Here is a 72,089-nt window from a genome sequence, read left to right as displayed (position 1 = left end):
TGGTTCGTCTATGTTTTCCTTGAATGGCTTTTTCCGTTGACCGAGTTTGGGGCCGCTGAATCCGGCGTTGACCGATGTGTCGCGCTTTCTTTCATTATGATTGCGACATTTGTGTTTGCTGCGTCGAGGTTTGCCATTGCCGTTTCGGACTTCAGAAGTGCCCGTATCGTTGGCGATGTTGCTTGAGCCAGCCAGCTGTCTTCTCCCATGCAAAAGCGGGTCATCAGAGCGGTAAGGGATGACATGGATTTTGGTTTTTCTTGACCGATGTGGCGGGCGAGCCACTCATCCCGTACGCTGTGCTTGAAGGCCGCTAGGGCTTCCGCGTCCGGACAGTCGACGATTTGGTTCTTTTTAACTAAGAACCTAGTCCAGAGCTACCTCCCTGATTCTCCGGGCTGTTGAAATATATGGCTTAAGTCATCGGCGTCTGGTGGCCGGACATATGTACCTTGGAAGTTGTCGCGGAAGGCGTCCTCCAAGTCCTCCCAGCTGCCAATAGAGTTTTCGGGCAGACTATTTAACTAGTACCGAGATGGACCTTTGAGTTTTAACGGGAGGTATTTGATGGCATGAAGGTCATCTCCACGGGCCATGTGGATATGGAGAAGGAAACCCTCGATCCATACCACGGGATTAGTTGTTCCATCATATGATTCGATATTTATAGGTTTAAACCCTTCTGGGAATTCGTGCTTCATTACTTCATCTATGAAGCAAAGAGGGTGTGCGGCGCCTCTATGTTGGGCCACATTGCGACGTAGCTCTGATGGAGTCAGTCTACGGTTTTCGGTCCAGGTGTGACTAGTCTTGTCACGTCCGAATAGATAGTCGTCGTCACGTGTCGGGGCACGTCCTTGCGATCCGTAGATCGATCTGGTATGTCCTGCTCTATTGTTCAGGTCCTGCCGAAGGTCATATGTATGACCGCGAGCTATTTTACCTCTGTATTTGTGATGAGGTGGGGCGGGCTGGTGCTCGGCTTGAGTTGCCGTTTTATCCCAACCACGTGGTGATCGGTCAGCCGCATTGCGCGATGGTGGTATGTGCTCCGGCGCCTCGTCGTCGAACTGAGGTAGCAATTTGCGCTTTGGGTAGCTTTTGGCTGGGCGCTTGAGGCCGTATTCTTCGGCTGCCAGGACATCGGTCCATTTATCGTTGAGCAGATTTTGGTCATCTTGAAGCTGATGCTGCTTCTTTTTCAAGCTCCTTGTAGTGGCTATTAACTGGCGCTTGAAGCACTCCTGCTCAAGAGGTTCCTCAGGCACGATGAAATCTTTCGTGCCGAGGCTCGCCTCATCCTCGGAGAGCAGAAGATAATTACTGTCCTCCGAGTCTTCGTGCGTGGCCTGTTTACCAGGGCTAACTTGCCCATCTTCCCATTCATCCTGTTCGGCAGTTGCATCAACGAGGTCTTCGTTGTCTTCGGCACCTTCCGGAGTGTTATCTTCTCCTGTGCCAGTGTTGCTGTCTTTGCTGCGGCATGACTTAGAGCGGCACCGCTGACGTCAGTGCTTTGGCTGTATCTCGAGAGGTTTATCCTCAAGTGGATCTTCTTGTCATCGCTGCTATTCTCTTTTGCTGCATCCACCTTGTATACATCATACGAGGAAGTGGCCATCCAATGTCCAGTAAACGGCAGGTTTTGGGCCTCTTCTTGTCCGGCATCATCGTCCATACCGTCGATGTCGTCAGAGCCGTAACCGAGCATGTCAGTTAAGTCTTCGATAGTGGCTATGAAGTGGGCGGTGGGTGGGAAGCGAAATTCTCTGTTATCAGCCTCCGGTTTGAACCGGATACAATTCGGCTATGAGCCCCCCGCTAAGGATAGTGCTCTTAACGAGTTCAACACGTCGCCCAAGGGCGAGTGTCGGAAGATGTCCATGGAGCTGAATTCGACAATCGATGACCAATCAAGCTCAACGTACGCAGACGCACAAGGTTCAGAACCTGTAGCCGGAGATGAGTCTATGGTTCCGGTGACATAGATGTCACTTGAAGTTAAGTCTGTGTGCGGCTCCAACACCACTGAGTCTTTGGCTTCCGCGATGGGGTTGAGCTTCCCATCTTTGGATGGCGCAATCTGCTCTGGATCTAGGGCCAGAGCAGCTACATGTACTATCTCCTTCGTATGGACTGATGACATTTTACGTCATGTTCATCATGGTGGCAGGCAGCGGCTGCCGTGGTCTCGAATCCGTCAAAGATCAAGTCTCCTCGGATATCCGTGGCATAGTTCAAGCTTCCAAATCTGACCTGGTGGCTAGGGGCGTAGCTTTCGATCTGCTCTAGATGGCCAAGCGAGTTGGCCCGCAGTGCGAAGCTGCCGAACACGAAGATCTGTCCGGGGAGGAAGACTTCCCCTTGGACAGCGTCGTTGTAGATGATTGAAGGAGCCATCAAACCTTTTGATGATGGCACAGTGGAACTCTCAATGAAAGCACCAATGTCGGTGTTAAAACCGGCGGATCTCGAGTAGGGGGTCCCGAACTGTGCGTCTAAGGTCGATGGTAACAGGAGACGGGGGACACAATATTTACCCAGGTTCAGGCCCTCTCTGTGGAGGTAATACCCTACTTCCTGCATGATTGATCTTGATGAATATGAGTATTACAAGAGTTGATTGTTGGAGTAAATGACCACGGGTAGCCTAGCCGGCTTCCCCTGGCACTTCAGAAAAATTATAGGCCGATTGAGCCTCCAAGCGTCCAAGGCGTGGGGCCGCCTTCCCCCAGCCGGCTACCTCTCAAGCCGGCTGCGCAAAGGCGGCCCAGCCCTGAAATCCTTGAGAAACAAGACCATGAGAAGGCCGACTTCAAGAAGCCGGCCATGAGAAGGCCGACTCCCAGGAGCCGGCCCCTTAGCAGGCGGCTAAGATCTTGCCCTCAGAGTCTGCACCCACATAACGGCGACAAGACGGGGGGTGGATACAGTGAAGGCTGCCACCCCCGAATCCCAGGGCACGCATGGCCACATTGCGCCGCACGGGGCGGCCATCACCCGTCCGATGCGGCATTGTTGCCACGTTGATTGTGACATCACCCACGGCGTCAGTACAACCCATGGGTGGCGGGCCCCCTCAGTCACGGAGACCCCAAAGGCGGCCAGGCTTCCCGCAGTCAGCCAGGGGTATGGCCGGCTCCCAATAGCCGGCCAGCTCTCTCCCTCGAAGGAGGTGCCTCATTAAGGAGATAAGACAAGGTAAGGCTACAGTGATGAGCCGCCTCGCGGCGGCACTGTAGCCATGCTCACCACGACAAAGCCCTCGTCACCAGAGGCAAGGCAACAGTAACCAACCTTCGACAAGACTCCCGAGCGGTGGGGCCGGCCTGTCGACTAGAGGGCCGATAGCCGGCGGGGCCTACCAGGCGGCGGGCCCATCGGTCGGCGGAGAAGCCGGCCAGCATAGACACAGACGGCTGGGGCCCGTGCCCCGCTAGATTACCATTGTACCCCTGGGGGTAGGCCTATATAAACCCCCCAAGGCACCCATGCAAGGGGAGATCTCTCTCTGGATAGTTTTTAGACACCGCAGTGAGAGGAGGAACAGGCAAGCCTTGCCCCTCTTCATCCTTTCACCAAACAGCTCAAGGAGCCTCTTGTAGCTACTTGCCAATCTAGTGACCATGTGGAGACCCCGCAGAGCAGTAGTAGGGGTGTTATCTCCATGGAGAGCCCTGAAGCTGGGTAAGATTCGCCGGCGTGCATGTCTTCGCCTTATCCCGTTTCCAGGCACCGGCGATGTTTTATTGGCTCCCACAATGATAAGCCACCTGTTGGCATATGTCACACCAACCACCCGACATTTGGCGCCCACCATGGGGCCAGGTGCACCGTCGTCCGGAGACCTGCTCTGGACGGGAACCCTCTTCCTCCCTAGCGTGCGTAGCCAGCCCGGCTCGCCCGATGGCGCTTGCCCCGACGCGCTGCAAGGCGTCGCTGATGCATGCGCGGCGAGCTGCCTCGCCGATCTTCTTGGCGAGGCTCGCATCTCTGACGAGCCCACTTCTGACGCGGGCACAGGCTGCCCCGAAAGCCACCTCGTCAGCCTCCTCGACCAACTCCACGTCTCCGGCGAGCTGGTTGCGGACTGGGAGTCGGTTGGCTCCACCGACCCGATGCTTGTCGATTCCGACACGGCATCACTTGATGCCTTCCCCTCCAACGTGGTAATCATCAACAACCCTCTTCCTCGAGCCGACAGCAGCGGCAGCGCCATCACCGAGGTACTGGTCATCAGCCACGGCGCCGCCTTTGGTGAAAACGCCCACGACGCCCTGCAAACGGCACTGCACGACTTGTCTGCCCCCATCCCGGCCGACACGGATGCCAAGACATTGGAGGCGCGCCGCCTCGCCCTCATTGTGGAGGGCCAGAAGCTAGCCACCATGAGACGCCTCACCGAGGCTCACCAGCACGAAGTCGACCGTGCCGCCCAGTCCATGCCACGCCTCTCGAGAACTTGTGCGCCGCCCAAGCGGCCGCAAACGAGTTGAAGGGCCTGGGGCCTGACGAGCTCCCCTACATGACCAGACGCATCCAGTAGCTTATCGACGCGGCCACAGAGCGGCATGAAGCCGGTGTCCACACTGAAATTCCTCCCCCGCGCCGAGAGCACGGCGCGACGTCCTAAACACCGACTGCGGGTAACACCCGCGCAAGGAAAGAAAAGGAGCCGGCTGCCAGCCGCAGCCGGACTCGAGTCTCCATCGAGCGTGACGCAGAAGGCCGTCCTCGGGCTGTGGAATGGCGGGGCAATCCGGCCCCTCCTCCGCCTCGTGGGGAGAGATACCCTACTCCACCGCCCGTCATGCATCCGACTCTCAGCGGCCGACTGGGTCACCGTGAAGGAGTCGGCGAGAATGACGCCCGCCACCGGATCGACCGCCTAGCACGATCCTTGGTTCTGGAAGAAGAAGATGATGTCGGCCCGCCCTGCTTTGGCCCCCGCATCCGTGACGAGCCCTTCCCTAAAGGGTTCTCACTCCCAAGAGACACGCCCAAGTACAACGGCTCCGTGAAGCCGGAAGATTGGTTGATTGACTACTCCACTGCGGTTAGCATCGCGAACGGCAACAGGCGCGTTGCCGTGAAGTATGTTCCCCTCATGCTCCAAGGCACGGCACGTACCTGGTTCAACAGCATCAAGCCTAACAGTGTCAATAGCTGGCTAGACTTCACTGAAGCCTTCATCCATAACTTCACCAGCACCTACAAGCGGGCTCCCAAGCCCCGATAGCTCTCCTTGTGTGTCCAAGGGCCCAACGAATCGACTCGCGACTACCTCACGCGTTGGGCCGAGCTCCGCAATTCCTGCGAGGGGGTGCATGAGGTTCAAGCTATAGATTACTTCACCGCCGGGTGCCGAGAGGGCACCCTCCTCAAGCATCGGCTCCTCTACGACGAGCCGACTACCCTTGACGAGCTGCTGATCATAGCTGATAAATACGCCATGGATGATTCCTCAATGAAGACTGAGCTCCGAGTAGACGCCTCCGGGAAGGTGCTCGCTCCGAGTCCCAAGACGCTGGCTGGAGAATCCAGCCGACGCCCGTATCAGAACGACCACAAGCGCAAGGCTCCCCCGCCGCCTTCCACCAGTCGGCAGGTGGCCACGGTCGAAGGCGAACAACCCGAAGGGCGGCCCACGCCCAAGAAGCAGAAGGGCAGCAGGCCGGCTTGGCAGCCGGTTTTCTCCTATGAGCAAGCACTTGATGCCCCCTGCAAGTTTCACAGCGGCGTGAAGCCTTCAAACCACACAACCCCAAAGTGCCACTGGCTCACGCGGATCTCCAAGGGCGAGGGGATAGCGTCGCCTCCGCCTGCTGGTCAGCCGCCTGGGGTGTTCAAGACGAATTCCCCGACGAGCATGCCGCCTATGTCATCTTTACGAGCCTACCAGAAGATCGGCGTAGTCGGTGCTGACAACATCAAGAAGTCAACGCAGTTGCTTCCAACAACCCCGAGTTCATGCACTGGTCAGAAAGGCCTATCAGCTGGAGCCGAACTGATCACCCAGAGGTGATGCCGTCTCCCGTCTCTTACGCATTGGTTTTGGATGCCACCCTCGCAACAGAAAGGCGAGCCGCCCGTTTCTCCCGCGTGTTGATAGATGGTGGGAGCAGCATCAACATCCTATACCGTGGCACCATGGAGAAGCTGAGCATCAAGACAAAGCGGCTCATGCCCAGTCGGACTGGGTTCCATGGCATCGTACCCGGCCTGTCCTGCTCCCCAATCAGCAAGATCAAGATAGATGTCCTCTTCGGGGACAAGGATCATTTCCACCGAGAGGCGGTGTGGTTTGAGGTAGTGGATCTGGAGAGCCCTTACCACACGTTGCTTGGACGACCCGCCCTGGCCAAGTTCATGGCTGTACCCCACTATGCCTACCTCAAGATGAAGATACCGAGTTCCAAGGGCATCATCACCATAGCCGGAGACTACAATGTCAGGACCCCGACTCGATGTCACATTGATCTAGCTGGTAACACCTCATATCACTTTGCGGCCTCACGCACGGTATCCCCACGGGTGTCGTCTTACCTTTTCCCGGGACCGTTTGCGCCTTTTGGCTCACGTATATGATAGTGTCGCTAGCATCCATATGATAAAGAGCCCGGGCTGACATGACTAGTCGTAAACCCAAAGTGGCACAGACTTACAGGGACAGGCATCCATGACCCAGCTTCGAACGTGTCGGTCATCAGCAAGTGGGTCCGGGCTGTAGCACTGGGCTAGCAGGACTCCGGTAAACCGGGCTGTAGCGGGCTAACAGGACTCCGGTACTCAAAGCGTGACATTTCCCCGAAGGGACAGACACAGGAACGAAGAAGGACACATGCCGGCCAGCCTAAGTGTTCCAGAGCAGTAGCAAGCTACCATGGCTCAGCGGTAACACTAGGAGACATTTCCCGGTAAGAGAGGCTACTAAAGATAAACAACTAGATAGTCAGATCCCACACATACCAAGCATTTCAATCATACACACAATATGCTCGATATGTGCAAATACAACGAAGCATCACAACATGACTCTATGACACAAGTACTTTATTTAAGGCTCAGGGAGCCATACATAACATTCACAAAGGTACGGGTCTCACGACCCAACATACAAGTCATACAGTCATACAAGCCAGCAGCGGAAGTACATTGTCTGGGTACAGACAACTAGTAAAATAAAAGAGGCTTGGAAGCCTAACTATACTACGTGGTCCATCACAAGCTCAGGGTCACCACCTGGGTCTTTAGCCTACTCGTTGATGTCAACGTCTACATAGAACCCATCAGAAGGGGTTGCAGCGTCTTCTGTAAAGAAATGTAAATTATAGCAACATGAGTACAAAGGTACTCAGCAAGACTTACATCAGATCCTACATACATGCATAGTATCAAGAATGGTTGGTGGAGTTATTGCAGCAGGCCAGCTTTGACTCTTGGCTAGACTATCCTACGATACACCAACTTGAAATGTTTTGCGCACACGAGTCCACTACTCACCACTTCAATACACTACCGAGGATCCACCTCCGTCTTCCTACGGAAGAGCCATCCTCGGCACTCACACTTATCTTGAGGCTTTTAGTAGTTTCCATTTACTTGTCTATGAACTGTATAGGCAACCAAGTAGTCCTTTACCGCGGACGCGGCTATTCGAATAGATCATGTTAACCCTGCAGGGGTGTACTCCTTCATACACGCTCTCACCACTTATCGTCGTTTACACGACATGTACTCGGCAACCTTCAAGCGGAAGCCCAACGTGGGTGTCGGCCACGACCTACCTAATCACCTAAGCCTCCAGTCCAGGTTTATCGCCTATTCAGGTTCCATCCGCAGGGAGTCCGGCCGAGGTTTCCCATACGGCCCCGAACGATGTGAACAGGGTTCCCGAGATACCTAACGGGTATTCGGTACACCCGGCCACGTACCTACCGCATCACAGCCCACCCCTACGGTCAGCGCTGTCCACGGCCTCCAGTAGGCTACAAACACCAGAAACTACTTGCAACTCCTGGACGGAGAACTAGGGTGAATAAGAAGTCGAGAGGGTCCATTGGTTTCGGGCCCAATGCATGGTAGTAGCTGATTCTTAAATCACACATACAGATCTCAGTGCTTAAGGTCGGCTTCAATGAAACAACCCACCATGTACTCCTACATGGCCTCTCATCGATACCTTTACCAAATCGTGTTCACCACACCACTCTCATTACCGACATAATCATTTCACTCTAGCCCATCACCCAGATGAACCAGACCTGACACGACTCTAAGCATAGCAGGCATAGCAAGGTAGGAACAACACATACACATGGCTCAATCAACTCCTACACATGCTAGTGGGTTTCATCTAGTTACTGTGGCAATGACAGGTCATGCAGAGGAAATGGGTTCAACTACCGTAGCACACAGCAGTTTGAATCGCGTTGTCTTAATGCAGTAAAAGAGAGCAGGAGCGAGAACATGGGATTGTATCGATATGATCAAATGGTTGGTTGCTTGCCTGATGGTTCGATGCTCGGATATGATTCTTCGTTAGGGTAATCACGGTACTCCTCGGAGACAGAACCTGTCGCAAAGGACATCGATACACAAGCATCACCAAACAATGTGCAACAATATGATGCATGCATGAAACATGGCAATATGAGTGTGTTGGGCTAATGCAACTAAAACCAGAGGGGTTTGAACAAATTTGAATCAAGGATTCAAATTTCAAACTCAAACATGGCCTCTTTAAGTGCTTTTCCTTATTCTGCTTAAAACATCAATTTAACTTGTTTGATCATGCATGAAAATAGTACAGATGGATAGATTGGATTTTTCTGATCATTTTTCATATATAATTTGTCCAATTTGGAGTTACAGAATAAAAGTTATGAATTTTTGAAGTTTAATTAATATTCTGGAATTTCCTGATTTAATTTAAATCCAGAAAATCAATTACTGCGTCAGCCTGACGTCAGTGTGACGTCAGCAGGTCAACGGAACAGGTCTGGGTCAAACCTGACAGTGGGTCCCGCATGTCAGGGTGATTAATTTAATTAAAAGTTAATTAAAACTAATCCTGTTTAATTAACAGGGCTGGGCCCCACCTGTCATTGACTCAGGGGAGTCAACCAGGGCCCACCCGTGGTCAAAGTCAAAGTCGGCTGCCGGCGTTTAGTCGCCGGCGAGCCCGACGCGGCGGCGGAAGTGGTTTTGGTCATTTCGGCCACCAAAGGGACCGCGGAGACCACCGGAGTGGAGCTGAGGACAACCCGCAGCTCTTGGCGGAGTCCGTTGGGGTCGGGGTGGCCGGAGTCGACGGCGGCGAGCTCGGCTGCGGCCGCCGGGGTTCGGTCGTGCACGGGAACGGTGCTGGAGCTCGAAGTCGAGCAAAGCGAGGCGCTAGGGATGCTCTACGGGGTCTTGCGAACTCGTTGGACTCGCCGGGGTGACCAAATGGTCACCGGAGCTGCGTCGACGGCGAGCTCGGCGACGGCGGAGGTTCGGCCGTGGTGGGGAGGAGGCTATGGTGAGGGAACGAGGGGGAGAAGAGGGGGAAACGGTGGCGTAGCTCACCGCGGTTGCAGTGGGCGTCGAAGCGGGCTCGGGGACGTGCCGGAGACGACGAATTCGACGGCGACGATGATCGGAGCCGAAGAGGGGAACGGCGACGTGGCGGCGATGCAGGGCTTCCGGGGACCCGTGGAGCGGTGGGGAGGAAGAGGGAGTTGTGGCGGAGCTTCTGAGCTAGTCGGGGGAGCGAGGGGTGGCCGGAGATGGCTGCTGTGGCGAACGGCGGCGACGGTGGTGTTCGGCCGTGAGAGAGAGAGAGCGAGGGAGAGGAAGGAAAGAGCCGGGGAGAGTGAGAGAGAGCAGGGGGGATCGGGACGGGCTGCGGGCGTCGTCCACGCGGCCAGGAGGTCGTCGGCAAGCAGGAGGTGGCCGCGCGGCCGTGCGCGCGCGAGCACGCAGCAGCTTCGGGGCGAGGGGAGGAAGACGACGGAGGGCTACAGTGCTGGGCTGGGTCGGTTGCTGGCTGGGCCGGCCAGCTGGCTGGGCCGCACAGGGAGGAGCCCAGGTAAGTTTTTCCCTTTTTCTTCTGTTTTCTGTTTTATTTAATATATCTGCAACTTTGTTGAATTAAATAAAATACCTAGGCAACTTCAAAAATCACCAAACTATTCCTGGCCCATAGTTGGATTATTTCCAACATGAAACATTTTAGTTTGGAGATATTTGAGCATTTAAATATTTTATATTATTTTAAATGCCCAAATTCAAATATTTATGATTTAATTCAAAAACCCTAGGATGGCCTAGGAAAATGTGCACCATTTTTGGCAGAGGTTCTGAACCAAGACAAAAATGATGGGCATTTTAGAAGGGCATTTCAGGTTCATTGAAAAATTATTTTAGTAACCCTAGTTGGTTTCAGAGGGGACTGGGGGTTCTGTCATCCCCATTTCAAGTTTCTGATGAATGAGTAAACATGATGCAACACTCTAATGCATGACTAGCTAGGGTGTGACAACTCACCCCCACTCAAAAGAATCTCGTCCCGAGATTTGGGTTCCTCCGGGAAGAAGGCGGGATACTCGAGTCGAAGACGATCCTCCCTTTCCCAAGTTGCTTCATCCTCAGAATGATGCGACCATTGAACCTTGAGAAACTTGATATTATGACGTCGCGTGGTACGTTCGGCTTGATCGAGGATACGAATGGGGTACTCTCGATATGTAAGATCATCTTGGAGATCAAGCGTTTCGTGGTCCACTTCACGGATAGGATCCGAGAAGCAACGCCTGAGTTGAGAAACGTGGAAGACATCGTGAACTCTGGAGAGATGCGGAGGTAGTTCCAACTGGTAGGCAACTTCTCCTCGTTTGGCAAGAATGCGAAAAGGTCCAATGTAACGAGGAGCCAATTTGCCTTTGATACCGAAACGATGGGTTCCCTTCAGAGGGGTGACCCGAAGATAAGCCTTCTCGTCAACCTCGAAAGTCATAGCCCTATGTTTTCGGTCATATTGACTCTTTTGGCGAGATTGGGCTGTTTTCAACTTTTCACGAACGATACGAACTTGATCTTCTGCTTCCTGAATCATGTCCGGGCCAAAGAATTGTCTTTCCCCGGTCTCTGACCAGTTAAGGGGTGTTCGACATCGTCGTCCATAGAGAACTTCAAAAGGGGCTTTACCCAAGCTAGATTGATAGCTGTTGTTGTAAGCGAATTCGGCAAATGGAAGACACTTCTCCCAGTCCATTCCGAAGGAGATAACAGAGGCTCGAAGCATGTCTTCTAGAATTTGATTGACGCGTTCCACTTGACCACTCGACTGAGGGTGGAAAGCGGTGCTAAAGGAGAGACGGATTCCCATAGCATTTTGGAAACTTTCCCAAAATCGAGAGGTGAAAAGACTTCCTCGATCCGAGTTAATTTCCAAAGGAACACCATGGAGAGACACTATTCGGGAGATGTACAAGTCTGCCAGCTGACTAGCGGTTATACTCTCACGAACAGGTAAGAAATGAGCTACTTTGGTAAGACGATCGACCACGACGAAAATAGCATTATTCCCTCTCTTGGTCCTGGGAAAACCGGTAATGAAATCCATACTAATTTTATCCCATTTCCATTCAGGAATAGCTAAGGGTTGAAGGGTGCCAGCAGGCCGTTGATGCTCTGCTTTTACACGACGACAGACGTCGCAATTAGCAATATACTGAGCAATTTCTCTTTTCATCCTAGTCCACCAGAACCTCTGGCGTAGGTCCTGATACATCTTAGTACTACCGGGATGAATGGTGAGAGGAGATTCATGAGCCTCCTTAAGGATCAGCTGCCGTAGATGCTGGTTCTTGGGAACCACTAGACGGTTCTCGAAGTACACAACACCATGATCATTTGTGGAGAAACAACTAGCACCTCCGCTAGCAATGTTCTCTTTGATTTTAGATATTCCCTTATCTCGCTTTTGGGCAGCGATGATTTGATCCGTAAGAGTAGGTTTTGCTACCAAGGTGGAAAGAAAACCTTGAGGAACAATGTGAAGGTTAAGCTTCCGAAATTCCTCATGGAGAAGCGGTTGACTTTGTTGTAACATCAGGTTGTTACAATAAGATTTACGACTTAGCGCATCAGCCATGACGTTGGCTTTCCCTGGGGTGTAGGTTATTCCTAAGTCGAAGTCTGTGATCAATTCAACCCAACGTCTCTGCCTGAGATTCAAATCCGGTTGGGTGAAAATGTACTTCAGGCTTTGGTGATCAGTGAATATTTCGCAACGATTACCGAGGAGGTAATGTCGCCAGGTCTTAAGTGCATAGACTACGGCTGCAAGCTCTAGATCATGAGTAGGATAATTCTCCTCATGTGGGTGCAATTGCCGTGAAGCGTAAGCAATTACGTGTCGATCTTGCATGAGAATGCAACCTAGTCCTTGTCGCGAGGCGTCGCAGTAGATAACAAAGTCCTTGGAGAAGTCTGGCGGTACCAGCACGGGAGCAGAGGTCAGGCGTCTTTTCAGTTCCTGAAAGCTGTGCTCACATTGTGGAGTCCATTCGAACTTCTTATCTTTCTTGAGGAGTTCGGTTAGAGGTTTAGCAACTTTGGAGAAGTTCTCGACAAAGCGACGGCAATAGCTCGCTAAGCCTAGAAAACTCCGAACTTGCTTGACCGATTCGGGTGGAGTCCAATTAAGGACGGCTTGAACTCGCTCAGGGTTAACAGCAATACCTTTACCAGATATTACATGACCCAGATAGGTCACTTCTGGCAACCAGAATTCACATTTAGAAAATTTGGCATAAAGGCGATGCTCTCGAAGTTTCTGCAACACTAGCCTTAGATGTTCGGCATGTTCTTCCTCGTTCTTGGAGTAGATGAGTATATCATCGAGATAAACTACGACGAACTTATCCAAATACTCCATGAAGATTGAGTTCATTAACCGAGAAAAGGTGGCTGGAGCGTTGGTTAAACCGAAGGACATGACGGTGTACTCGTATTGGCCATAACGAGTAACAAAGGCCGTTTTAGGAATGTCCCCGTTTCTGATTTTGATTTGATGGTAGCCCAACCTCAAATCCATCTTGGAGAAGACTGAGGATCCAGCGAGCTGATCATACAGATCGTTGATCCTGGGAAGTGGATATTTGTTCTTGATTGTGACCAAATTGACAGGTCGGTAATCTACAACCATCCGGTCCGTACCATCCTTCTTCTTGACGAATAGGACGGGGCAAGCCCACGGAGATGAACTAGGTCGGATGAAACCCTTTTTCAAGGACTCATCGAGTTGTTTCTTAAGCTCGGCTAGTTCTAGGGGTGCCATCTTATAGGGTCTTCTAGCAATCGGAACGGTTCCTGGAATGAGGTCTATTACGAACTCAACATCCCTGTCAGGTGGAACACCTGGCAATTCCTCTGGAAAGACATCCGGAAAGTCACGGACTACCGGAACGTCCTCAAGGTCTGGCAAAGGGCTGGCGTTAAGAGAATATAATTGTCGCTTGGCTATTCGGGTCAAGACATTAACTATCTTCCCCGAAGGATGGGTGAGTTGAACAGTCCTAGAGAAGCAATCAATTTTGGCTTGATGAGCTGACATCCAGTCCATACCCAAAATGATATTAATATCCGAAGATTTAAGGGCTATCAAAGATGCAAGGAAAACAAGTCTGTCGACTTGGATCTCATTTCCATAACTTACCCTAGAGGTCTGCCATCTAGACCCAGGGGTAGAGATTTCCATAGTGGATGGCAAGTCACAGAATGCAACGTTATGCAAACGAGCATAATTTTCAGATATAAAAGAATGAGAGGCTCCTGTATCGAAAAGAACAGATGCCGGGTGGCAGTTAACAAGAAGCGTACCGAGAACGACGTTGGGGTCCTCTTGAGCTTCTTCGGCAGAGATACAGTTGACATGGCCACGTGAAGCGGTGACCGGTTTAGCATGAAACACCTTCCCTGTCGGCTTGCCACGGCCAACAGCTTTAGCAGATTGATTGGGGTTGGTCTGGGGACACTCACGCATATAGTGACCAGATTCCCCACACTTGAAACAAGTCACGGAACTGGTACGTGGAGGAGCATTATTGGTTGGACCCCCATAGGGCTTGGCCGGTGCAGACTGTTGAACAGGGCGAGGCGCCTGGAAGGATGGCCTCGGTGTGAACCTGGGTGGCAGAGCGGTGTTGGGCACCCACACGCGGCGCTTCTGAGGACCAGCACCGGATGAGGAACCCATGTCACGTCCATGCTTGCGTGTTGCGTCATAGTCAGTCTGACCAGTTTCAGCACTGATGGCTTTGTTGACAAGTTTCGAAAAAGATGTGCACTCATGCAGACGGAGGTCGCGGCGAAGCTCAGGACTAAGGCCCTTACGGAACCTTGCTTGCTTCTTGGCGTCAGTAGACACTTCCTCAGTTGCATATCGTGCGAGATTACCAAACTCCCTGCTATAGACATCCACAGAAAGTCGGCCTTGGGTGAAATTGCAGAATTCCTCACGTTTACGGTCCATGAGACCCTCCGGAATGTGATGTTCACGGAAAGCCTCGCTGAACTCAGCCCAAGTAGTGACATGGCCCGCTGGGCGCATAGCTCCATAATTCTCCCACCATAGACTGGCGGGGCCTTCAAGATGATATGCAGCAAAGGTGACCTTGTCAGCCTCCGCTACCAGCGCGGAACGCAGCTTGTGAGAGATACTGCGAAGCCAGTCATCAGCGTCGAGAGGCTCGACAGAGTGGTGGAACGTGGGTGGATGCAATTTGATAAAATCACTGAGTGACACCACGTTAGTCCTCTGATGGTGTGCTGTGTTCTGTTCAATACGCTCCAACAAACGGTTTGTCTCCCGCTTGTTTCTCTCAGCTTCCATCATAACCTCGGCTAGTGAAGGAGGATGAGGCAGATTTGCATCCCTGGCTTCACTGCCTTCGGCCTGCTCTTGGGAAGCAGGGTTAGCGCGCGTGTTGACCATCCTAGGTAAACAAGACAATGATTTAGTCAGAATGATAAAATTCCGACATAGGATACATAATGTAAGGAATAACTCGGAATGCAAGATGATCATCCGTATGACATGGTAGATACAGAAACTGCTTCTTTTATTCCATCGTCATACACACCATACAAGGTTTAGTACAAGACCAAACAAAGTACTATTACGGTGAAAAGAGGATTACATCTCATCGGAGGCATTCCAAGCTCCTATACATTATTTTTCTACACCTCCGGAAAGAGTACAACTAGGTCATATCCCACGAGTCACGCAGGACGATAGACGACACGGCTAGTGCGAACTAGTGATACTACCACTACTCAGACCGATCCGTAGTAGTCCTCGTAGAAGTCACCTCCATAGCCTGGAAGCTCAACATGATCATCCGGAAACAGACGGTCTCGCGGAGCTTGTGGACCATAGGGGCTAGGATGAGGCCTTGGACCAACAAACGGTGGCCTGCGGGGACCGCGAGGTGGGGTGATGCCTCCTACATCACGCCAAACCATCACGTCTGGCAGAGCAGATCTCACAGGATAGAGATCGCGCATATCTGAGAATCCAGCTTGTACCGCCGGTGCGAACCGAGTCAAAGTAGCCCAGTGGTCAGCACGGGTATTGAAGAGCTCCAACCTTAAGGCCCGATTTTCACGGTCCTTATCCTCGAGCATCTCAGCAGTGGTGCGGGTCCGTGAATCCTCCTGAGTGGAGTCAGCATAAATAGCCTGGAGATATCCTTGTGCTCCCGGAAGTGATCCTGGCATATACCGGAAATCAGAGTCCCGAAATAAACCAGATCTGACTCGCATAATGGTCATCATAGAGTAGGCGGCGTCCTGCACAGCCATCTCAATAGTAACCCCGAGTCCATAGGAACAGTGAAGAGGCTCGGTGGATCCAGGATAAGATGGAAATATCCTGACAGTGCAGAGATACTGGCTTTGATTGAAGTCCCGGAATTGCTCTTCGACCGTGTACTCAGGATACCAGCGGTATCCAGCCTCAGTCATTACCCTGACCAACTTGGCAGTATGGCCGGGTACATCTAGGCATCGAGTCAGGCGAACCACTTGATTAAGGTCGCGAGTGGCCATCTGAAAGCATAATCATAATGCAAAGGCATTAGAATTTCTAGCAAAATTTCGGCAGCATAACAGCTGTAAATGCTCAAAAAGGATTTTGAGACATTTGACAAAGGATTTCGTACACACTCAACATCATCATATCAAAGTTCTGAAACCATTCTGGCAACATAATGTGGTAGTAGAACTGAACTAGGCTTGTATCCATCAAACTTATAAGGTACTACTGATTAGTAACACGTGATCCTGATAGAGAGAATAGATCCTAATTCCTTAACCCCGGTGGAAGAATGGACTGACTCAGATCAGAATGTCATAAGGTATAAGGAGTAAAAAGAGCCTTACGTTCCAACCCACAAACAATTCCCCTACATATAACTAAAGAATTTCTAGACTCAACATCGACCAGTTTGGCTTGGAGAACCTACAGGCAGTCCGGCTCTGATGCCAACGCTGTCAGGACCCCGACTCGATGTCACATCGATCTAGCTGGTAACACCTCATATCACTTTGCGGCCTCACGCACGGTATCCCCACGGGTGTCGTCTTACCTTTTCCCGGGACCGTTTGCGCCTTTTGGCTCACGTATATGATAGTGTCGCTAGCATCCATATGATAAAGAGCCCGGGCTGACATGACTAGTCGTAAACCCAAAGTGGCACAGACTTACAGGGACAGGCATCCATGACCCAGCTTCGAACGTGTCGGTCATCAGCAAGTGGGTCCGGGCTGTAGCACTGGGCTAGCAGGACTCCGGTAAACCGGGCTGTAGCGGGCTAACAGGACTCCGGTACTCAAAGCGTGACATTTCCCCGAAGGGACAGACACAGGAACGAAGAAGGACACATGCCGGCCAGCCTAAGTGTTCCAGAGCAGTAGCAAGCTACCATGGCTCAGCGGTAACACTAGGAGACATTTCCCGGTAAGAGAGGCTACTAAAGATAAACAACTAGATAGTCAGATCCCACACATACCAAGCATTTCAATCATACACACAATATGCTCGATATGTGCAAATACAACGAAGCATCACAACATGACTCTATGACACAAGTACTTTATTTAAGGCTCAGGGAGCCATACATAACGTTCACAAAGGTACGGGTCCCACGACCCAACATACAAGTCATACAGTCATACAAGCCAGCAGCGGAATGTACATTGTCTGGGTACAGACAACTAGTAAAATAAAAGAGGCTTGGAAGCCTAACTATACTACGTGGTCCATCACAAGCTCAGGGTCACCACCTGGGTCTTTAGCCTACTCGTTGATGTCAACGTCTACATAGAACCCATCAGAAGGGGTTGCAGCGTCTTCTGTAAAAATGTAGATTATAGCAACATGAGTACAAAGGTACTCAGCAAGACTTACATCAGATCCTACATACATGCATAGTATCAAGAATGGTTGGTGGAGTTATTGCAGCAAGCCAGCTTTGACTCTTGGCTAGACTATCCTACGATACTCCAACTTGAAATGTTTTGCGCACACGAGTCCACTACTCACCACTTCAATACACTACCGAGGATCCACCTCCGTCTTCCTACGGAAGAGCCATCCTCGGCACTCACACTTATCTTGAGGCTTTTAGTAGTTTCCATTTACTTGTCTATGAACTGTATAGGCAACCAAGTAGTCCTTTACCGCGGACGCGGCTATTCGAATAGATCATGTTAACCCTGCAGGGGTGTACTTCTTCATACACGCTCTCACCACTTAGCGTCGTTTACACGACATGTACTCGGCAACCTTCAAGCGGAAGCCCAACGTGGGTGTCGGCCACGACCTACCTAACACCTAAGCCTCCAGTCCAGGTTTATCGCCTATTCAGGTTCCATCCGCAGGGAGTCCGGCCGAGGTTTCCCATACGGCCCCGAACGATGTGAACAGGGTTCCCGAGATACCTAACGGGTATTCGGTACACCCGGCCACGTACCTACCGCATCACAGCCCACCCCTACGGTCAGCGCTGTCCACGGCCTCCAGTAGGCTACAAACACCAGAAACTACTTGCAACTCCTGGACAGAGAGCTAGGGTGAATAAGAAGTCGAGCGGGGTCATATTTCAGGGCCCAATGCATGGTAGTAGCTGTATCTTAAATCACACATACAGATCTCAGTGCTTAAGGTCGGCTTCAATGAAACAACCCACCATGTACTCCTACATGGCCTCTCATCGATACCTTTACCAAATCGTGTTCACCACACCACTCTCATTACCGACATAATCATTTCACTCTAGCCCATCACCCAGATGAACCAGACCTGACACGACTCTAAGCATAGCAGGCATAGCAAGGTAGGAACAACACATACACATGGCTCAATCAACTCCTACACATGCTAGTGGGTTTCATCTAGTTACTGTGGCAATGACAGGTCATGCAGAGGAAATGGGTTCAACTACCGTAGCACACAGCAGTTTGAATCGCGTTGTCTTAATGCAGTAAAAGAGAGCAGGAGCGAGAACATGGGATTGTATCGATATGATCAAATGGTTGGTTGCTTGCCTGATGGTTCGATGCTCGGATATGATTCTTCGTTAGGGTAATCACGGTACTCCTCGGAGACAGAACCTGTCGCAAAGGACATCGATACACAAGCATCACCAAACAATGTGCAACAATATGATGCATGCATGAAACATGGCAATATGAGTGTGTTGGGCTAATGCAACTAAAACCAGAGGGGTTTGAACAAATTTGAATCAAGGATTCAAATTTCAAACTCAAACATGGCCTCTTTAAGTGCTTTTCCTTATTCTGCTTAAAACATCAATTTAACTTGTTTGATCATGCATGAAAATAGTACAGATGGATAGATTGGATTTTTCTGATCATTTTTCATATATAATTTGTCCAATTTGGAGTTACAGAATAAAAGTTATGAATTTTTGAAGTTTAATTAATATTCTGGAATTTCCTGATTTAATTTAAATCCAGAAAATCAATTACTGCGTCAGCCTGACGTCAGTGTGACGTCAGCAGGTCAACGGAACAGGTCTGGGTCAAACCTGACAGTGGGTCCCGCATGTCAGGGTGATTAATTTAATTAAAAGTTAATTAAAACTAATCCTGTTTAATTAACAGGGCTGGGCCCCACCTGTCATTGACTCAGGGGAGTCAACCAGGGCCCACCCGTGGTCAAAGTCAAAGTCGGCTGCCGGCGTTTAGTCGCCGGCGAGCCCGACGCGGCGGCGGAAGTGGTTTTGGTCATTTCGGCCACCAGAGGGGCCGCGGAGACCACCGGAGTGGAGCTGAGGACGACCCGCAGCTCTTGGCGGAGTCCGTTGGGGTCGGGGTGGCCGGAGTCGACGGCGGCGAGCTCGGCTGCGGCCGCCGGGGTTCGGTCGTGCACGGGAACGGGGTTGGAGCTCGAAGTCGAGCAAAGCGAGGCGCTAGGGATGCTCTACGGGGTCTTGCGAACTTGTTGGACTCGCCGGGGTGACCAAATGGTCACCGGAGCTGCGTCGACGGCGAGCTCGGCGACGGCGGAGGTTCGGCCGTGGTGGGGAGGAGGCTATGGTGAGGGAACGAGGGGGAGAAGAGGGGGAAACGGTGGCGTAGCTCACCGCGGTTGCAGTGGGCGTCGAAGCGGGCTCGGGGACGTGCCGGAGACGACGAATTCGACGGCGACGATGATCGGAGCCGAAGAGGGGAACGGCGACGTGGCGGCGATGCAGGGCTTCCGGGGACCCGTGGAGCGGTGGGGAGGAAGAGGGAGTTGTGGCGGAGCTTCTGAGCTAGTCGGGGGAGCGAGGGGTGGCCGGAGATGGCTGCTGTGGCGAACGGCGGCGACGGTGGTGTTCGGCCGTGAGAGAGAGAGAGCGAGGGAGAGGAAGGAAAGAGCCGGGGAGAGTGAGAGAGAGCAGGGGGGATCGGGACGGGCTGCGGGCGTCGTCCACGCGGCCAGGAGGTCGTCGGCAAGCAGGAGGTGGCCGCGCGGCCGTGCGCGCGCGAGCACGCAGCAGCTTCGGGGCGAGGGGAGGAAGACGACGGAGGGCTACAGTGCTGGGCTGGGTCGGTTGCTGGCTGGGCCGGCCAGCTGGCTGGGCCGCACAGGGAGGAGCCCAGGTAAGTTTTTCCCTTTTTCTTCTGTTTTCTGTTTTATTTAATATATCTGCAACTTTGTTGAATTAAATAAAATACCTAGGCAACTTCAAAAATCACCAAACTATTCCTGGCCCATAGTTGGATTATTTCCAACATGAAACATTTTAGTTTGGAGATATTTGAGCATTTAAATATTTTATATTATTTTAAATGCCCAAATTCAAATATTTATGATTTAATTCAAAAACCCTAGGATGGCCTAGGAAAATGTGCACCATTTTTGGCAGAGGTCCTGAACCAAGACAAAAATGATGGGCATTTTAGAAGGGCATTTCAGGTTCATTGAAAAATTATTTTAGTAACCCTAGTTGGTTTCAGAGGGGACTGGGGGTTCTGTCATCCCCATTTCAAGTTTCTGATGAATGAGTAAACATGATGCAACACTCTAATGCATGACTAGCTAGGGTGTGACATACAAGAAGTCCTCCGAGTGCGCGGCAGCCAGCAGCCGGCTGGCCGAGTCCCTCATGATTGCTGAAGAGAAAAAGATACTGGACCGAGTTGTGGCTATGGCCGGCAAACAGCTGACCCCGTCCCCCAACCCCAAGGAGTGTGATGCCCAAGGTTCTTTCCAGTCGGCTAAAGAAACAAAGAAGGTACCTCTGGATTCGGAGCACACAGAAAGGTTTGCCACCATCAGGGCAAACCTGGACAGCAAATAGGAAGGCGAGCTTGCTGATTTCCTCCGTGAGAATCGGGACATCTTCGCATGGTCCCCCAAGGACATGCCGGGTGTTCCGAAGGAATTCGCCGAGCACAAGCTACATGTCCGAGAAGGTGCAAAACCAGTCAAACAGCCTCTCCACCGATTGTCAGAAGAAAAAAGAAGGATTGTAGGAGAAGAGATAGCCCGGCTTCTGGTAGCCGGCTTCATTATGGAAGTATTCTTTCCAGAATGGCTTGCCAAACCGGTCCTCGTGCTGAAGAAAAATAACAAATGGCGCATGTGTATAGACTACACCAGCCTCAACAAAGCCTGCCCCAAAGATTCCTTCGCCTTGCCAAGGATTGATCAAGTAATAGACTCCACAGCCGGATGCGAGCTGTTGAGCTTCTTGGATGCTTACTCAGGCTACCACCAGATAAAGTTGGACCCAGCTGACCGCCTGAAAACCGCCTTCATCACACCATTCGGAGCCTTCTGCTAAATGACTATGACATTCGGCTTGAGAAATGCCGGTGCCACTTTTCAGTGTTGCATGCAGAAATGCCTCCTCAAGCAGCTCGGCAGAAATGCCCACGTCTATGTAGACGATATTGTGGTGAAGACGGAGAAGTGCGGCACCTTGCTGGAAGACCTCAGGGAGACATTTGAAAACTTGCGCCCATTTCAAATCAAGCTCAACCCCGAGAAATGCGTGTTCGGAGTACCAGCCGGCCAGCTCCTAGGCTTCCTGGTCTCCGAACGCGGCATTGAGTGCAACCCGATGAAGATCAAGGCCATAGAGAGAATGGAGATTCCCACCAAGCTGCGGGATGTCCAAAAGTTCACCGGATGCTTGGCTTCCCTGAACCGCTTCATCAGCCGGCTCGGGGAGAAAGCTCTCCCCCTCTACCGACTCATGAAGAAGTCCGCTCATTTCGAGTGGAACGACCAGGCGGACCAAGCCTTCCATGAGCTAAAGAAGATGCAGACCACGCCGCTTGTCTTGCTGGCACCGACTGAAAAAGAGCCCATGCTCCTTTACATTGCCGCTACTAGCCGGGTGGTCAGCACAGTCATCGTGGTCCAGCGCCCAGAAGAAGGCCGAGCTCAGCTGGTCCAGAGGCCGGTGTATTATTTAAGCGAAGTGTTATCCACCTCGAAGCAGAACTACCCACACTACCAGAAGATGTGCTACGGTGTGTACTTCGCGGCCAAGAAGCTCAAGCCCTACTTCCAAGAGCACCCCATCATGGTCGTATGTACTGCCCCGCTCGCCAAGATCATAGGCAGTTGGGATGCATCCGGCCAAGTGGCAAAATGGGCCATTGAGTTAGCTCCCTACACGATCTTCTACCAGCCCCGCACCGCCATTAAATCCCAAGCACTGGCTGACTTCCTCGTCGACTGGGCTGAAACCCAGTACCTACCACCGGCCCCCGACTCCACTCATTGGCGAATGCACTTCGATGGGTCCAAGATGCACACCGGCTTGGGAGCCGGCATCATCCTCACCTCCCCCAAAGGCGACAAGCTCAAGTACACATCGCAAATTCATTTTGCCGCCTCCAACAATGTGGCCGAGTACGAGGCGCTCATACACGGGCTCCGGCTAGCCAAGGAGCTCGGCATTCGCCGGATCCTGTGTTATGGCGACTCAGATCTGGTGGTCCAGCAGTCATTTGCGACTAGGACGCCAGGGACGCGAACATGGCGAGCTACCGCTTCCTCGTTCAGCAAATCAGTGGATATTTGAAGGATGCGAGTTCCTTCATGTACCACGCGCCGACAACATGCAAGCAGATGCCCTGGCACGAGTAGGCTCCACCCGGCAAGCTATTCCGGCCGGTGTTTCTCTTCACCGCCTCCTCAAGCCGTCTATCAAGCCGTCTCCAGAATCTGATTCTATCTTCGTGTCGCCTGACCCCGACGCAGTCGGATCTGACTTGGGGAACCAAGCAGGCGGCTCGGGGACTTCGACAGGTGGCCCGGGGACTGCCGTAGTCGCACCCGGCTCGGGGACTTCGGAACTCGGCCCGGGGGCTACTGCAGCCGGCCCGGGGACTGCATCGACGCAACAGGCGGTGGCCGACTCCAACCCTTCCCCAACTAACCCACCCGCCCTGGTCACAGTAGCAGTTCTGACAATAGAAGAAGTCACAGCTCCATCATGGGCCCAGCCCATCCTCAACCTCTTAGTAAACAAAGAGTTGCCAACCGACGAAATCTCGGCAAGACAAGTTCAACGCCGAGCCGGAGCATACACAATAGTAAACCAAGAGCTTGTTAGGCGCAGTGTCACTGGAGTCTTCCAGTGTTGCGTCGAGCCAGAGAAGGGCACAGCAATCCTCAAAGACATCCACCAAGGCGAATGCGGCCACCATGTGGCCTCACGATCACTCGTCGCCAAAGCTTTCCGCCATGGATTCTTCTGGCCGACTGCTTTGGATGACGCCAAGGAGCTAGTCAAACACTACAAAGGGTGCCAAGTTTTCAGTTCCAAGCAACATCTGCCGGCTTCCGCACTCAAGACCATCCCCCTCACCTGGCCTTTTGCCGTCTGGGGGCTAGACATGGTAGGCCCATTCAAGACGGCACGCGGCGGCATGACACATCTGCTCGTCGTTGTGGACAAATTTACCAAGTGGATCGAAGCAAAGCCGATCAAGAAGCTGAATGGGCCGACTGCCGTGACGTTCATCGCAGATATCACAACCCGGTACGGCATACCGCACAGCATCATCCCCGATAATGGTACAAATTTTGCAAAGGGAGCACTGGCACGTTTCTGCGCAACACGCAGCATCCGGCTGGACCTAGCGTCCGTCGCCCACCTGCAGTCAAACAGCCAGGTCGAGCGCGCAAACGGCCTCATCCTCTCTGGCATCAAGCCCCGACTGGTCGTACCACTGGATAGTTCGGCCGACTGTTGGCTCGATGAGCTACCGGCCATCCTCTGGAGTTTGCACACTACCCCAAACAAGTCAACCGGCTTCACCCCTTTCTTCCTTGTATATGGCGCCGAGGTGGTCATCCCAACCGACATCGAGTTCGACTCACCTCGGGTCACCATGTACACGGAGGCGGAGGCCAAGGAAGCACGTGAAGACGGCATCGACCTGCTGGAAGATGGCCGGCTGTTAGCCCTCAGCCGGTCTACCATCTATCAGCAGGGTCTACGCCGCTACCACAGCCGGAAAGTCAAGCCAAGGTCCTTCCAAGAGGGCGATCTTGTGCTCCGGATGATCCAGCGAACAGCCGTCCAGCACAAGCTCTCGGCCCCTTGGGAGGGCCCCTTCGTCATCAACAGAGCTCTAGGCAATGACTCCTACTACCTAATCGACGCGCAGAAGCCGAAGGCACGCAAGAGAGATGATTCTGGCAAGGAGTTAGAACGACCATGGAACGCCAATCTCCTCCGAAGATTTTACAGTTAAAAAGCAGTATGTATCATGCTAACTTTTGTACTAAGTACGAGACGAAGGGTCCCCCGAGGAGCACTCGGGGACTCCCCTTTTTATCTATGGTTAATGGGTATCATGCCTATGAATATGTTACTATATTTGTCTTTTTGTCCGGCACCAGGCCTGACCAGTCGGCCCGGGGACTCGCCGCCTTAAGTTATATATAAAGTTCTTCCTGCAGTCAGACAAGTAGTGTGCCGGCACCCAAGCCCCCTCTTGCCAAAAGTCACAGCTCGAAGAATCGACTGTCCGACTGGCAAGAGCCAAGGGCAAGAAAGGATGCACACACAAAAAATGGCTAAGGACCAATGAACTTATATAACGCGAGCCGGCCTCCCGCCCCGCCAGCCGGCTACTAGAGCAGTCGGCTGGCCGGCTTCCCGTTCACCTTGCTGCAATCTAAGAAAGCTCGAGTACTTGCCTTCCCAAAACAACCAAGTCCTTCTCCAGCCACAGACTGCAGAGTAGCTGTCTGGCTGGGAAGGCGGCGGCCAAGGAAAGGCGACAAAGGAAAAAGCCGAAAGAATGAAAAGCAAACGTGAACGGAAGCCAAACACATGCATAATATTTACACAAAAGACCTTCGAAAGTCCAGCATTCAACATAGTCTGAATACACCCCCAGTGGGTGGAACTGCGCAAATTTAAAGATTGTTCAAAAGAGTAACAAGCAGGAAAGCAAGGACGGCGGATCAAGCTAGGGGAACGACGGGCGAGTTGGGCAGGTTGGTGGAGTCGGCGGTGCTGGCTGGAGGAGTGACCGGCTGGCGAGTCTCGGCATTCTTGCTAGAGGCATGACCGGGTTGAGGCGGGCTGGTCGCTTCACCATCCGGCACGGTGTCTTCATCATCCTCTCCCTCTTCCCCTTCGCCCTCATCAGTGGAGGCAATCTCCTTCGCCAAGTCCTCACCTTCGGCCGGGTTCAGCCCAAACCACTCCTCCGGCTGAGCGACGCCGGCATCATCCACCTCAGGAGCAAAGGCGCTGGTGTCGGTATACTCGGTGATCGCCGAGGCGTGCTAGATGATAGCCAGCCGCACCGCCTCCAGCTCCTGGTCAGCCTCCTGCTGCCAGGTGCTCAGCTGGTCCAAGTTCAGCCCAGGATACCAAGCTCGAACGAACTCCAGTGCCTGCCCAGCGCCGGACCGGGCCGCTGACGCCTTCCAAGCCTCGAAGTGGCCGACTGCAACCTCCAGCAAGTCGGCGGTCCGACTTGGGGTGCGTGGGATCACCTCACCGGGCCAGAGGGCGGCCAGCACTTGCGCCCCGGCGCGCTGAAGACGGCGGAGCATGCGGTGGGCCGGCTACAGGCGGGCTTGAAGCGCTAGAAGCTGCTCCTCAAGCGACCTGCTGGCACCCGGTGCAACCTCGGCCCCCGCCTGCCGTCGCGCATCGCGATAGGCCTCGATGGCTTGAGTGGCGGCAGCAGAGTAACCGGGAAAGTAATCTGCACAAAGAAGAAAGCAATGGCACAAAGTCAAAGGACTAACCAGATAGTAGGAGGCAGGCAAAGAAACGATGAAGAAGGCGGCGGCTCACCGTCGATCAAATCTTCTACCCGGCTGTAGCCTTGACTCAGCGCCTGCCTGGCCTCGGCCCAGTTCGCCACCTCGGTCTCGTATTCGGCTTTGAGGGCGGCCTCGCTGTCCTGCGCCGCCTTCAGGTCCGCCTTGTGGCCCTCCTCCTGGTCGGCCAACTTCTTGGCCAGGCGGTCACGCTCTTGAGCCAGCGCGGCGCACTCGGCCTCCTTGGCGCGAAGGGCGATCTGGGATCCGCTCAACTGGCTCCTCAAGTCAGCATTGGCCCCTGCAGATATGAAGAAAGAAGTTGTCAGGAAAAGATCCGACCCGACTACTCAGCAGTCGGCCCGAATCTCAGGGACTACACCCAGTGGGTGCGCTGACGCACCCCCACTTGAGACAAAAGATGAAGCACTTACTCCGGCTCTCGGTCAGATCGGTGGTTTTCTGATTCAACTCCTGGGCCTGGGAGTTGAAGGCAGCCGCGCGGAGGTTATGATACTCCTGCAGATGAGATAAGTGATACAAGTAAGAACAAGACGACAATTAGAGTCTACCAAGAAGTTCCAAGCCGCCTGCTCAGCAGCTGACTCGGAACTCGGGGACTACACCCAGTGGGTGCGCTGACGCGCCCCCACGGAAGAAATCAGGAGCAATCAACGAAAAACAGAAGGACTCACCCGGATCACCGTTCGCGTCGTGAGAAATTCTTGGGTGTACTGCTTCAGCGCGGTAGCTTGAGCCTGAAGCTGGTTCCGGACGTCCTACGCCGCCATGTTCAACACGGCCGTCCCACCACCCGGCGTCCACCCGGATGAGCTATCGCTAGCCGCTTCCAGGTCCTGGGCCGACTGGCCGGCGCCAGCGGCGTTGTGAGGATCTGGCGCTGAAGTCGCCTTCTCCGCGCGCCGACGGGACGGCGACAGGACCACAAGGTCTGCCCCAACAGTCAGCTCACCTCCGGCCGGCTGCGCGAGCGGCGCGTCGGGCCGGCCACCTTTGTCCTTTATAGTCGGCAGCGTCGGTTCCGCCTCCTTCCCCTTCACCGGCTGGCCGCGGCTGGTCTCCTTCGTCGGGGGCACTGGAGTGTCGGGTGCCACGGCACGAAGGGGGGTGACGAGCAGCGGAGGTTGGTTCCGCTGGGCCTCCGCCTCCTCCTCTGTGGCCGCGGCCTCCGCCTGGGCCTTGGCAGCCGCGTCGGCATGTGCCTCCGCCGACTTCTCCCTCGCCTCCCGAGCCGCCCTCCGCTCTTCCGCCTCCCGCTCCTCCCGTGCTTCTCGCGCGTTTCGCTCCGTCGCTTCTAGGAGATCGGCGCGGGGATCCACACGGTGGGAGCTTGAGGACCCTCCTGCGGGTCCGACTACGGAGGTGGCAGGGGCCCGTTCAAGAGAAAGTGGGGCCCTGTTTTTTAAAAGTCAAGAAGAAGGCTCAGAAAGATATCAACCGAAGAAGAAAAAGAAAGGCGTAAGAGTGATAACACCTACGCTGAAACTGACTGCGGCTGCTTCACCACATTGCGGAAGCGGGCCGCCTTCGTGGCCGCCTCATCCCGCTTGGTCGCCGCCGCGGTACTCTTTGGCTTCTTGGGCCGACTGCCGAAGTGGGTCGACGCGGCCCGGCGTTTCTGCGTGCCGCCATGGGGAGCCGGCGCGGCGGATGGGCCGGCGCGGAACAACTTCGGCCTCAGCATCATCCGGCCAATCCTCGAAGGAGGCCCCGAGCCCAGAGCCGCCTGCCTCGCCGCCCTCCCCTGCGACGTCTTCTTCCATGGCGGCCGCCCCCAGGTCCGGGTCGTCAACGTCGTCCATCATGCGGTCAGGGAGGAACTGGAGTTCCACCCCCGCAGCCCCGGTTGCCGGCAGAAGCATGGGATTCTGCCAAAACAGGCCGACCGGTTAGGAGTCGGCCATCATGAACCCGGCGACAAGGAAAGAAGAAAAGAAGAGAAACTTACTACCGGTGGAGGATTGGCGCGAGAGTACGGCACCTTGCCGTGTTGCCACTCCTCGGTGAGCTTGCAGTTGGAAATGTAGTTCACCATGTAACACACCTCGGCGTGAGGCATCTCCTTGGTTCTTAGCCGGCACGGCTCGAAGCGGACGCTCATCTGACAGATCATGTGAGGTCGGTCCTGAAGCGGGAGCACCCGGTGCTCCATGAAGACGGCCACCAGGTCAGACCCAATCAGGCCCTCTGACTGGATCATCACCCGGAGCCGTGCAACGGAGGCGGCCCCACCCTGAGACAGCGACCTGGCCCGGAAGGACCATGAGGGCTGCCTCCCAGCCGGCGGTCCGGCTACGTAAGGCGGCAGATTGACGAAGTCGCCCTGGGGAGCGATGTTCTTCACGTAGAAGTAGGATTTCTGCCAGAGCTTCACCGACTGGATCAGCAGGATTGGCGGAAACGGGTTGTTGTCGCTCGTCCTCCGCATGGCGATGAAGGCGTCGCATGGGGCGGGCACGCCCGCGACGATAGTGCCAAGCTTGCACTGAAAGAATTCTCCCCACAGTTCAAGGGTGGGGAGGACACCGGGAAAACCCTCGCACAAGGCGACGAAGGCCGACACCAGCATCACCGTGTTCGGAGTAAGGTGATGCGGCTGGAGATGATAAAATTCGAGGAAGGAGCGGAGGAACCCGCTCGCCGGCAGGCCAAAGCCGCGCAGGCAGTGCGAGCGGAAGATTACCCGCTCGTCCTCCTCCGACGCCGGCGAGATCTCCCTCTCCGGAGCAAGGCGGACACGCACGAGGTCCGCGCCCGGCAGCCGCCGCGTCCGACGGAGGAAGTCGGCGTGGTCGACATGGATGTTGGAGCCGACCTAGGAGCTCGACAACGCCATGGGGACGACGCGGCGATGAGAAAGGTGCAGCGAAAGAAAGGCGCATGACCCAGCTACGACGAAGCGACGGCAAGCCAAGAAGATTGGCGGGAAGGCCGAGCGGCGGCGGGTGGCTATCGCGGCAGAGAGGAGGAAGAAGAAGGAGGGGGCAGAGCGAGGGAGAGCGCGCGAGCGTCTGGCACTCCCCTCCTCTCCTCCTACTTATAGCCTCATGCGGCGAAGCCGAGGAGGCAGGGCGTGGGGGACATGGGATTAACTGCACCCACTCCCCCATGCACTGCGATTATTGTGCCTTCACGGCGTGAGGAAACCGCCGCTGGGGGGCGCGCGGTCCATCCAGGCCGCAGAAGATCCACGCGTGGGCCGAGGCCCTATAGTGGCGGGCCTCGGACTGCGGCGGCATCCCGTCGTGCGCGTGGGCTGGCAGGCCCCTCCAGCCACGGGGTGCCACATGGTGCGCAGGCGATGAACGATCAGCTTGCAGCCCGACTTGCGCGCCAACTGGAACCCGCCTCCAAGCTTCGAATCTCTAGGAGACGGCACGCCTAGTCAAAGCTGGCTCCCAGTTCCCGGCCCCTCAAGATAGGAAGCTGACTGAGCTCCTCGTCTTTTTTCTGCCTCGGAGCCCAACCAGCTTCGGGGACTACTGTCAGAGTAAATGACCACGGGTAGCCTAGCCGGCTTCCCTAGCACTTTACAAAAAGTATAGGCCGATTGAGCCTCCAAGCGTCCAAGACGTGGGGTCGCCTTCCCCCAGTCGGCTACCTCTCAAGCCGGTTGCGCAAAGGCGGCCTAGCCCTGAAATCCTTGAGAAACAAGACCACGAGAAGGCTGACTTCAAGAAGCCGGCCATGAGAAGGCCGACTCCCAGGAGCCGGCCCCTCAGCAGGCGGCTAAGATCTTGCCCTTAGAGTCTGCACCCACATAACAGCGACAAGACGGGGCGTGGCTATAGTGAAGGCTGCCACCCCCGAATCCCGGGGCACGCATGGCCACAGTGCGCCGTACGGGGCGGCCATCACCCATCCGGCGCGGCACTGTTGCCATGTTGATTGTGACGTCACCCACGGCGAGCGGTCAGTACGACCCATGGGTGGCGGGCCCCCTCAGTTAGGGAGACCCCAAAGGCGGCCAGGCTTCCCGCAGTCGGCCAGGGGTATGGCCGGCTCCCAATAGCCGGCCAGCTCTCTCCCTTGAAGGAGGTGCCTCATTAAGGAGATAAGACAAGGTAAGGCTACAGTGATGAGCCGCCTCGCGGCGGCATTGCAGCCATGCTTACCACGACAAAGCCCTCGTCACCAGAGACAAGGCAATAGTAACCAGCCTCCGAGAAGACTCCCGAGCGGTGGGGCCAGCCTGTCGACCAGAGGGCCGGCAGCCGGCGAGGCCTACCAGGCGGCGGGCCCATCGGTCGGCGGAGAAGCCGGCCACCGTAGACACAGATGGCTGGGGCCCGCGCCCCGCCAGATTACCATTGTACCCCTGAGGGGTAGGCCTATATAAACCCCCCAGGGCACCCATGCGAGGGGAGATCTCTCTCTGGATAGTTTTTAGACACCGCAGTGAGAGGAGGAGCAGGCAAGCCTTGGCCCTCTTCATCCTTTCACCAAACAGCTCAAGGAGCCTCTTGTAGCTACTTGCCAATCTAGTGACCATGCGGAGACCCCGCAGAGCAGCAGTAGGGGTGTTATCTCCACGGAGAGCCCTAAAGCTGGGTAAGATTCGCCGGCGTGCATGTCTTCACCTTATCTCGTTTCCAGGCACCGGCGATGTTTTATTGGCTCCCACAAAGATAAGCCACCCGTTGGCATATGTCGCACCAACCACCCGACATTGATCTACCACGAGATCATAATGGCTAAACCCTAAAAGTCTAGCCTGTCTGACTATGATTATGAGGATATATGTCTACGGACCTAGCCCTCCGGTTTATATAGACACCGGAGGGATCTAGGGTTACATAAGGTCGGTTACAGAGAAAGGAATATTCATATTTGGTTGCCAAGCTTGCCTTCCACGCCAAGGAGAGTCCCATCCGGACACGGTTAGAGTCTTCGGCCTTTGTATCTTTACGACCCCTTAGTCCAGACTCCCTCATAGCGCCTCGCACACGCTAAGCCGAGCTCCATCCGCCGCCAAAGCCGTCGTGGTCGTCATGCCCGGCCACCCTAGGCCTAACCACCACCACCACCACTCGATGCGGGGGAGTGTCCGCATCACGTAGATGGCCTCCGCCATCCATTTGGTCGCCGGAGTGTGAATCCCACACTGCTCCGCCGCGTTTGGTCATTGCCGGCGTCTAAACGCTGGTGATTTGACCAGTTGACCAGGGATTTGACCCCCCTGGGTCACTGACATGCGGGCCCCACCTCACTAACTAATCTACATTAGCACTAATTGACCTAGGTTAGATAGTTAGTCACTGACATACGGGCCCCACTGGTTAGATTTGACGTGGACGGGCCCAGTTGACTCGCTGACATCATAGTGACGTAATGCTGATGCAATAAAGCATTTTTTGGATTTATCTTATTTTAAATAACTAGGAAATTCTAGAAGATGTTATAAACTTCAGAAAATCATAGAAAATAATCTATAACTCGGAATGAAATAAATTATATATGAAAAATGATCAAAAAATCCAATTTATCCATCTGTACCATTTTCATGCATGTTAGAACAAATTTTGGCTACTCTTTAGGACAAATCAAATGAATGGCATTTAAATAACCACATGTGGAGTTTGAATTTGAACCTTGGTTCAAATCAACTTCATTTAAATCATTGCTAGCTGCATTAGCTCAAATCACAACATATTGCCATGTCACATTCATGCATCATATTGTTGCATTGCATTGATTGTGTTCCCTCTTGTTTGCCGATGGTTGTTCCCCTTAGTAGACGTATGTTCCGATGATGAGTTCGATGACACCGATGAAGAGCTATATCATCTTTAGAAGTGCCAAGCAAGCAAAACCACCTTGTTCATTCCGATACAATCCTACTCTCTCACTTCTGCTCTCTTTTACTGCATTAGGACAACAACGATTCAATTGTTACATGCTGCGGTAGTTGAACCCCTTTCCTCTGCATGACCTGTCATTGCCACAGTAAATAGATGAAACCCACTAGCATGAGTAGTAGTTGTTTGAGCCCTGATGTGCCTACTCATTCATGCTTGTTGTCATGACTGCTAATGCTAAGAGTTGAGTCAGGTCTGATTCATCGGGGATGAATTGGAATGTTGTAAACATGTCTTACTGTTGAGAGCTAAGTGTGTGAACACAATTTGGTAAAGGTAGCAGCAAGAGGCCCTGTAGGAGTACATGGTGGGTTGTCTCATTGAAACCGTCCTCAGGAACTGAGTTCTGTGTTTGTGATCCATGAACAGCTACTACCACACGTTGGGCCCTGAAATATGACCCCGCTCGACTTATTAACCCCCTTGTCCTCTGTCCAGGAGTTGCAAGTAGTTTCTGGTGTTTGTAGTATGCTAGAGGTCGTGCGCAACGCTGACCCGAGGGGTGGGCTGTGATGCGGTAGGCACATGGACCGGTGTACCGAGTCACCTTTTTGGTGCCTCGGGAACCCTGCACACATCGTTCGGGGCCGTAGTGGAAACCTCGGCCGGACTCCCTACGGATGGAACCTGAATAGGCGTTAGACCTGGACTAGGGACTTGTGTGGTTAGTCAGGTCGTGGTCTACACCCATGTTGACTTTCGCTTGAAGTCTGCCGAGCACATGTCGTGTGCAGACGCTAAGTGGTGGAAACATGTGTGAAGAAGTACACCCCTGCAGGGTTATAAATGATCTATTCGAATAGCTGCGTCCGTGGTAAAGGACTTCTGGGTTGCCTATAGAGTTCATAGACAAGTGAAAGTGGATACTCTAAAATGTGCAAGATAAGTGTAAGTGCTATGGATGGCATTCTCGTAGGGAGACGGGAGCGGATCCATAGTGGTGTATTGATTGGTGAATATGTGGACTCGTATGCGCCACCTCAAAAGAGTTATTTGCATTCGTAGTTTAGAGTAGACACAGTCAAAGCTGGCTTGCTGCAGTTAAACTCCACCTCCCCCTTTGTTGATACTGATGCATATGTAGCTAGCTCCGATGTAAGTCTTGTTGGGTACATTTGTACTCACATTTGCTTAATTTATGTTTTGCAGAGAGACTTCAGTCTCACTAGTAGTTCCGCGTGGACTTCGATGTTTAGCTTATTACCTCAGCTATGATCTTGTACCCTTGGGAGGGTCTTGTAGATAGTTAGGCTTCTCAGCCTTTTTCATTTATAGTTGTCCGTACTCAGACATGTTATGCTTCTGTTGCTTGTATGCTCTGTATGTTGGGTCATGTGACCCATGATTGTAATTCATACTATGTATGACTCTTCGGAGCCTTTGAATAAATACTCTAAGTCGTAGAGTTTTGTTGTGATGCCATGTTGTATTTGCACATATCGAGCATATTGTGTGTATGATTTTGAAATGCTTGGTATGTGTGAGATCCGACAATCTAGTTGTTTATTCTTGGTAGCCTCTCTTACGGGGAAATGTCTCCTAGTGCTTCCACTGAGCCATGGTAGCTTGCTACTACTCCGAAACATTTAGGATGGCCGTCATGTGTCCTTCTTCGTTCCTGTGTCTGTCCCTTCGGGGAAATGTCATGTGTTGTTCCTTTAAGTCCTTGTAGCTTGCTGCGACTTGGGTTCATACGTTGATGACCAACACGTTCATTGCTGGGTCATGTATGCCTGTCCCTGTAAGTTGGTGCCACTTTGGATTCACGACTAGTCATGTCGGCCCGGGTTCTTTGTCATATGGATGCTAGCGACACTATCATATACGTGAGCCAAAAGATGCAAACAGTCCCGGGCCAGGTAAGGTGGCACCCGTGGGAATACCCTGTGTGAGGCTGCAAAGTGATATGATGTGTTACATGCTAGATCGGTGTGACTTAGGATCGAGATCCTGACAGTCTCCCATGAGGTGGATACACCAGCATCCTTTTACAGGAGTAATATGTCTAACACATGCAATCAAATTAAATCCCTTCCTGCATTAGGATGTGATGGACAAAGATATATGTGAGACATAATTGGTATTTGAACAACTAAAATATGTATGATGGCCTTGCAATCGCATGGGTAATTAGCTAGTTGAGGTAAAATTAGAGGGATATGTGTGCTTTGTTGCGTGAATTTTCTATCATGGCCCTTTTTTACTATTACTGTTGGTTTGCTTTTGCTAGGTTTATTTTCACAGGTGGGTTCCAGTTTTTCTGTATCCAGTTCTTTGTTGTTAGTTTCTTTTGAGATTTAATTCTTTGTTGTTAGTTGTTTCATCCATCTAGCTAGGCCACGCGGTTGTGAAAATAGCATTAACATAAACAGGTTAGATCGAATAAGCCTATGGGCCCCAATAAGTAAACATAAGCCTATCGGTCACATTAAGTATTTCTATTTCAGGAATCACAACCAAATTGTGGAGAATGCACAAAATTTTCCTTGAGTGCATATGACATTCTCGAAAGCATAGAACACTCATCTAACTCATGTCATCCACACAAAGAACCCCTGACAACCAATAAATCATTTTCTTGTGCTACAAAATTGGAAAACAAATAGCGATGAATCTTACATGTACCCACAGCCACCTTCCTCTGACCCACTTACAACCAACTTCTTTGCAACCATGGACTTTGCACCACCTGCATAGGACCTGAATACAATGCGACATGTATCAAAGACACTATAAGCAGGCCACCTGTCATGCCCAATATGTGATCCTATCCGAGAGGAACTCAAAGATCCCACCAAGGATAGAGCCGCATATTGAAGACACTTTTGCAAGGTGGATATCATTACATCATACAATTACAACTCAAATGGGGATACATACAAAGGCATACAATTGTCCCATGAATACATCAAACATCATACCAAGAGAGAAACATCCGACTATAGATGAAATAAACAAAAAACAAGAATGACATCCACCCTGCTAACCCATGCTACCAACCAGGAACATATCCCTCGATCAAAGAAGTAGAACTCCAAAACAAGCAAGCATTACTCTTACGTCATATCATCGCATTATCTGTACCTGCATCTGTTTTTGTAGTAATCTGTGAGCCACGAGGACTCAACAATCCCATTACCATGGGTATCAAGACTAGCAAAGCTTAATGGATATGGAATGGATAAGTGGTGAGGTTACAGCGGCACGAAGCATTCTACGGTTGCTAACTTATGAATACAAGAGTAAGAAGAGTAACTATGCATAACGGTCGCAACTAGTAATGATCAATAAGTGAACTTGAACTACTTACGAGTCAATCATAACCCCACCGTGTTCTCTTCCTGAACTCCCTCGAAAAGAGACGGTCATGGTTATGCACGCGGCTGGTGGATTTTATTTCGGATCTGGTGTCAAGTTCTCTACAACTGGATATTATAAATTTTCAATATGCCACATAACCGTGGGCATGGCTTTCAAAAGGATTTAACCCTATAGGGGTGTTCCAACCTGGCCCATCACAAGCCAACACAAGCTACGGTGGAAATACCTCAACCTCAAGAAAACCCGATCAACCTCGAGTCAGCTGAAAGTATCCTCGGAATCCCAGTGCACAAGACATTTCGACAATGGTAACACAAGTCTAGCAAGACCTCCCGACGTGTTGACACCCTGATAGGAGCCGCGTGTATCTCGTTCTCAGGACACAATCGGGTAAGCTAAGCGTACAGTAACCGACGTCCCGAGTTGCCCCAGGTAGCCCGCATGGTGCTCTGGTCTGGACCAGCACCATGAGCATTGCCCCCCTGTATTATGTTGAATAATGAACCTTGGGAAGCGCTTACTCACTATGTGTCAAATTTATTATCATGTTTATTATGTTGGGAAAATGTTAAAACCAATGTTGGGCCTTCCTGGAAGCAGTTATTCAAAGCGGACTGTCAAGACGGTCCCATTCCCCTGAGCGTGTTAGGAATGATAATCAAGGATCATAACACCAGCATCATGGAAACTAGGGCGGCATGAGTGGAACAAAATACCAGGCAAAAGGCCGAGCCTTCCACCCATTACCAAGTATATAGATGCATTAATTAAATAAGAGATATTGTGATATCCCATGATATCCATGTCCTAACATGGAACAACATGTACTGCACCTGCAACTAGAACCGCTATAAGAGGGGCTGAGCAAAGCGGTAACATAGCCAAAGAACGGTTTGCTAGGATGGTGGAAAATGTTAGAGGCTTATCATGGCAATTTGGGAGGCTTGACGAACAAGTGGTAGGTAGCGCTACATAGCGATAGCATTGAGACAACTAGCAAAGCAAAGATGATAGTGGTATCCAGGGTAATGGTCACCTTGCCTGAAATCCCGCTCGTAAGAAGATCGAGTCCATGAAGTAGACGAACCAATGTAGTCTAATGAATCCTCACAATTGCAATGTTACCGGGACTATCAAGAAGAAACAACACCGGAAAGAAGCATACAACTCGGTAAACACACAAGCATAAACATGGCATGATAAGATCGTATATTGTTACGCATGGCAAGAGATGAAGCACAGTGGAACTACCCATCTAGGCAAGTTTAAATGAGGCCGGAAACAACAAGCAACATTTCCGGAAACTCCCCATATGAAAATTTCGAAATTGGTAGAGATCTGAATTAAACACAAAGTTAAAGTTGTTAAACAGCAAGTTAAAGTGCACCATGATAACATACACATTTTTCCACCTGAAATACATATAAAGTTTATTTAATTCATAGCTACGGTTATTTAGTTATGAAATAAACTGTTTTAGCATGTCGTTGCACATTAATGCAAACAGAATTTTAAACATTTTAAACATGCATGAAAGTTGGATATTGTGAAATTAAATGAAATACTATACATAGTACATATAAAGGTTTGTTTTAATACGATGCACGGTGAATTAAATATGAGCATGCAAAGATAATGGCATTTCTGAAAATATGCATGCACTGGATATATGCCAAAATCACAGAATTGAAAAAAATCTGCAGGCCGAATGCCCAGCAGCAGATCTAGCCCGAAGCGGATGTGGGTGTTCAAAATGACAGGAAAACAGGGCAAAAAGTGGGGGCCGGCTGGGACTTGATCCCACGACCTCCTGAAGGTTTGACTCCGGGGTCAACTAGTTGAGCTAAGATGTGTGTATGAATTTGATTGGGTTCAGCGCTAGATGACCCGTCCTCTCGGACTGTTCTGAACAGACGAATCACGAATAGATATACAAAATATAAAAGGATTATAAGGGGCTCCTGGGATTCGAACCCTAGATGGAGTGACACTTGCCATTGTGCTGATGTAGCATTTGTGGCATAAGAAGGTTATGCCCCTATTTGAACACCACAAAGACCAAGCTTTCTTCCCTATGGCGCACAGGGAGCCCGAAGATGGTTCCGGCAAGCAACCCTGGCGGTGGTAGGGGCTGCTGAGCCATGGCGGACGTGCGAAAATAGGGGAGGGTGCTGGCCTACCGCCGGCAACGGTGGCTGCGGGTGTGGTGTGTGTGCAGGCATTCGAGCACGAGCTGCAACTCGTCCCGGACATGGAGAAGAAGATGGCCGAAGCCGCGTGGGTGGTGCTCTGCGGCTACTGCGCGAAACCGAGAGGGTCGAATGCATGCGGGATGGTGCAGATGCATGCGTGGTTGCGGCAAGGGCGGTCGCAAGGGTGTTGGGTGTGTGTGCATGTGCATGTGCAAATGATGCAAGGCATGAGCTTAAACTCATTCCCCTGGTCGGCCTTGGCGGGCGGCCTCGGGGTTGCAGGGATCGACAGATATGAGAACAACGAGACGGGTGAGAAAGATGGGGAGGAGCGGAGCTTCACCGTGGGGTGCTTGCTGGAGTCGTACGAACTCGACAGTGAACGGAGACGGCAGAGAAGGCGTTGACCGTGGCGGAGGGTCTCGGCCCAAGAAAGAATACGACGTAGAGGACATCGTGGAAGGAGCTATGAGGACCGTATGGATGCGTGCGCGGTCGAGGAAGACAACGACGAGGCACGCGAGGCTCCGGGCGAAGAAGATGGTGGCTGCTTGCCGAATCACGCCGGAGAGGAGCTCGGGCTCCCTCACGGCCATGGTGATGGCTTGGCATGGAGAGGCTTACCTGGGTGGCGGCGAGGGCAGGAGAAGGAGGGAATGGAAAGAGAAGGAATAGAGCAAGGCATAAGACACGCTAAATAGAGCTCTAGGGCAGTCTCCAGACGTCAAATCATCGGGCGTGCCGACGTGGCTCATGTGGATGGCCTGCCGTACAGGTTGAAGACGACCGTCTCGTCGCTTGCTGGCTAGGTGGGCTGCGCTAGGAGGAGGAGGCCCAGGGGGAAGCGGCGCAAGGCTGCTGGGTGGCTCGGCTGGGCTGCCTAGGGAAGAAGGAAGAGGCCCAAGTTGCTGAGTGCTGGGTGCGCTGGCCCAAGTGAGGTTCAAGGAAAGATCTCTCCTGTTATTATAATTTATGTTTACATAGATAAACAATAATAGCAAAAGGGAAAGTCCAGGGAGTTTGGCAAAGAAGTAGGATGAGAGAAGGATATATCTGAGGTCCTGGATTGATGTAGCATTAGAATAAATTGTTTTGGACATTTTTAGAGAAAGAAAACTATCACAAGTTTGAATAAAATTCAAACTTGAGGCAATTTTGATTCCAACCAAATCAATCCCAAATGAACTGAAATTTGACAGAGGGGTTAAGGGCATGGTTTAATATTTAGAGGAAAAGAATGAACATTATTTGGGCAGGAAAAAGATAGTTGCATAAATGGGTGGAATTTGAAAGAAAGGAAGAAGTGAAATGATTTGCACTTGGAGAAGGGCCTTGTGGAAAATATGAAGATGCAAACAACCATATGAGGAGAAGGCAAGATGGAGAGCACACAAACAACTCATATCCACAAGGAATGCAACCCACATAGATCATGATAAAATGCAATACAATGACACCACGCATATCAAAACATATAGCATAACAAAGTGAGATGAACATGGCAACAACAAGGATGGTGCAATGCAATATAACCAATGATGGACATGATGCAAGAAGAAGAAAAATATGACAAGGCACTCAACATGATCATGGCATCAACATAGAGGAATGAAATATGCAAAAATAATTATGGTAATGAAACAAACAAAATAAACACATGGCAAAACAAAAATAAATGAAAGGCATCTGGAGCGTCGGTCTCGGGGTGTCACAACACTCACAGATTAAGGAATTCTAAATGATGTATTCGGGACTCTTATTATTCTTTTAGTGATCATCTTATCATCAATATCTTCATATTGTGTCTGGCTTACCTGTGAACAACTACAGATGATAAAAACAGGTGGCCCTCGGAAGAACTCAACATCTAGCATGGGCATAGTTTGAAAGATCATGAAGCTAAACTTACCAACACATCCTTCGGTGATGTGAACACATGTTTAGGGAGATTATCAAGATTGGTGGTAGCGTCCCAAAGATTCAACAACACCCCCTCTATACAGAATTAGAAAACAAACAATTATAGAACCACATAATGCACCGACTTAAAAAAGAAACCACCTAAATATACCTACCAAGATGAACAGGCAGTTCCGCTACACTGACACTTGAAGACTATCGGCTATGGCAAAATTATGGTAAATAGATCCACCCTCTAGGAAGAACTTGCCAACCTAGAGAGGCAAGGAATCCTTATGTCTCCTAAAGGAGTATTGTGACACAGTAACTTCAACAACTTATTTCCTTCCAAGCAGAGCCATGATCTCTGACAGTATGATCAAGCTGCTTGCCAGAAAGAGAAAACTGCTAAGCAATACAAGCCACATCATTGTCAACATCACCAAACAACATCATCTCCATTGTAGCATTATCATTAGACGTAATTACATGGATTTTGTACCTATAATGAAGCAAATATCAGCAAGGAACCATGCAATATGTAAAACAAAAATAGATAAGGTCTAGGCAAACAACCTAGGGCAAGCTGATTTATTAACACAGCTTGGGTTCGAGCACCAATATACATCACCCTGCGCAACCTTACAACTAATTTATCACTTGAGCAGAAGCTCTATCCTGAAAAGTTATCTTGCATCTAAAGACCTTGTTCTGTAGGAAACACAAACAATAAGAAAACAACATAGTGAAGCAAATTAAGAAACCAAATCAAAAATTACCATGACTACTTGCAGACTGTGGAAAAACACTTGTTACATGAGCAACAGTAGCCTGCTCTATCTCATCAGTCGCAATTCGACGAAACCTCTCCGTAATCCATTTAACAAAATGATCTATGCATGTGATCCTATGATAAGCAAGAAAAAATGGTCACATATAGAAATAGCTAAATAAATAAGGCTTTTTATAAGGTGTCACATCCCTAGAATTGTGTTTGTAAATAATTGCATCAGCGAGCATCATATCATCATGTTTAAATTCAAATGAATTTGAAATGGGGATGATCAACCCTAGCATATAATTATCGGTAACAGATAGTTGTGTGGTAAGATAATTCGTAATGGGTAACAAGTAACTAAGGTGCTGCAAGGTGGCCCAATCCTTTTTGTAGCAAAGGACAAGCCTGGACGGACTCTTATATAAAGCAAAGCGCTCCCGAGGACACATGGGAATTATTCTCAAGTTAGATTTCATCATGCTCATATGATTCGCGTTCGTTACTTTGATAATTTGATATGTGGGTGGACCGGTGCTTGGGTGCTACCCTTCCTTGGACAAGCCTCCCACTTATGATTAACCCCTCTCGCAAGCATCCGCAACTACGAAAGAAGAATTAAGATAAATCTAACCATAGCATGAAACATATGGATCCAAATCAGCCCCTTACGAAGCAACGCATAAACTAGGGTTTAAGCTTCTATCACTCTAGCAACCCATCATCTACTTATTACTTCCCAATGCCTTCCCCTAGGCCCAAATCATGGTGAAGTGTCATGTAGTCAATGTTCACATAACACCACTAGAGGAAAGACAACATACATCTCATCAAAATATCGAACGAATACCAAATTCACATGATTACTTATAACAAGACTTCTCCCATGTCCTCAGGAACAAACATAACTACTCACAAAGCATATTCGTGTTCATAATCAGAGGAGTATTAATTATCATTAAGTATCTGAACATATGATCTTCCATCGAATAAACCAACTAGCATCAACTACAAGGAGTAATCAACACTACTAGCAACCCACAAGTACCAATCTGAGGTTTTGAGACAGAGATCGGATACAAGAGATGAACTAGGGTTTGAGAGGAGATGGTGCTAGTGAAGATGTTGATGGAGATTGACCCCCCTCTTGATGAGAGGATCGTTGGCAACGACAATGTCTTCGATTTTCCCCGGCAGAACGGCTCCACCGGACCCCCTAGATTGGTTCTGCCCAGGTTCTGCCTCGAGACGGCGGCGCTTCATCCCGAAAGCTTCCTTCTGATTTTTTCCAGGTCAAAACACACCATATAACAGAAGATGGGCATCGGGGGCTTGCCAGGTGGCCCACAAGGTATGGGGCGCGCCCAAGGGGGTAGGGTGTGCCCTCCACCCTTGTGGATGGCAGGTGGCCCCCCTTTGGTGCTTTCTTCGCCCAATATTTTTTATATATTCCAAAACAATTCTCTGTGAAGTTTCAGGATTTTTGGAGTTGTGCAGAATAGGTCTCTAATATTTGCTCCTTTTCTAGTCCAAAATTCCAGCTGCCGGCATTCTCCCTCTTCATGTAAACCTTATAAAATAAGAGAGAAAAGGCATAAGTATTGTGATATAATGTGTAATAACAGCCCATAATGCAATAATATCAATATAAAAGCATGATGCAAAGTGGATGTATCAACTCCCCCAAGCTTAGACCTCGCTTGTCCTCAAGCGAAAGCCGATATCGAAAAATATGTCCACATGTTTAGAGATAGAGGTGTCGATAAGATAAAATACAGACATGAGGGGATCATGATCACCTTTAGGACTGCAACATATAGTGCCATATAATCTCTTATGCTAAAGTAACAATTTGTTCACATGGTAAAGTATGAATAAGAAACTTCATTGAAAACTAACAAACTATTATCTCAGTCATTGAGGCAATTGAAATTTATCATAGCATTGGAAAGAGTCAATATAATAGCTTTTCAGCAAGTCCACATACTCAACTATCATTTAATCTTTCACAATTGCTAACACTCACGCGATACTAACGGGTACAAAGTTTCAATCGTACACAGAGAAAGATAGGGGCTTATAGTTTCGCCTCCCAACCTTTTACCTCAAGGGTAATGTCAACAATAATACTTTATGATAACTTACATCCGAGTGGATATATATATATATCGGAATCTCTCCAACACATAGCGCTTGCCAAAAGAAAAAGTGTAAAAAGGAAAGGTGAAGATCACCATGACTCTTGTATAAGGGCAGATGATAAAAGTAAAAGGTAGGCCCTTCGTAGAGGGAAGCAGAGGTGGTCATGCGCTTTTATGGTTGGATGCACAAAATCTTAATGCAAAAGAATGTCACTTTGTATTGCTGCTTGTGATAAAGAACTTTATTATGCAGTCTGTCGCTTTTATTTCTTCCATATCACAAGTTCGTATAAAGCTTATTTTCTTCACACTAATAGATCATACATATTTAGAGAGCAATTTTTATTGCTTGCACTGATGACAACTTACTTGAAGGATCTTACTCAATCCATAGGTAGGTATGGTGGACTCTCATGGGAAAAATGGTCTAAGGGGTGTTCGGAAGCACAAGTAGTATCTCTACTTGGTGCAAACAATTTGGCTAGCATGAGAGGGAAAAGCAAGCTCACCATGTTGGAGGATCCATGACAATATAACTCCTATTCGGATATAAGAGAACATAACCCATTATGTTGCCTTTCTTATCCAACATCAACTTTTAGCATGTCATATTTTAATGAGTGCTCACAATTACAAAAGATGACCAAGATAGTATATTTATATGTGAAGCCTCTCTTTCTTTACTACTCCCTCCGTTCCAAATTACTCGTCGCAGAAATGGATGTATCTAGAACTAAAATACATCTAGATACATCCATACCTGCGACAAGTAATTCGGAACGGAGGGAGTACTTCCTATTAATAGCAACAATGACCAAAACTATGTTTGTCAACTCTCAACAACTTTTATTCTTCATACTCTTTATATGTGAAGACATTACTCTTCATAATATCAGTATATGATCTTTTTATTTCTTTTTATTCCTTTATTTTATTTAATTCCCTCAAGATCATAGCAAGAAATCAAAGCCCTCAACTCAAAACTACTCTTTGTTATATATATAACTCAGACTCGATTACATAGATAGAGATCAATACAAAACTCAAAGCTAGATCATACTAAAAACTTTATTCTACTAGATCAAGATATAACCAAAATGATCGAACTAAGAAAAATGATAAAGATAAAGATGTGATGGTGATACGATACCGGGGCACCTCCCCCAAGCTTGCCAGTTGCCGAGGGGAGTGCCCATGCCCATGTATTTATGTCTCTTTCTTCGGAGGTGGTGACGTGATATTCTTGGCGATGATGCCCCTTAGGATGCGATTCTCCTCCTCGAGCCTATTAGTATGCTGCTTAAGATCCATTACCTCCTTGCGGAGTTTACATGTGAAGGCTAGAGCTCCATTCACCCATGGATGTTTCATAGTTGTGGGGGAAAAGCAACACTCTTTTTCATATTTTCGTAAGAGAGAAATTTAACATTGGGAGGGATGACCGAATTTGGTATTGCTAAGCTCTGAAGTTCCTCCATCATTAATCTAGTTTGAAGACGAGAGGTAACTTCTTGATCCTCCTCCATGACATCCACCATTTTCAAGTCGGCCTCCATATCTTCCTCCGTTGATGGCCCAAATTGGTCAGCTTCGCTGTTTGCTCTTGGGACCAGCGTCGGATGAGAGACATGACTCTCTCCGACTGACTCTTGCGAAGACATCTTGTTCCAAATCTGCTACAAAAACAACTCAAAATGAAAACATGGAATTTTGTCGTGGTACGATAGTCAAAACCTTTGGGAGATTATATAATGAAGTTTTACCGACCAAAAGAATTATAGTGCAAGAAAACGGTGTGCGGAAGGTACAATAGGTGGCCACAAGGCAGGGGCGCCCAGGGGGTAGGGCGCGCCCTCCACCCTTGTGGTCGCCTCGTGTCTCTTTCGGACTACTTTTAATTTCCCTAATTTTTAAATATTCCAAAACAGAGAAAAAAATGCCATTAGAACAGTTTTGGAGTCGGTTTACTTACCGTACCACATACCTATTCCTTTTTGGAGTCTAAAACATTCTGGAAAGTGTCCATTATGTACACCTCCAGTGTCACTATGTCTATTATATTGGTCTCAACATTTATGGGATTACCTGAGATATAGTGTTTGATTCTTTGACCGTTTAGAACCTTCGGATTTGTGCCTTCGGCGTTGTTGATTTTTATGGCAGCGGAATGATAGACATCCGATAATGTAAGGACCTTCCCATTTAGAGAGAAGTTTTCCTGTAAAAAATCTTAAACGAGAGTTGTATAGCAAAACATGATCACCTACATTAAACTCGTGCTTTTGTATCCTCTTGTCATGCATCTTTTAACTTTTTCTTTAAACAACTTAGCATTCTCATAGGATTGTGTTCTCCATTCATCGAGTGAGCTAATGTCAAACAACCTCTTCTCATCGGCAATTTTGAAATCATAATTGAGCTCTTTAATAGCCCAATAAGCTTTATGTTCTAGTTCAAGAGGTAAGTGACATGCTTTTCCATAAACCATTTTATATGGAGACATACCCATAGGGTTCTTATAAGCAGTACTATAAGCCCATAATGCATCATCAAGTTTCTTAGACCAATTATTTCTAGATCTATTAACAGTCTTTTGCAAAATCAATTCAATCTCTCTATTGCTTAATTCTACTTGACCACTAGACTAAGGATGATATGGAGATGCAATTCTATGATTAACATCATATTTAGCAAGCATTTTACGAAAAGTACCATGAATAAAATGTGAACCACCATCAGTCATTAAATATCTAGGAACTCCAAACCTCGGAAAAATAACTTCTTTAAGCATTTAAATAGAAGTGTTATGATCAACACTACTAGTTGGAATAGCTTCTACCCACTTAGTAACATAATCAACAGCAACTTAAATATGTGTATACCCATTAGAGGAAGGAAAATGTCCCATATAATCAAAGCCCCAAACATCAAATGGTTCTATAACAAGTGAATAATTCATAGGCATTTCCTGACGTCTACTAATATTGTCAATTCTCTGGCATTCATCACAAGGCAAGACAAACATACGAGCATCCTTGAAGAGAGTAGGCCAATAAAAACTGGATTGCAATACCTTATGTGCAGTTCTATCTCCAGTGTGGTGTCCTCCATAAGACTCAGAGTGGCACTTGTGTAGGATCTGTTCCTATTCATGCTCGGGCACACAATGTCTAATAACACCATCTACTCCTTCTTTATAAAGGAGTGGGTCATCCCAAAAAGTAATGTCTTAAATCATAGAAAACTTTTTCTTTTGCTGGTATGTGAAACTAGGTGGTATAAGTTTAGCAAGAATGTAATTAGCATAATCAACATACCATGGAGTATTATGAGAAGCATTTATGGCAGCTAATTGCTCATCAGGAAAGCTGTCATCAATAGGCAATGGGTCATCAAGAACATTCTCTAACCTAGACAAGTTGTCTGCAATGGGGTTCTCAGGCTCTCAGCTCCCTTTCTATCAATAATATGCAAATCAAATTCTTGTAGCAAGAGAACCCATCTAATAAGTCTAGGTTTAGCATCTTTCTTTTCCATAAGATATTTAATAGCAGCATGATTAGTGTGAACAGTTACTTTGGATTCAACAATATAAGATCTGAACTTATCGCAAGCAAATACAACTACTAAAAATTCCTTTTCAGTAGTAGCATAATTTCTCTGGGCACTGTCTAGAGTTTTACTAGCATAACAAATAACATTTAATTTCTTTTCAACTCTTTGTCCTAAAAACAGCACCAGCAGCATAATCACTAGCATCACACATAATTTCAAAGGGTAAATTCCAATCAGGCGGTTGAACAATAGGTGCAGAAATCAAGGCTTTCTTAAGTATTTCAAATGCTTCTACACAATCATCATCAAAAACAAAAAGAACATCTTTTTGCAAGAGATTAGTGAGAGGGCTAGAAATTTTAGAGAAGTCTTTAATAAACCTCCTATAAAAACCAGCATGACCAAGGGAACTTCTTATACCTTTGATATCTTTAGGACACGGCATCTTTTCAATAGCATCTACTTTAGCTTTATCAACTTCAATACCTATTTCAGAAATTTTATGCCCCAAGACAATACCTTCATCTTCTATATCTAAATAGCTAGCCCCCACTAAGCTATTTCTCTCAACATGCAAGTATGCCACCTCATCACTCAACATGCATGGGAAAGGCACGCTAAAACATGCAACCATGCATAATAAAAAGCCACCTCAACATACAAACATGCATGAGAGAAGATTTACATCATGTTATGATATTTATATTATACATAATCAAATACCACAAATCATATTCATTTTAAGTTTTAGATCTCATATTATTACTATAAATATTCATGTTCCATACAACCAATTCTCACTGAATATATTGCAAAATATTACCGCAACAACGTGCATGTTCATTAACCATAAAGTGGCACTTCTCCCAATTCAAGACAAGATTAGTTTCTTCACACCTCTGCAAAACTAGATCAAGGTTGCTTAAGCAATCATCAAAGGAAGTTCCATAAACAGAGAAATCATCCATGAAAACCTCAACAATCTTTTCACAAAAATCAGAGAATATAGCAACCATACGTCTTAGAAAGGTAGCTGATGCATTGCATAAACCAAAAGGCATACGTCTATAAGAAAAGGTAACGAAAGGGCAAGTAAAAGTGGTCTTTTCCTGATCATCTTTTGACACAGGTATTTGAAGAAAACCAGAATAACCATCTAGAAAGCAAAATTGTGTATGTTTGGGTAGTCTTTCTAGCATTTGATCAATAAAAGGTAGAGGGTAATGATCTTTCGTAGTAGCTTTATTATATTTGCGAAAATCAATTACCATTCTATAACTTGTAACAATTCTTTGTGGAATCAATTCATTCTTATCATTAGGAACAACAGTAATACATCCCTTCTTAGGGACACAATGAACGGGACTTACCCATCTACTATCAGCAATAGGATAAATTATACCTGCCTCCAGAAGCCTTAATATTTCATTTCTTACCACTTCTTTCATCTTAGGATTTAACCGTCGTTGGTGATCAACAACTAGTTTAGCATCAGGCTCCAAATTAATTTTGTGCTGAGATAGAGTGGGACTAATGCCCTGAAGATCATCAAGAGTATATCCAATAGCAGCATGATGCTTCTTCAGAGTTTTCAATATTTTCTTTTCTTCATGCTCTGAAAGGTTAGCACTAATAATAACAGGATATATCTTATTTTCATCAAGATAAGCATATTTCAAAGTACCAGGTAATTGTTTAAGCTCAAACACGGGATCACCCTTGGGTGGAGGGGGATCCCCAAGGATTTCAACAGGCAAATTGTGTTTCAAAATAGGTCCTTGATTAAAGAATATTTCATCTATTTCCCTTCTTTCATTTATAAGCATATCATTTTCATGGTCTAGCAAATATTGTTCTAAAGGATCAGTAGGAGGCACGGCAATAGAAGCAAGACCAATAATTTCATCCTTACTAGGCAATTCTTTATCATGGGGTTGTCTATGAAATTTAGAGAAATTAAAATCATGAGACGTATCCCCTAAACCGACGGTAACAATATATTTCTCGCAGTCTATCTTAGCATTAACGGTATTCAAGAAAGGTCTACCAAATATAATGGGACAAAAGTCATCTTGCGGGGAAGCAAGAACAAGAAAATCAGTAGGATATTTTATTTTCCCACACAGGAATTCAACATCTCTAACAATCCCAATTGGTGATACAGTATCTCTATTGGCAAGCTTAATAGTAACAACAATATCTTCTATCTCAGTAGGTGCAATATCATTCATAATTTCTTGGTATAAGGTATAAGGAATTGCACTCACACTAGCACCCACATCACATAAGCCATGATAACAATAATATCCTATTTTAACAGAAACAATAGGCATGCCAACAACAGGTCTATGTTTATCTTTAATATCAGGTTTAGCAATTCTAGCAGCTTCATCACAGAAATAAATAACATGCCCATCAATATTATCAACCAAGAGATCTTTAACCATAGAAATACTAGGTTCAACTTTAATTTGCTCGGAGGGTGTAGGTGTTCTAGTATAACTCTTATGAACCATAGTTGAAGCTTTAGCATGATCCTTTATTCTAAGAGGAAAAGGTGGTTTCTCGATATAAGCAGTAGGAACAATAGGATCAACATTATAAGTAATAGTTTCTTCTTCAACTTCAATAGGTTCTACTACTTTCACTTCCAATGGGAGGAGGATATTTAAACCACTTCTCCTTAGGGAGATCAACATGAGTAGCAAATGATTCACAGAAAGAAGCTACTATCTCAGAGTCAAGTCCATAGTTAGTGCTAAAATCACGAAAAGCATCGGTGTCCATAAAAGATTTAACACAATCAAACTTAAGGTTTATACCCGACTCATTACCTTCTCGGATTCCCAATCTTCAGAGTTGCGTTTAATTCTCTCCAATAAATCCCATTTGAATTCAATGTCTTTCTTCATAAAAGAGCCAGTACAAGAAGTATCGAGCATGGATTGATCATTACAAGAAAGCCGAGCATAAATTTTTTGAATAATAATTTCTCTTGAGAGCTCATGATTGGGGCATGAATATAACATTGACTTAAGCCTCCCCCAAGCTTGAGTGATACTTTCTCCTTCACGAGGCCAAAAATTATATATATAATTCTGATCACGATGAACCAGATGCATAGGACAAAACTTCTGATGAAATTCCAATTTCAATCGGTTATAGTTCCATGATCCAATATTATCACATAGCCTAAACCATGTCAACGCCTTTACCTTCAAAGATAAAGGGAAGACCTTCTTCTTGACAACATCCTCGGGCAAACCTGCAAGCTTAAATAATCCACAAACTTCATCCACATAAATTAGGTGCATATCAGGATGTAATGTTCCATCTCCTGCATAAGGATTAGCTAGCAGTTTCCCTATCATACCCGAAGGAATTTCATAATAAATATTTTTAGTAGGTGCAGTAGGTTGAGGAGCAACTCTTTGCTCTTCCAGTAGAGGTGAAGATACCCCGAACAAGCCCCTCAAAGGATTATTTTCCATAGTAACAAGTGACAGTAAATTTCAGCACACTATATAAATGTTTCCTTACCAAATTCCACTTACCAAAGGCGCTTCACTCCCCGACAATGGTGCCAGAAAAGAGTCTTGATGACCCACAAGTATAGGGTATCTATCATAGTCCTTTCGATAAGTAAGAGTGTCGAACCCAACGAGGAGCAGAAGGAAATGACAAGTGGTTTTCAGTAAGGTATTCCTTGCAAGCACTGAAATTATCAGTAACAGATAGTTGTGTGGTAAGATAATTCGTAATGAGTAACAAGTAACAAAAGTAACTAAGGTGCTGAAAGGTGGCCCAATCCTTTTTGTAGCAAAGGAAAAGCCTGGACGAACTCTTATATAAAGCAAAGTGCTCCCGGGGACACATGGGAATTATTGTCAAGTTAGTTTTCATCATGCTGATATGATCCGCGTTCGTTACTTTGATAATTTGATATGTGGGTGGACCGGTGCTTGGGTGCTGCCCTTCCTTTGATAAGCCTCCCACTTATGATTAACCCCTCTCACAAGCATCCACAACTACAAAAGAAGAATTAAGATAAATCTAACAATAGCATGAAACATATGGATCCAAATCCGCCCCTTACGAAGCAAACATATAAACTAGGGTTTAAGCTTCTGTCACTTTAGCAACCCATCATCTACTTATATCCCAATGCCTTCCCCTAGGCCCAAATCATGGTGAAGTGTCATGTAGTCGACGTTCACATAACACCACTAGAGGAAAGACAACATACATCTCATCAAAATATCGAACGAATACCAAATTCACATGATTACTTATAACAAGACTTCTCCCATGTCCTCAAGAACAAACGTAACTACTCACAAAGCATATTCATGTTCATAATCAGAGGAGTATTAATTATCATTAAGGATCTGAACATATGATCTTCCACCGAATAAACCAACTAGCATCAACTATAAGGAGTAATCAACATTACTAGCAACCCACATGTACCAATCTTAGGTTTCGAGACAGAGATCGGATACAAGTGATGAACTAGGGTTTGAGAGGAGATGGTGTTGGTGAAGATGTTGATGGAGATTGACCCCCTCTCGATGAGAGGATCATTGGTGATGACGATGGCTTCGATTTCCCCCTCCCAAAGGGAAGTTTCCCCGGTAGAACAGCTCCGCCAGAGCCCTAGATTGGTTCTGCCCAGGTTCCGCCTCGAGACGGCGACGCTTCATCCCGAAAGCTTCCTTCTGATTTTTTCCAGGTCGAAACACACCATATAGCATAATATGGGTGTTACCTCTTGAGCATGCATTGGTTTTCCCTTAAGGAGGAAAGGGTGATGCAGCAAAGTAGCGTAAGTATTTTCCCTCAGTTTTGAGAACCAAGGTATCAATCCAGTAGGAGACAATGCACAAGTCACCTAGTACCTGCACAAACAATCAAGAACCTTGCAACCAACATGATAAAGGGGTTGTCAATCCCTTCACGGTCACTTGCAAAAGTGAGATCTAGTAAAGATAGTAAAGTAAATATTTTTGGTATTTTTGTTGTATAGATTGGAAAGTAAAGATTACAAAATAGTAAACGAGATGTGATGTAAATAAAAGAGATGCAATATAATAAGAAAGAGACCCCGGGGCCATAGGTTTCACTAGTGGCTTCTCTCAAGATAGCTTGTATTATGGTGGGTGAACAAGTTACTACCGAGCAATTGATAGAAAAGCGCATAGTTATGAAGATATATAAGGCAATGATCATGAATATAGGCATCACGTCTGTGTCAAGTAGATTGAAACGATTCTCCATCTACTACTATTACTCCACACATCGACCACTATCCAACATGCATCTAGAGTATTAAGTTCATAAGAACAGAGTAACGCATTAAGCAAGATAACATGATGTAGAGGGATAAACTCAAACAATATGATATAAACCCCATATTTTTATCGTCGATGGAAACAATACAATACGTGCCTTGCTGCACCTACTGTCACTGGGAAAGGACACCGCAAGATTGAACCCAAAGCTAAGCACTTCTCCCATTGCAAGAAAGATCAATCTAGTAGGCCAAACTAAACCGATAATTCTAAGAGACTTGCAAAGATATCAAATCATGCATATAAGAATTCAGAGAATAACCAAATAATATTCATAGATAATCTTGTTCATAAACCAACAATTCATCGGGTCTCGGCAAACACACCGCAATAGAGTATTACATCGAATAGATCTCCAAGAACATCGAGGAGAAATTTGTATTGAGAATCAAAGAGAGAGAAGATGCCATCTAGCTAATAACTATGGACCCGAAGGTCTGTGGTAAACTACCCACGCTTCATCGGAGAGGCAATGGTGTTGATTTAGAAGCCCTTCGTGATCGATTCCCCCTCCAGCAGATCGCCGGAAGAGGCCCAAGATGGGATCTCACGGGTACAGAAGGTTGCAACGGTGGAAAAGAGGTTTCGTGTCTCTCTGCGATGTTTCTAGGGTATAAGAGTATATATAGGCGAAAGAAGTACATCGGTGGAGCTACGAGTGGCCCACAAGGGTGAGGGCGCGCCCTCTTGTCTCGTGGCCTCCTCATGGAGTTCCAGACTTCGACTCCAAGTCTTTTGGATTGCTTTCGGTCCAAGAAAGATCATCGGGCGAAGGTTTCATTCCGTTTGGACTCCGTTTGGCATTCCTTTTCTGTGAAACTCTAAAATAGGCAAAAAAACAGAAAATGGCACTGGTCCTACGGTTAATAGGTTAGTCCCAAAAATAATATAAAAGAGCATATTAAAGCCCAATAAACATCCAAAACAGATAATAAAATAGCATGGAACAATCAAAATTATAGATACGTTGGAGACGTATCAATGGGCATCAGGGGTTTGCCAGGTGGCCCACAAGGTAGGGGGCGTGCCCAGGGGGTAGGGCACGCCCTCCACCCTTGTGGATGGCAGGTGGGCCCCCCCTCTGGTGCTTTTTTCACCCAATATTTTGTTGGAAATATGCCCTAGAGGCAATAATAAAATGGTTATTATTGTATTTCCTTGTTAATGATAATTGTCTATTGTTCATGCTATAATTGTATTAACTGGAAACCGTAATACATGTGTGGATACATAGACCAGAACATGTCCCTAGTAAGCCTCTAGTTGACTAGCTCATTGATCAATAAGATGGTCATGGTTTCCTGACCATGGACATTGGATGTCATTGATAACGGGATCACATCATTAGGAGAATGATGTGATGGACAAGACCCAATCCTAAGCCTAGCACAAGATCGTATAGTTCGTCTGCTAAAGCTTTTCTAATGTCAAGTATCATTTCCTTAGACCATGAGATTGTGCAACTCCCGGATATCGTAGGACTGCTTTGGGTGTACCAAACGTCACAACGTAACTGGGTGGCTATAAAGGTGCACTACGGGTATCTCCGAAAGTGTCTGTTGGGTTGGCACGAATCGAGACTGGGATTTGTCACTTCGTGTAACGGAGGGGTATCTTTGGGCCCACTCGGTAGGATATCATCATAATGTGCACAATGTGACCAAGGAGTTGATCACGGGATGATGTGTTACAGAACGAGTAAAGAGACTTGCCGGTGACGAGATTGAACAAGGTATTGGGATACCGACGATCGAATCTCGGGCAAGTATCATACCGATAGACAAAGGGAATTGTATACGGGATTGACTGAATCCTTGACATCGTGGTTCATCCGATGAGATCATCATGGAGCATGTGGGAGCCAACATGGGTATCCAGATCCCGATGTTGGTTATTGACCGGAGAGTTGTCTCGGCCATGTCTGCATGACTCCCGAGCCCGTAGGGTCTACACACTTAAGGTTTGATGACGCTAGGGTTATAGGGAAAGTATGTACGCGGTTACCGAATGTTGTTCGGAGTCATGGATGAGATCCCGGACGTCACGAGGAGTTCCGGAATGATCCAGAGGTAAAGATTGATATATAGGAAGTGAGGATTTGGCCATCGGACGTGTTCCGGGCATCACCGGTAATGTATCGGGACCACCGGAAGGGTCCGGGGGTCCACTGGGAGGGGCCACCAGCCCCGGAGGCCTTCGTGGGCCAATAGTTGGAAGGGACCAGCCCCTAGATGGGCTAGGGTGCCTCCCAGCAGGGCCCAAGGCGCCTCCAAGAGGGGAAGGGGGCAAACCCTAGGGCAGATGGGCCCTAGGGCCCATCCTGGTGCACCCCCTCTCCCTCTCCCCTCTGGCCGCCACCCTAGATGGGATCTAGGGCTGCCGCCCCCCTTGGGGAGGGAACCCTAGAGGGGGCACAGCCCCTCCCCTTCCCCTATATATACTTGAGGTATGGGGCTGCCCAACACATGATTTGATCTCTCTCTTGGCGCAGCCCTACCCCTCTCCCTCCTCATCTCTCATAGTGCTTGGTGAAGCCCTGCTGGAGTACCGCGCTCCTCCACCATCACCACGCCATTGTGCTACTGCTGGACGAAGTCTTCCCCAACCTCTCCCTCTCTCCTTGCTGGATCAAGGCATGGGAGACGTCACCGGGCTGTACGTGTGTTGAATGCGGAGGCACCGTTGTTCGGTGCTTAGATCGGAATCGACCGCGATCTGAATCGCTGTGTGTACGACTCCACCAACCACGTTCTTGTAATGCTTCCGCATTGCGATCTTCAAGGGTATGAAGATGCACTCCTTCCCCTCGTTGCTAGATTACTCCATAGATTGATCTTGGTGATGCGTAGAAGATTTTAAATTTCTGCTACGATCCCCAACAGTGGCATCATGAGCTAGGTCTATGTGTAGTTTCTATGCACGGGTAGAACACAAGTTGTTGCGGGCGTCGATTTTGTCAATTTACTTGCCGTTACTAGTATTATCTTGATTCAGCAGCATCGTGGGATGAAGCAGCCCGGACCGACCTTACATGTACGCTTACGTGAGACTGGTTCCACCGACTGACATGCACTAGTTGCATAAGGTGGCTAGCGGGTGTCTGTCTCTCCCATTTTAGTCAGATCGGATTCGATGAAAAGGGTCCTTATGAAGGGTAAATAGAAATTGGCATATCACGTTGTGGTTTTGGCATAGGTAAGAAATGTTCTTGCTAGAAACCTATAGCAGCCACGTAAAAACTTGCAACAACAATTAGAGGACGTCTAACTTGTTTTTGCAGCATATGCTGTGTGATGTGATATGGCCAAAAGGACGTGATGAATGATATATGTGATGTATGAGATTGATCATGTTCTTGTAATAGGAATCACGACTTGCATGTCGATGAGTATGAAAACCGGCAGGAGACATAGGAGTTGCCTTAATTTATTTATGACCTGCGTGTCAATGAAAACGTCATCTAATTACTTTACTTTATTGCTAACCATTAGTCATAGTAGTAGAAGTAATAGTTGGTGAGACAACTTCATGAAGACACGATGATGGAGGTCATGGTGTCATGCCGGTGACAATGATGCGTAGAAGATTTTAAATTTCTTCTACGATCTTCAAGTGTTAGTAACTTGAAATAAAAGGCTACGGAATAAACGGAGACTAGCTGAAGGTGAGATGGCGATATGTGTTGGAAGTGTTTCCAAGGTTGATGTGATCAAGCATCGCATGCTCCCTCTACCATCGAGATTGGTGTTAAACCTAAATAATTGTTATTTGGTGTTTGCGTTGAGCATAGACATGATTGGATTCTGTTTATCGCAATACGGTTATTAATTTAAGGAGAATAATGGTTACTCTATTTATTTGAATAATACCTTCAATGGTCTTGCACCTAAAATGAATGGTTTATTGAATCTCGATCGTAGTGATACACATGTTCATGCCAAAAGATATAAGATAGTAATGATAGTACCACATACTTGTGGCACTGCCATTTGAGTCATGTTGGTATAAAACGCATGAAGAAGCTCCATGTTGATGGATCTTTGGACTCACTCGTTTTTGAAAAGATTGAGACATGCGAACCATGTCTATTGGTAGATATGCATGAAGAAACTCCATGCAGATGGATCGTTTGGACTCACTTGATTTTGAATCACTTGACACATGCAAATCATACCACATGGGCAAGATGACTGAAAGGCCTCGTTTTCAGTAAGATGGAACAAGAAAGCAACTTGTTGGAAGTAATACATTTTGATGTGTGCAGTCCAATAAGTGCTGAGGCACACAGTGGATATCGTTGTGTTCTTACTTCACAGATGATTTGAGTAGATGCTGAGTATATTTACTTGATGAAACACAAGTCTGAATTATTGAAAGGTTTAAGTAATTTCAGAGTGAAGTTGAAGATCGTCGTGACAAGATGATAAAATGTCTATGACATGATCATAGAGATGAATATCTGAGTTACGATTTTGGCACACAATTAAGACATTGTGGAAATTGTTTCACAACTAATACCGCCTGGACCACCATAGTGTGATGGTGTGTCCGAACATCATAACTGCACCCTATTGGATATGGTGCATACCATGATGTCTCTTATCGAATTACCACTATCGTTTATGGGTTAGGCATTAGAGACAACCGCATTCACTTTAAATAGGGCACCACACAATTCCGTTAAGACGACACCGTATGAACTATAGGTTTAGAGAAACCTAAGCTGTTGTTTCTTAAAAGTTTGGGGCTGCGATGCTTATGTGAAAAAGTTTCAGGCTGATAAGCTCGAACCCAAAGCGGATAAATGCATCTTCATAGAATACCCAAAAATGGTTGGGTATACCTCCTATTTCAGATCCAGAAGAAAAGTGATTGTTTCTATAAACGGGTCCTTTCTCGAGGAAAAGTTCCTCTCGAAAGAATTGAGTGGGAGGATGGTGGAGACTTGATGAGGTTATTGAACCGTCACTTCAACTAGTGTGTAGCAGGGCACAGGAAGTTGTTCATGTGGCACCTACACCAATTGAAGTGGAAGCTTATGATATTGATCATGAAACTTCGGATCAAGTCACTACCAAACCTCATAGGTCGACAAGGATGTGTACTACTTCAGAGTGGTGCGTAATCCTGTCTTGGAAGTCATGTTGCTAGACAACAATGAACCTACGAGCTATGGAGAAGCGATGGTGGGCCCAGATTCCGACGAATGGCTTGAGGCCATAAAATCCGAGAGAGGATCCATGTATAAAACAAAGTATAGACTTTGAAAGAACTACTTGATGGTCGTAAGGCTGTTAGGTGCAGATGGATTTTAAAAGGAAGACAGACAATGATAGTAAGTATCACCATTAAGAAAGCTCGACTTGTCGTTAAGATGTTTCCCGACAAGTTCAAGGAGTTGACTACGATGAGACTTTCTCACTCGTAGTGATGCTGAGAGTCTGTTGGAATTATGTTAGCAGTTACTGCATTATTTATGAAATCTTGCAGATAGGATGTCAAAACATTGTTTCCTCGACATTTTTCTTGAGGAAAGGTTGTATGTGATACAACCAGAAGGTTTTGTCAATCCTAAAAGATGCTGACAAGTATGCAAAGCTCCAGCAATCCTTCTAAGGACCGGAGTAAGCATCTCGGAGTTGGAATGTACGCTTTGATGAGATGATCAAAGATTTTGGGTTTATACAAAGTTTATAAGAAACTTGTATTTCCAAAGAAGTGAGTGGGAGCACTATAGAATTTTTGATGAGTATATGTTGTTAACATATTGTTGATCAAAAATGATGTATAATTTCTAGAAAGCATGCAGGGTTATTTGAAAAGTGTTTTTTGATGGAAAACCTGGATTAAGCTACTTGAACATTGAGCATCAAGATCTATAAGGATAGATCAAAACGCTTAATAGTACTTTCAAATGAATACATACCGTGACAAGATTTTGAAGGAGTTCAAAATAGATCAGCAAAGAAGGAGTTCTTGGCTGTGTTACAAGGTGTGAGTATTGAGTAAGAGTCAAGACCTGACCACGGCAGAAGAGAGAGAAAGGACGAAGGTCGTCCCCTATGCTTTAGACGTAGGCTCTATAGTATGCTATGTTGTGTACCGCACCTGAACTGTGCCTTGCCATGAGTCAGTCAAGGGGTACAAGAGTGATCCAGGAATGGATCGCATGACAGCGGTCGAACTTATCCTTAGTAACTAGTGGACTAAGGAATTTTCTCGATTATGGAGGTGGTAAAAGAGTTCGTCGTAAAGGGTTACGTCGATGCAAACTTTGACACTAATCTGGATGACTCTGAGGAGTAAACCGGATTCGTATAGTAGAGTAGTTATTTGGAATAGCTCCAAGTAGCGCGTGGTAGCTGCATCTACAAGATGACGTAGAGATTTGCAAAGCACACATGGATCTGAAAGGTTCAGACCCATTGACTGATAAACCTCTCTCAGAAGCAAGATATGAACATACCCCATGGGTGTTGGATTCATTACAATCACATAATGATGTGAACTAGATTATTGACTCTAGTGCAAGTCGGAGACTGTTGGAAATATGCCCTAGAGGCAATAATAAAATTGTTATTATTGTATTTCCTTGTTAATAATAATTGTCTATTGTTCATGCTATAATTGTATTAACTGGAAACCGTAATACATGTGTGAATACATAGACCACAACATGTCCCTAGTAAGCCTCTAGTTGACTAGCTCGTTGATCAATAAGATGGTCATGGTTTCCTGACCATGGACATTGGATGTCATTGATAACGGGATCACATCATTAGGAGAATGATGTGATGGACAAGACCCAATCCTAAGCCTAGCACAAGATCGTATAGTTCGTCTGCTAAAGCTTTTCTAATGTCAAGTATCATTTCCTTAGACCATGAGATTGTGAAACTCCCGGATACCGTAGGACTGCTTTGGGTGTACCAAACGTCACAACATAACTGGGTGGCTATAAAGGTGCACTACAGGTATCTCCGAAAGTGTCTGTTGGGTTGGCACGAATCGAGACTGGGATTTGTCACTCTGTGTAACGGAGAGGTATCTCTGGGCCCACTCGGTAGGACATCATCATAATGTGCACAATGTGACCAAGGAGTTGATCATGAGATGATGTGTTACGGAACGAGTAAAGAGACTTGCCGGTGACGAGATTGAACAAGGTATCGGGATACCGACAATCGAATCTTGGGCAAGTATCGTACCGATAGACAAAGGGAATTGTATACGGGATTGATTGAATCCTTGACATCGTGGTTCATCCGATGAGATCATTGTGGAGCATGTTGGAGCCAACATGGGTATCCAGAGCCCACTGTTGGTTATTGACCGGAGAGTTGTCTCGGCCATGTCTGCATGACTCCCAAGCCCGTAGGGTCTACACACTTAAGGTTCGATGATGCTAGAGTTATATGGAAAGTATGTACGCGGTTACCGAATGTTGTTCGGAGTCCCGGATGAGATCCCGGACGTCACAACGAGTTCCGGAATGATCCAGAGGTAAAGATTGATATATAGGAAGTGAGGATTTGGCCACCAAAAGTGTTCCGGGCATCACCGGTAATGTACCGGGACCACCGAAAGGGTCCGGGGGTCCACCGGGAGGGGCCACCAGCCCCGGAGGCCTTCGTGGGCCAATAGTTGGAAGGGACCAGCCCCTAGATGGGCTAGGGTGCCTCCCACCAGGGCCCAAGGCGCCTCCAAGAGGGGAAGGGGGCAAACCCTAGGGCAGATGGGCCCTAGGGCCCATCCTGGTGCGCCCCCTCTCCCTCTCCCCTCTGGCCGCCACCCTAGATGGGATCTAGGGCTGCCGCCCCCCCTTGGGGAGGGAACCCTAGAGGGGGCGCAGCCCCTCCCCTTCCCCTATATATACTTGAGGTATCGGGCTGCCAAACACATGATTTGATCTCTCTCTTGGCGCAGCCCTACCCCTCTCCCTCCTCGTCTCCCGTAGTGCTTGGCGAAGCCCTGCTGGAGTACCGCGCTCCTCCACCATCACCACGCCGTTGTGCTGCTGCTAGACGGAGTCTTCCCCAACCTCTCCCTCTCTCCTTGATGGATCAAGGCGTGGGAGACGTCACCAGGCTGTACGTGTGTTGAACGCGGAGGCGCCGTTGTTCGGCGCTTAGATCGGAATCGACTGCGATCTGAATCGATGCGTGTACGACTCCACCAACCGCGTTCTTGTAACGCTTCCGCATTGCAATCTTCAAGGGTATGAAGATGCACTCCTTCCCCCCGTTGCTAGATTACTCAATAGATTGATCTTGGTGATGCGTAGAAGATTTTAAATTTCTGCTACGATCCCCAACATGTTTCTTATATATTCCAAAACAATTCTCCATGAAGTTTCAGGACTTTTGGAGTTGTGCGGAATAGGTCTCTAATATCTGCTCCTTTTCCAGTCCAGAATTCCAACTGCCGGCAATCTCCCTCTTCATGTAAACCTTATAAAATAAAAGACAAAAGGCATAAATATTGTGATATAACTAGATAAATACCCCGCGCGTTGCTGCGAGATGTTATTATGCAAAGCTTTAAAAAATATGATGTATATTCTATAGGAAAATAAAGAGATAAGAAAGAAAAATTAATTTTATCACAGTGGTCGGATGTTTTTTAGCTCACTAAACTACCATTACAAATAGTATATAAGAAGTCATTGTCATACTTGATGAAATTACAGGAAGCTTTACAAACCAATGAAACAACTGTCATAAGATATTCAATCCGCAAAGCTTCATTACAATATTCCAACAATAATTAGATGTATGGTTATGGGCAATAATTAACTTTGACGACCATAATTTCTTTGGCACACAAACACACTTACAACACGACATGAGGTAAAGAGGATATTCTAGCATACTTTGAATTTACATTTATAAAAATAATGAAATCATTTTAAGTAAACTTGATATATTGTATGAAGATAGATGCATACCCAGAAGCAAATTAGCTTCTCTTGCAATGATGCGAAGTTGGTTCTACTACAAACACCTGCAAAAAAACAGAATGGCTAAATGTAAGTAAAATTAATGGATAACCAGATTCCTTATCGAAAAAGCACTGCAGAGGCCAGTCTGCAGGCCGCTCTTAATCCACTCCGCCGAACAAGCATGAGGATGTGTGCTGCCGGATGTATTGCAATATGCAGACCTGCGTGAAAAGGCTGTATATTGCTGTATTGAGTAGGCCCCATGCCGTACATGCATGAACAAGTGGGCTGGCGACAGGCACATGCCAGTGTTGCGGCTTCATTATTTTCCGCAGAACGACACATGTATGTGGTTGTGTTTAATCTTTGGATACACTTGAGACGTTGGATTTAGGCGAGCTTTGTTAAGAAGGCATATTAAAAAAGTGGAACAGTTATCTAATTATTTGTTTAGAAAATAGTAGCTAATTGTAGACTAGTTAGAGGATTAGTTTGTAGAAACAGAGGAATCCGCGATGAAAGTGTGTTATTAGCACCCGAAGGCACAACATTTTTTAAGAAAAGAGGCACAACTAGCTAATTATTTTTTTTTCAAAAAACAGCATCTAATTGCACACTAATTTGAGATTAGTTTTATAGAAAAAGATAAATCACCGACGAACGTGTGTTATTAGAACTCGAACGGCGGCACAACTTCTTTTTAGAGAAATTTCAAGGTGGTCCAAAGCAAGTGTAGACCGTTAAATTTTAATTATCTAATGGCTGATATAACTATTACCCACTCCGTTTTTATTTACTCTGTATATTAGATTTGTCTAAAGTCAAAATTTATAAACTTTCAACAAGTTTGTAGAAAAATATAATAACATATACACCACCAAATAAATACCATTGGATTCGTAATTGAATATATTTTCACATCATATAAATTTATTATTGTAAATGTTCTTAGGTTTTCTACAAACTTGGTCAAACTTTATAAAGTTTGACTTTAGTCAAAGATAATATGCGGAGTAAATAAAAATCGGGGAGTACCTCTTAGCAGGTAACACGAGGTAATATTCCATTAATGATGGCATGGGGGTTAGTATGGACATTGTTGCGGTATAATTAAGAAAATAAACTATTATAATTTCTTCCTTTCCTTTTATGCCATGAGTATATAAGAAAATAAAATAATCAGAGCTAATTAATTCCAGATTTTGTTTCCAACTTCTTTTGCTTAACGTACCTTATCATCATGTCTAACAAACGAAATAACAAGTTTGTCATGTTCTGTCATATATGTCTATGCTTGTTTTATTTTGTCAGTTGGGAGCTAAACACATAGAATTTGGTTTTAGAAAACACCAAAACTGAATGACAAAATCATAGCAAAAAGCAGTCAAAATACCATCATAATTTTTCTGTAACAAGGCAACCATGTGTACCAGTGTTCCTGCACATTTTTTTGAGGGTAACACATTTTTTTCTGTTAGAGAAGATAATGCATAACAAAGAATGTTTTGCATATTTCTCACACAAGAAAAAGTCATATATTTTCCTTTTTAGAGAATGTGTTGCAATCTAGATGAATGTAACACCCTCGATGCGACTATATCTCCCACGTGTCGAGGCACGACTTAGAGGCATAATCGCATTGAAGGCATGTGTCGCAAGTAAGGCAATCTTCACAACATCCCATGTAATATAAATAATAAAGGGGAGATAACATAGTTGGCTTACACTCGCCATGTCAATCAAGTACATAAATAACATTACATCAACCAAACACTCATGGCCCGACTACGGCGCCAAAATAAAAGATAACCCAACAAGCGACACGGTCCCGATCACCCCCAACAGGGCACCACTACTGATCATCAGGAAAAGAAACATAGTAACGTTGAGAGTCCTCGTCGAACTCCCACTTGAGCTCAAGCGCATCACCTGGAGCAGAATCATCAGGCCCTGCATCTGGTTTAATAGTAATCTGTGAGCCACAGGGACTCAGCAATCTCGCACCCTCGCGATCAAGACTATTTAAGCTTAATAGGAAGGGCAAGGTAAATATGTGGAGCAGCAGCAAGCGACTAGCAAATATGGTGGCTAACATATTCGCAAAAGAGAGCGAGAAGAGGAGGCAAAGCGCGAACGAATAACTAGAGGGCAAACCTGTGGCAAGCATTACTCCAACACCGTGTTCACTTCCCGGACTCCGCCGAGAAGAGACCATCACGGTAACTCACACTGTTGATTCATTTTAATTAAGTTAAGGTTCAAGTTATCTACAACAGGACATTAACAAATTCCCATCTGCCCATAACCGCGGGCACGCCTTTCGAAAGTTCAAATCCCTGCAGGGGAGTCCCAACTTAGCCCATGACAAGCTCTCACGGTCAACGAAGGAATAGACCTCCTCCCAAGACGTTCCGATCAGACTCGGTATCTCGGTTCTTCAAGACACTTCGACAGGTTAAAACAAGACCAGCAACACCGCCCGAATGTGCCGACAAATCCCGATAGGAGCTGCACATATCTCGTTCTCAGGGCACACTCAGGTGAGCTCTCCATACAACTAAAACCAAACCTCGAGTTTCCCCGAGGGGGCGCTGCACAGGACTCTAGTTTGGACCAACACTCAGAGGAGCACTGGCCCAGGGGGGCTAAAATAAGATGACCCTCGGGCTCCGGAAACCCAAGGGAAAAAGAGGCTAGGTGGCAAATGGTAAAACCAAGGTTGGGCATTGCTGGAAAAGCTTTAATCAAGGCGAACTATTAAGGGGTTCCCATTATAACCCAACCGCGTAAGGAACGCAAAATCCGGGAACATAACACCGATATGACAGAAACTAGGGCGGCAAGAGTGGAACAAAACACTGGGCGAGAGGCCGAGCCTTCCACCCTTTACCAAGTATATAGATGCATTTGAAGGAAATATGCCCTAGAGGCAATAATAAAGTTATTATTTATTTCCTTATTTCATGATAAATATTTATTATTCATGCTAGAATTGTATTAACCGGAAACATAATACATGTGTGAATACATAGACAAAACAGAGTGTCACTAGTATGCCTCTACTTGACTAGCTTGTTAATCAAAGATGGTTATGTTTCCTAACCATGGACAAAGAGTTGTCATTTGATTAACGGGATCACATCATTAGTTGAATAATCTGATTGACATGACCCATTCCATTAGCTTAGCACCCGATCGTTTAGTATGTTGCTATTGCTTTCTTCATGACTTATACATGTTCCTATGACTATGAGATTACGCAACTCCCGTTTGTCAGAGGAACACTTTGTGTGCTACCAAACGTCACAACGTAACTGGGTGATTATAAAGGAGCTCTATAGGTGTCTCCAAAGGTACATGTTGGGTTGGCGTATTTCGAGATTAGGATTTGTCTCTCCGATTGTCGGAGAGGTATCTCTGGGCCCTCTCGGTAATGCACATCACATAAAGCCTTGCAAGCATTGCAACTAATGAGTTAGTTGTGAGATGATGTATTACGGAACGAGTAAAGAGACTTGCCAGTAACGAGATTGAACTAGGTTGAGATACCGACGATCGAATCTCGGGCAAGTAACATACCGATGACAAAGGGAACAACGTATGTTGTTATGCGGTCTGACCGATAAAGATCTTCGTAGAATATGTAGGAGCCAATATGAGCATCCAGGTTCCGCTATTGGTTATTGACCGGAGACGTGTCTTGGTCATGTCTACATTGTTCTCGAACCCGTAGGGTCCGCACGCTTAAGGTTACGATGACAGTTATATTATGAGTTTATGCATTTTGATGTACCGAAGGTTGTTCGGAGTCCCGGATGTGATCACGGACATGACGAGGAGTCTCGAAATGGTCGAGACATAAAGATTGATATATTGGAAGCCTATGTTTGGATATCAGAAGTGTTCCGGGTGAAATCGGGATTTTACCGGAGTATCGGGAGGTTACCGGAACCCCCCGGGAGGTATATGGGCCTTAGTGGGCCTTAGTGGAAGAGAGGAGAGGTGGCCAGAGATGGGCCGCGCGCCCCTCCCCCCTTGGTCCGAATTGGACAAGGAGAGGGGGCCGGCCCCCTTCCTCCTCTCTCTCCTCTCTCCCCCCCCCCCTCCACGAATCCTATTCCAACTAGGAAAGGGGGCAGTCCTACTCCCAGAAGGAGTAGAACTCCTCCTGGCACGCCACACCTTGGCCGGCCGGCCCCCCTCCCTTGAACCTTTATATATGGAGGCAGGGGCACCCCTAGAGACACAAGTTGATCCACGTGATCATATTCTTAGCCGTGTGTGGTGCCCCCTTCCACCATAGTCCTCGATAATATTGTAGCGGTGCTTAGGCGAAGCCCTGCGACGGTAGTACATCAAGATCGTCACCACGCCGTCGTGCTGACGGAACTCTTCCCCGACACTTTGCTGGATCGGAGTCCGGGGATCGTCATCCAGCTGAACGTGTGCTAAAACTCGGAGGTGCCGTAGTTTCGGTGCTTGATCGGTCGGGCCGTGAAGACGTACGACTACATCAACCGCGTTGTGCTAACGCTTCCGCTGTCGGTCTATAAGGGTACGTAGATCATACTCTCCCCTCTCGTTGCTATGCATCACTATGATCTTGCGTGAGCGTAGGAAATTTTTTGAAATTACTACGAAACCCAACAGTGGCATCCGAGCCTAGGTTTTATATGTTGATGTTATATGCACGAGTAGAACACAAGTGAGTTGTGGGTGATATAAGTCATACTGCTTACCAGCATGTCATACTTTGGTTCGGCGGTATTGTTGGACGAAGCGGCCCGGACCGACATTATGCGTACGCTTACGCAAGACCGGTTCTCCCGACGTGCTTTGCACATAGGTTCTCAGGAACAATGGAGCGAGCAACCGACTTATTGGAAATCATACATACTGATGTGTGCGGTCCGATGAGTGTTGAGGCTCGCGGTGGCTATCGTTATGTTCTCACCCTCACTGATGATTTAAGTAGGTATGGGTATGTCTACTTAATGAAACACAAGTCTGAAACCTTTGAAAAGTTCAAGGAATTTCAGAGTGAGGTTGAAAATCAACGTGACAGGAAAATCAAGTTTCTACGATCAGATCGTGGAGGAGAATACTTGAGTCACGAGTTTGGGGCACACTTAAGAAAATGTGGAATAGTTTCACAACTCACGCCGCCTGGAACACCTCAGCGTAATGGTGTGTCCGAACGTCGTAATCGCACTCTGTTAGATATGGTGCGATCTATGATGTCTCTTACCGATTTACCGCTTTCTTTTTGGGGCTATGCTTTAGAGACTGCCGCATTCACTTTAAATAGGGCTCCGTCGAAATCCGTTGAGACGACACCGTATGAATTATGGTTTGGGAAGAAACCTAAGCTGTCATTTCTAAAAGTTTGGGGATGCGATGCTTATGTCAAGAAACTTCAACCTGAAAAGCTCGAACCCAAATCGGAAAAATGCGTCTTCATAGGGTACCCAAAAGAAACTATTGGGTACACCTTCTACCTCAGATCCGAAGGCAAGATCTTTGTTGCCAAGAATGGGTCCTTTCTGGAGAAAGAGTTTCTCTCGAAAGAAGTAAGTGGGAGGAAAGTAGAGCTTGATGAAGTATTACCTCTTGAACCGGAAAATGGCGCAGCTCAAGAAAATGTTCCTGAGGTGCCTGCACCGACTAGAGAGGAAGTTAATGAAAATGATCAAGATACTTCTGATCAAGCCCCTACTGAAATCCGAAGGTCCACAAGGACACGTTCCGCACCAGAGTGGTACGGCAACCCTGTCTTGGAAATCACGTTGTTAGACAACGGTGAACCTTCGAACTATGAAGAAGCGATGGCGGGACCGGATTCCGACAAATGGTTGGAAGCCATGAAATCCGAGATAGGATCCATGTATGAAAACAAAGTATGGACTTTGACTGACTTGCCCGTTGAGCGGCGAGCCATAGAAAATAAATGGATCTTTAAGAGGAAGACAGACGCGGATGGTAATGTGACCATCTATAAAGCTCGGCTTGTCGCTAAGGGTTATCGACAAGTTCAAGGGGTTGACTACGATGAGACTTTCTCACCGGTAGTGAAGCTGAAGTCCGTCCGAATCATGTTAGCAATTGCCGCATTCTATGATTACGAAATATGGCAAATGGACGTCAAAACGGCATTCCTTAATGGTTTCCTTAAGGAAGAATTGTATATGATGCAGCCGGAAGGTTTTGTCGATCCTAAGAATGCTGACAAAGTGTGCAAGCTCCAACGCTCGATTTATGGGCTGGTGCAAGCATCTCGGAGTTGGAACATTCGCTTTGATGAGATGATCAAAGCGTTTGGGTTTACACAGACTTATGGAGAAGCCTGCGTTTACAAGAAAGTGAGTGGGAGCTCTGTAGCATTTCTCATATTATATGTAGATGACATACTTTTGATGGGAAATGATATAGAACTCTTGGACAGCATCAAGGCCTACTTGAATAAAAGTTTTTCAATGAAGGACCTTGGAGAAGCTGCTTATATATTAGGCATCAAAATCTATAGAGATAGATCAAGACGCCTCATAGGTCTTTCACAAAGCACATACCTTGATAAGATATTGAAGAAGTTCAATATGGATCAATCCAAGAAGGGGTTCTTGCCTGTGTTGCAAGGTATGAAATTGAGCTCAGCTCAATGTCCGACCACGGCAGAAGATATAGAAGAGATGAGCGTCATCCCCTATGCCTCAGCCATAGGTTCTATTATGTATGCCATGCTGTGTACCAGACCTGATGTAAACCTTGCCGTAAGTTTGGTAGGAAGGTACCAAAGTAATCCCGGCAAGGAACACTGGACAGCGGTCAAGAATATCCTGAAGTACCTGAAAAGGACTAAGGAAATGTTTCTCGTTTATGGAGGTGACGAAGAGCTCGTCGTAAAGGGTTACGTCGACGCTAGCTTCGACACAGATCTGGATGACTCTAAGTCACAAACCGGATACGTGTATATTTTGAATGGTGGGGCAGTGAGCTGGTGCAGTTGCAAGCAAAGCGTCGTGGCGGGATCTACATGTGAAGCGGAGTACATGGCAGCCTCGGAGGCAGCACATGAAGCAATATGGGTGAAGGAGTTCATCACCGACCTAGGAGTCATACCCAATGCGTCGGGGCCGATCAAGCTCTTCTGTGACAACTCTGGAGCTATTGCACTTGCCAAGGAGCCCAGGTTTCACAAGAAGACAAGGCACATCAAGCGTCGCTTCAACTCCATTCGTGAAAATGTTCAAGATGGAGACATAGAGATTTGTAAAGTACATACGGACCTGAATGTAGCAGATCCGTTGACTAAACCTCTCCCTAGAGCAAAACATGATCAACACCAGAATTCCATGGGTGTTCGATTCATCACAATGTAACTAGATTATTGACTCTAGTGCAAGTGGGAGACTGTTGGAAATATGCCCTAGAGGCAATAATAAAAGCATTATTATTATATTTCCTTGTTCATGATAATTGTCTTTATTCATGCTATAATTGTGTTATCCGGAAATCGTAATGCATGTGTGAATAACAGACACCAACATGTCCCTAGTGAGCCTCTAGTTGACTAGCTCGTTGATCAACAGATAGTCATGGTTTCCTGACTATGGACACTGGATGTCATTGATAACGAGATCACATCATTGGGAGAATGATGTGATGGACGAGACCCAATCCTAAACATAGCACAAGATCGTATAGTTCGTTTGCTAGAGTTTTGCAATGTCAAAGTATCTTTTCCTTAGACCATGAGATCGTGTAACTCCCGGATACCGTAGGAGTGCTTTGGGTATGCCAAACGTCACAACGTAACTGGGTGACTATAAAGGTAGACTACGGGTATCTCCGAAAGTGTCTGTTGGGTGACATGGATCAAGACTGGGATTTGTCACTCCGTATGACGGAGAGGTATCACTGGGCCCACTCGGTAATGCATCATCATAATGAGCTCAGAGTGACCAAGTGTCTGGTCACGGGATCATGCATTACGGTACGAGTAAAGTGACTTGCCGGTAACGAGATTGAACGAGGTATTGGGATACCGACGATCGAATCTCGGGCAAGTAACATATCGATAGACAAAGGGAATAGCGTACGGGGTTGATTGAATCCTCGACATCGTGGTTCATCCGATGAGATCATCGTGGAGCATGTGGGAGCCAACATGGGTATCCAGATCCCGCTGTTGGTTATTGACCGGAGAGTCGTCTCGGTCATGTCTGCTTGTCTCTCGAACCCGTAGGGTCTACACACTTAAGGTTCAGTTACGCTAGGGTTGTAGGGATATGTATATGCAGTAACCCGAATGTTGTTCGGAGTCCCGGATGAGATCCCGGACGTCACGAGGAGTTCCGGAATGGTCCGGAGGTAAAGATTTATATATGGGAAGTCCTGTTTCGGGCATCGGGACAAGTTTCGGGGTTATCGGTATTGTACCGGGACCACCGGAAGGGTCCCGGGGGTCCACCGGGTGGGTCCACCTGTCCCGGGGGGCCACATGGGCTGTAAGGGGGTGCGCCTTGGCCTAATGGGCCAAGGGCACCAGCCCCACATAGGCCCATGCGCCTAGGGTTTAAGGGGGCAAGAGTCCTAGGAGGGTAAGGCACCTCCTAGGTGCCTTGGGGGGGAGGGAAACCTCCCCTTGGCCGCCGGCCATAGGAGATTGGATCTCCTAGGCTGCCACCACCCCCCTTGGCACCCCTATATATAGTGGGGGGAGAGGAGGGACTTCATACCTGAACGCCTCGGCCTTTGGTTGCCTCCTTCTCCCTCCCCAACACCTCCTCAACCTCCATAGTGCTTAGCGAAGCTCTGCCGGAGTACTGCAGCTCCATCAACACCACGCCGTCGTGCTGCTGCTGGTGCCATCTCCCTCAACCTCTCCTCCCTCCCTTGCTGGATCAAGAAGGAGGAGACGTGGCTGTTCCGTACGTGTGTTGAACGCGGAGGTGCCGTCCGTTCGGCGCTGGTCATCGGTGATTTGGATCACGTCGAGTACGACTACATCATCACCGTTCTTTTGAACGCTTCCGCTCGCGATCTACAAAGGTATGTAGATGCATCTAATCACTCGTTGCTAGATGAACTCCTAGATGATCTTGGTGAAACGAGTAGGAAAATTTTTGTTTTCTGCAACGTTCCCCAACAGTGGCATCATGAGCTAGGTCTATGCGTAGTTCTTCTTGCGCGAGTAGAACACAATTTGTTGTGGGCGTAGATTTGTCAACTTTCTTGCCGTTACTAGTCCTTTCTTGCTTCAGCGGTATTGTGGGATGAAGCGGCCCGGACCAACCTTACACGTACGCTTACGTGAGACCGGTTCCACCGACTAACATGCACTAGTTGCATAAGGTGGCTGGCGGGTGTCTGTCTCTCCTACTTTAGTTGGAGCGGAATCGATGAACAGGGTCCTTATGAAGGGTAAATAGAAGTTGACAAATCACGTTGTGGCTTTAACGTAGGTAAGAAAACGTTCTTGCTAGAACCCTAATTCAGCCACGTAAAACTTGCAACAACAATTAGAGGACGTCTAACTTGTTTTTGCAGCAAGTGGTTTGTGATATGATATGGCCAAAGTTGTGATGAATGATGAATGATCTATATGTGATGTATGAGATGTTCATGCTATTGTAATAGGATTCACGACTTGCATGTCGATGAGTATGACAACCGGCAGGAGCCATAGGAGTTGTCTTTATTCTTTTATATGACCTGCGTGTCATCAAGAAACGCCATGTAAATTACTTTACTTTATTGCTAAACGCGTTAGCCATAGTAGTAGAAGTAATAGTTGGCGAGCAACTTCATGGAGACACGATGATGGAGATCATGATGATGGAGATCATGGTGTCAAGCCGGTGACAAGATGATCATGGAGCCCCAAGATGGAGATCAAAGGAGCTATGTGATATTGGCCATATCATGTCACGTTTATTATTTGATTGCATGTGATGTTTATCATGTTTTGCATCTTGTTTACTTAGAACGACGGTAGTAAATAAGATGATCCCTCACAATAATTTCAAGAAGTGTTCCCCCTAACTGTGCACCGTTGCGACAGTTCGCTGTTTCAAAACACCACGTGATGATCGGGTGTTTTATTCAGACGTTCACATACAACGGGTGTAAGACAGATTTACACATGCAAACACTTAGGTTGACTTGACGAGCCTAGCATGTACAGACATGGCCTCGGAACACAGAAGACCGAAAGGTCGAGCATGAGTCGTATAGAAGATACGATCAACATGAAGATGTTCACCGATGTTGACTAGTCCGTCTCACGTGATGATCGGACACGGTCTAGTTTAACTCGGATCATGTAATACTTAGATGACCAGAGGGATGTCTAATCTAAGTGGGAGTTCACTAATAATTTGATTAGTTGAACTTAATTATCATGAACTTAGTCTAAAATCTTTGCAATATGTCTTGTAGATCAAATGGCCAACGTAGTCCTCAACTTCAACGCGTTCCTAGAGAAAACTAAGCTGAAAGACGATGGCAGCAACTATACGGACTGGGTCCGGAACCTGAGGATCATCCTCATAGCTGCCAAGAAAGATTATGTCCTACAAGCACCGCTTGGTGACGCACCCGTTCTCCCTGCAGAACAAGATGTTATGAACGCTTGGCAGGCACGTTTCGATGACTACTCCCTCGTTCAGTGCGGCATGCTTTACAGCCTAGAGCCGGGGCTCCAAAAGCGTTTTGAGAGACATGGAGCATATGAGATGTTCGAAGAGCTGAAAATGGTTTTCCAAGCTCATGCCCGGGTCGAGAGATATGAAGTCTCCGACAAATTCTTTAGCTGTAAGATGGAGGAAAACAGTTCTGTCAGTGAGCACATACTCACTATGTCTGGGTTGCATAACCGCTTGACTCAGCTGGGAGTTAATCTCCCGGATGATGCGGTCATTGACAGAATCCTCCAGTCGCTTCCACCAAGCTACAAGAGCTTTGTGATGAACTTCAATATGCAGGGGATGGAAAAGACCATTCCTGAAGTATTTGCTATGCTGAAATCAGCAGAGGTAGAAGTCAGAAAGGAACATCAAGTGTTGATGGTCAATAAAACCACTAAGTTCAAGAAAGGCAAGGGTAAAAAGAACTTCAAGAAGGACGGCAAGGAGGTTGCCGCGCCCGGCAAGCAAGCTGCTGGGAAGAAGCCAAAGAATGGACCCAAGCCCGAGACTGAGTGCTTTTATTGCAAGGGAAGCGGTCACTGGAAGCGGAACTGCCCTAAGTACTTAGCGGATAAGAAGGCCGGCAAAACAAAAGGTATATGTGATATACATGTAATTGATGTGTACCTTACTAGTGCCCGTAGTAGCTCCTGGGTATTTGATACCGGTGCAGTTGCTCACATTTGTAACTCAAAGCAGGGGCTGCGGAATAAGCGGAAACTGGCAAAGGACGAGGTGACGATGCGCGTCGGGAATGGTTCCAAGGTCAATGTGATCGCCGTCGGCACGCTACCTCTGCATCTCCCTTCGGGATTAGTTTTAAACCTTAATAATTGTTATTTAGTGCCAGCTTTGAGCATGAACATTGTATCGGGATCTCGTTTAATTCGAGATGGCTACTCTTTTAAATCTGAGAATAATGGTTGTTCCATTTTTATGAGAGATATGTTTTATGGTCATGCTCCTATGGTGAATGGTTTATTCCTTATGAATCTCGAACGTGATGCTACACATATTCATAATGTGAGTACCAAAAGAAGTAAGGTTGATAATGATAGTCCCACATACTTGTGGCACTGCCGCCTTGGTCACATAGGTGTTAAACGCATGAAGAAGCTCCATGCTGATGGACTTTTAGAGTCTCTTGATTATGAATCATTTGACACGTGCGAACCATGCCTTATGGGTAAAATGACCAAGACTCCGTTCTCAGGAACAATGGAGCGAGCAACCGACTTATTGGAAATCATACATACTGATGTGTGCGGTCCGATGAGTGTTGAGGCTCGCGGTGGCTATCGTTATGTTCTCACCCTCACTGATGATTTAAGTAGGTATGGGTATATCTACTTAATGAAACACAAGTCTGAAACCTTTGAAAAGTTCAAGGAATTTCAGAGTGAGGTTGAAAATCAACGTGACAGGAAAATCAAGTTTCTACGATCAGATCGTGGAGGAGAATACTTGAGTCACGAGTTTGGGGCACACTTAAGAAAATGTGGAATAGTTTCACAACTCACGCCGCCTGGAACACCTCAGC

The sequence above is a fragment of the Triticum aestivum genome, chromosome 3A (assembly GCF_018294505.1).
Source record: "Triticum aestivum cultivar Chinese Spring chromosome 3A, IWGSC CS RefSeq v2.1, whole genome shotgun sequence".
Lineage (NCBI taxonomy): Eukaryota > Viridiplantae > Streptophyta > Magnoliopsida > Poales > Poaceae > Triticum > Triticum aestivum.
Note: the sequence above shows the minus strand (reverse complement) of the source record.